A 72,089-nucleotide genomic window follows, 5' to 3' on the forward strand; every position below is an offset into this window, starting at 1 on the left:
TACACCAAAGACAATGGTGGCATGCAGAGCTACAGTAAACTAATTACGGGTTTCTTCGGTAAGAAAAGGAAATGAGAGTTATTGAGAGGTTAAAGAAGGTAAATATAACAGCAGGTGAGTCCCAGTTTATAAGTCTACATGGTGGACTGCCAGTCTCCCAAAAGTCTTTTTCAGGGCACCCAGGTTGTCACTGGGCATCTCTGCTTTTCATCTTGCATTCTTTCCTGCAAGAGTTCAAACAGTCCCGAGATCTTTTTTAAATCCATATTTATAGCTCCTGTACCCAGAAAGCAAGCTGACAGTGCCTCTCCCCATGTGGGCTTTTCCTTTGATGACAGTAAGAGAGGAACGCACGTAGTCTTTTGACCTCTGGTCATCACTTCCTTTGAACTGGTAAAGTCCTGCATTATCATTTCACAAGCTATCATGATGGGTATGTAGTGACGGGTATGAACAATGTAAATGTTTGCTAGTGCATTATAACAGGAGCAGAGAAATGAAAACAATGCAAGAAACATTCCACTTCTTTTCATGAAGTTTAAACACCAAACACACACTTATAGAAGCACTTGGATCTCTAATAATACACAAGTGAATTGGCCTGGTATGTTGGTATATACTCTGGTTTGACCTGGTCTGCCAGCATCACAGCAGGTCAAAAGCTACGCATACTGGGATGTTGTGATTGGCTCCAGAAAATATGTTCTATGGTGTTGCTACAGAACAGCTCCTGACATGGTGTGACGACGTGGAGATATTCTTGGGTTTTTCTCTGAGTGCTGTGCAGGTGCCTCAGTCTCCCCCCCCATGTTTCTCATGTATTTCAGTGATAGGATGCGGGTGTGTGATCACTGCAGAGGCCACTAGAGAGCAGATGGGCCTTCCCCAGCCACATGTACACGAATAATGGCCAGGACCCCCTGCCCCGGGTCAACCAGCTGCAACGGGGTGGGCAGATGGAGACAGGAGGGGGTAGACACCTTGCCCAGGAAATAGACAAAGGGCTGGGGAGGGGTAAAGGGATGGCTTGGGAGGGTGGCTGGTGATAAGGGGTGTCCCCCATAAGGGGTCTTGGGAGCAGGGCCTGAGAATGGGCTCTGAGGCTCCCTACTTGGTCACTGGTGTAACTTCCAATTAAGCTGCTAATGAAGTCTGTCTACACTGTGATCCTGAGAATTAATAAACCCTTCTGACTTCCACACTGGCTGTGAGTCGCTTCTGATGGCAAGGTGGGTGTATGGCCCTTTTGGGGGCGTGTTGGAGCTCCCCAGGGTCCTATCCTGGGGAAGTCACAGGGGGAGCTGAGGCAGAGCAGGGGGGATGACCCCTCCGAGTCTAGTTTGCGGTGGCAGCTGCACAGGTGTGTGGAGACCCGAGGGGGACCGACTCCGAAGCACTAGAGTCCTGACTGGCTGCGTCCCGACTGGTTCCAGAGCACGGTTCCCAGGGGAGACATAGCCAGTGGTGCTCAACCTATTTACCAGTGTGGGCCCCACATGCAGCTCTCTCTGTGTTATGTGGGCTGCATCCACACAATATATATACTACCAGTGTGGCCCCGAGGATGTGACGCAGGCTGCAGCTGTGTGCGGACTGGGCAGCAAGCTGCAGTGAGGGAGGACTAGGTTGGATATTAGGGAAAACGTTTTCACCACTGGAATGGGTTACCTAGGGAGATGGTGGAGTCTCCATCCTTGGAGGTTTTTAAGGCCCTGCTTGACAAAGCCCTGGCTGGGATGATTTAGTTGGGGGCGGTCCTGCTTTGAGCAGCGTGTTGGACTAGATACCTCCTGAGGTTCCCTTCCAACCCTCATCTTCTATGATTCTGTGAAAACACTATGCATTTAAAATATAAATATTAAGTAAGACCTGCATTTTAGTAATATTCCTTGGTCTCTTTCTCTATGTTGTTTATAAAGAACCCCCCTTTCTGACAGTTGTTTAAGTGGGATTAAACAGGGTAATAACTGTCCTTCTTGGGGAAAAGGAAACAGTTCTGATCGGCTGGCGCTGTTATTGTCCCTGCTGTTGTTGAAATTCCATCCTGTTCCAAACATGTAAAAGGGTAGAGAAAAGAACATCAACCAGAGAAAAAAGAAGTCTCTATTTTAGTGCTGATTTTTAATTGCAATTTCACTACTGCAGAAAAACATGAACTGCCACAGTTAGTAGAACTGGGTGACTAATCAATTTTTGGGGGGATGTCTGACCTTCTAAATCAAAACGAAAATGGTCCCGAGGATGTGACACAGGCTGCAGCTGTGTGCGGACTGGGCAGCAAGCGGCCTGCGGTCCGCAGGTTGAGAACCACTAGTCGAATGGAGCTAAGTGCTGCAGTGAAGACAAGCCCAAATGACTTGGGAGCTGAACTCTCATTGATTTTCTATGGCAGCTTGATACATAGATTTTTAAGTCCAGAAGGGATCATTAGATCATCTATTCTGACCTCCTGTATAACAGGGAAAATTAAATTTCACCCAACTGTCCCTTTATTGACTCCAGTAACTTATATTTGACGAAATCTTATCCCCCAGAAAGGCATCCTGTCTGAATCTGAAGACATCAAGACTTGCAATGTCCATACTGGGGTTTAAGTGAACTTAACGATGCTCATTTTTCACACTCCTGAGTAATGTACCTAGGTCAACCAAAGTGTTATGTGTAGACCAGCCTCAGTTCTGTAATGCAATCATGAGACTGTCTCATCTACCTTGAGAACAAAGGGTCGTTTCTTCGGTGGCTCATCAGGCTTCGGACAGTGTGACCAAAAGAACATATCTAGGGCTATGAGCCTCTATGAGTGATCCTACAGAAGTCAACAAACTACTAAAGAATCCCCGTGGCACTGTATTCCTTGAATGCCAATGTCAGTAGGTGGGGATCCAAGAAGCTTAAAATAACCAATTAATCTTTTAGTGCCCTTGAAGGTAATCACTGAATCACAGCTTTAGGATCCACTATAGAAATCATAACTTAGGAGCCTTTTTCTGCAAACCCTTCCATCCTTTCCTGAGCAGTCCTTTTCCAGGTGAGCTGTACCCACCAAAGACATTGAATAAAGGTCTCAAAATCCATCATATATTTTAAGGGCAGGATGGACCCGTTCAATTGGCCCTTCGGTATAACACAGGGCAGTGTATTTTATCCACTGATTCCTGCATCCAGTTCAGCAAACTATGCTGAACTTGAATGTGTCATTCAGAAAGGCACCTGAACTTGGCTTTGGCTGGCATTTTAAAGAGAACTGGAGGGAAATAGTGCCTGGTTCTGAGTGAATCTCAGTGGGATTTCGTCACGTAACTAACGTGGATTCTAGGACTCCAAGAGATGGAGAATACGGCCTATCATTGTCAAGATGAGGATAAAGCCCTTGATCCTTGCCTGGAAAAAGTCCCATAGTAGTTCTGATGTATATGGCTCTGTAACCAGGACTGTAAGACAGGATCCATGGATCCAGTGCCTAGGCTTGTGGAATGCCCAAGGACATACAGAGGTTAGCAACAGTCGGAGAGTATGGGAATCTGCTAAGGTGACAATACCCCTGAGCCAGAAATGTCAAGAGCTCTTCACTTTGTTGATGGTCCTATGGCTGGATAGAATCCAGGCCCTAATCCACCTCACCCCTCCATTGAATTTGCCTGTGTATTGTTCTTCAAGGCCCCAATTCAGGAAGGTACCTATGCACAGTGTTCTGCTCTGCTCAGCACTGGAGAGGTCACAGCTGGAGTGCTGTATTCAGTTCTGGGCACCATGCTTTAGGAAAGATGTGGACAAATTGAAGAGTCCAGAGGAGAGCAACAAAATGATCAAGTTTCGAAAACCTGACCTCGAAAACCTGACCTATGAGGAAAGGACCAAATACGCCCGGTTTCTTGAACTGGGCAGGTTTAGTCTGGAGAGAAGACGGCTGAGGAGCACTTGCCAACTGTCTTCAACTATGTGAGGGGGTTATAAAGAGGATGGGGATCAGTGGTTCTCCATGTCCACGGATGGTAGGAGAAGCAGTAACGGGTGTAAGATGCAGCGAGGCAGATTGAGGTTCGATGTCAGGGAAATCTTTCTCTAAGGCTATTTCAGTCTGGAACAGGCTTCCAAGGGAGGTGGGGGAATCCCCGTCGTCGGAAGTTTTAAAAAACAAGTTTGACAAACTCCTGTCAGGGATGCTCTTGGTGTCCTTGGTCCTGCCACAGTGCAGGGGGCTGCACTAGCTACCTCTTGCGGTCCCTTCCAGCCTCACATTTCTAGGATTATAAGACCAGCTGTGGGAAAAGAGGGGGTTGGGGAATGGGACAAGGATCTTTTCCCCTCTACAGGGTCCCGGCTCCAAGTTGGCCTCAGGGCGGAGCAGTGCCTGCCTGAGGGGATGGGGAAATGGTTAAAGGACTTTTCCCGCTGTGGTAGGGTGGCCCTCGTGCTCCTGTGGGCCGAGCGCTTTCTCAGTGCGGTGAGCACAAAATGGCCGCCCGGACTCCCACCAGTCTTAAGATGGCGGCCGCCTCGCTTCTGCCCCATCTTCCTTCAGGCCTCTGAAGGCCGAGCTGTGCCTTCTGGACCTTAGGTTCTAAGGCAGGGGAAGGGGGAAGGAAAGACCTCTTCTCTCGGAAAAGGGGGAAGCTCCCTGGTTGGGCCGGGGCGGTCGGGGTAGGGGTGTCTAAGCCCGCCCTCTTCTTCGGACACCAGCCCAGAGACCCTGGCTGACAGCAGTGGTTGGCTGCTGCTTTAAGGCACTACGCAAGTCTCTTCTCTGGGCTGCTTCCCTACCCTGGTTTTCATCGGGCCTGAGTAGCCACTCCAACGGGCAAATCCCAGCCCTTCTCTGGCTCCTGCCACTCACAGCTCTCCTTCTCCCATCCTCCAAACTCTCCAAAAACTCCCCTGCCTGGCTGGCAGGGAGCTTATATCTGCTCCCAGGCAGTTCTTAATTGGTCTCAGCTGACCCTGGCCTCAGCTGGCCCCAATCAGCCTGGAGGAAACCTTGGGCAGCTGCTAGGGGAACAGGGCCTTGGTCATTCTTAGGCTCCCATAGCGCCTTTCTACCACGCTCCTACTGCTGCTGCTGCTGCTGCTGGGGAGCCTGCTGCTAACCCCCGCCCACCTCCTAGTTTGTAAATAGGACCACCCTCCGGTAGCCCCGACACAATATAAAGCCGGGGATTACAACACGGCCTTAAGGGCCAGATTTTTAAAATGTACTTAGGCATCTAACTCCATCCAGGCCAAACCTGAGTGGTTCTACGACCTCGTGTGCTATGTTGCAGCAGCTGGAGCAGGGAGCTGGGCCCAGCCAGGTTGAGTCTGGAAACTATCCCCCACACCCTTGGTTAAAGGACTTTTCCTGCCTATGTGGCACCAGTTACATTTTGGCCACAAGTTGAGTGGCTCAGTGGGACTTGTGAGTGGGCTCAGGGGAACCTGGTGAACTCTCACGTGGGGCATTACAGAAACTCCTGGGGCTGGCCCACACCATAACTTCCCCTTAGCCTCACACCTCTGGGACAGCTTCATCCTTCCCAATAATTCCCATCCGCTTCGCCCTGGCCCCTGACCTCCCTCTCTTCCCTTCTCCCCAGCCGTGGGGCTCATACCGTGCCCTGTCCGTGTCTTCACCATCAGCCCCAGGCTCCGGGCGTTTTTTCACCTCCCAAGCCCTTAGACCTCACCCTGCCCTCCCCCAAGCCGGAGCCGCAGATGAACTAGCTCAGCAGAGTGGCTCTTCCCCTGTCTGTCCGGCATCTCTCCCTCCTTCACCTTTGTCAGTGTTTCCTCCAGCTTAGCTCTCCTGCACAGTGCAATCACGGAAAGAATTGGAGCCCGGCCTGGCAGATGGCCAAGGAGATACGGGATGTGACATTCAGCAAACAAAGACTTTCATGAGAAATTCCTAAGAGCTGGGAATAAAAGGAAATAACCTGCCAAGTGGGCTGGGGCGTGGAGAATCGACAGGTGTGTTGGCCAAGATGTGGGCTTCAAACAGCTCTGCCGGTGCTCCTCGATCCCACCCTACAGCCCCTGCTAGGCAAACCTGGCAGCACAACCTCGGACTATGATCGGCTCAAGATGCGTTTCTCCAGCCCTGCAAAGCAATCCCCTGTCGCCGAGGGATCCCCAGAAAAAAGGTCTTTTGTAGCGGCTGCAGCAGTGGGTGGCACAAGTGAAGCCACGATCCCGGCCTAGTTCCCTCTCCTCTACCCCCACTGTCTGCCTTGGCAACCCAATGAGATCCAGTGGAGTCGTGCCCCTGGCTGTGCGTCAGGCCCTACATCCACAGGGGAGTGTAATTTTAATCCCATTTTGAAGAAATGTGGGTGGCTTGTCCAAGGTGACAGAGGTTGTGTCTACACTGCAGAGTCCTCCTTGGATCTGCCACGTTTAACCCCAGTGACTGCTGCATGCTGGGAAGTGTTATGCCCCCTCCGCCCTGTGTAGATGCAATGAAGGAAATGCTGACGAGCATCAGAGTGCACCGGGAGACCTGTCCCTGCTCAGCCATTAAGGCTGGTTTGAGCAGAAGCCAGAAAAGGATCTCAGCCAAGCCCTTCACCCCGGCTCTGGCCTGTCACACAGTGGTTCTGGGTCCTTAACTCAGGGCTTGGTTTGTTAATCAGGCCTCATGGTTTTGATTCCCTCTGGGCTAAGGGGTTCTGCTCTCTAGGGGTTCCCCTCTTCGCGCTGATGATCTGGGGACACCCAGTGGCCCTAGACTGAAGGTAAAACCCTCTCATCTGTGTCAGACAGTTTGCACTGAGGCCCGACTGACATGCCGAGCGTCTCAGCATGGACAGCTCTCTGTGACTGGCACAGCGACAGGGTCACCCTGCACACGGCCATGTGATGAATGGAAACAGTTCTCAGAGTCAGAAATCAGGGTGCACAAGGGGTGCTGTGCGTGGGGACAGGTGACTGGGTGTCAGGATTGGGGGCTCCAGCAGACTTATGGGGAGGGGAGGGAACCAAGGGCAAGGCTAGGAGGTGGTTGATGGTTGGGAATAAGGGACAGTGGCAGAGCAGTTTAAAGCCCACGTATTGGTCAACACACCTGTCATTTCTCCACTCCTGAGCCCCCCGGCAGGTAATTTCCTTTACTGCTAGTTCCTAAGAACTTCTGGTTTGTTTGCTGAATGTCACCTGCCAAAGCCCCCTGGCTCCCTGCCCAGCCGGGCTCCATATACGGACACCAGAGCAGAAGGATGCTCCGTGACTTTCATTTCAGCAGAGATCCAGGCCCAATGCTCAGACGAGAGGCCAGCACAAGGATGAAGGGAGGTGATGGCGCAGCAGAGGACAGGTGCTGAGGTGTCTGTAATATTCAGATTCGGGGTGACCTGATGTTCTCCTGAATTCAAGTGGCTAAAGCTGGAGCAGCTGGGAGTATTTGGCACTTATTTTTATTGAATTTCAGCTTGTTGATTTTAAACTGGTTCCCTTCTTTCTGTCAACAACAGTTGCCACAGTTTATGTCCTCACTACACATACCAGACTTGTTCTAATCTGTACCTGACCAGTAGTACGTATGGTCTCCCATATAAACTGATAGCACACAAGTCCCAATACTCATTGCATGGTGGGTGTATAGGGTGTGCACAGACTGATATAAACGTACACTGGAAAGCTGCCCTGAAAATGTGTTTGGCACGTAAGGTTGAAGTTACCGTGCTCTAGACAAAGAATTGTGGACCCAGCTGCTCGAATGTGTCTCCAGTGTAAACTGAGCCAGGAGAGACGCTGAAAACACATTGACATTAAAGTGAGCAAAGCCATTAAACTGGGAAGTGGGGGAAATAGCCCCGTAACTATCACAATGGGGGGAGGAGATGAAAATGAACATGGTGTCAGCTTCCTGGTCACACCGCAAGCGGAGCCACAGAGGGCTTCCAGATATTGAAAACAAAGTTAAATTTTTGCAGATAGCAACCAAGAAAAAGAGTCCATTTTGGCACCCTTTGTTGTGTATTTTGTGTGTTGCCTTATTGCCTAGGTTACCGTAGCAACGGAGCTTAGGTTGTTGCCATAACAATAGAGTTAGACTATTAGGGAATAGCTCAAACAGTCCTGGCTGATTTTTAGTGCAGTTCAATGAAGACTTTTCATGGGTTTGCATCTTTCTGTGTTCCATGCTGATTTCTCTCTGAATACACGTACTTTCCAAGGCTCCAACATAACGCCCTTCTGTAGGAGAGTAAAGAGTTAAAAGCTGGATAAAAGGCCAGGCCTAAATTACAGGGAACAGGGTCAAGGCACGGGCAAACTTTGCTTCTGTGAATGTTAGTTAGAGTCTGTAATCGCTCTTCTTCTTCTCCCTTCTTGGCCAGCTGAGGAAGGGGATAAGTTTATCGGCATCCATGTACAAGGTTTAATGGTAGGAAGAAAGCGTTATCTATCTTCTCCCCCGGCATGCCTTTACGTCAAAGGATGTTAATGTAAAATGTATAGGTTTTTACGGTGATGTGCCTAACCTCTGTATGGTAATCCTGTAAACAACAAACAGGGGCAGGTATAATTATATTCATTATGTAGTTGTTAATATTCATTTTATAGGTGTCGATTTAACCAAATAAGGGTCTATGGGGAGTTGCTGGAAATGTATACATTTACAGACTGTTATGGATAAAAGAATTGTAAAGTAACCCCCTCGTTGCTCACTCGTGGCGTGGAGGTGGAATGAGCAGGCAATAAAGGGTTCTGTCTGCCCAATCCGCCCCAGGGACAACCTGTTTGATTATTTCTAACACCTCCACCTGAGCAGATAAAGAAAGCCAGCTCTTGGAGCTCCATGAGTTGGATCCCGGCTAACGGACGGATCAGCCATGCTGGAAGAAAGACTTTGGTGAGAAAAACTTCTTTGAACCTAAAACTCTAAGTGTTGAGTTTTAGCCTTAGGAGCGTCTTTGGACTTCTGTTTCTTTGTAGCCATTTCTATCCTTACTCCTTATACTTGGTGTCATGCTGACTTGAGTGGCTCAAGGGCATATTACCAAGCTCAGAGCAGACTAATAGAAAGAGGACCCAAACCCCAGAAGGGTTGTGAGTTGTAGACTTAGATTTCACCAACCAAGTATCAAGTATAAACTCCCCAGGTACTACAACACGCTAACCACGGAGTCACATGGACATTCCCTTCGGCACTCCTGTATATCCTGCCACCCAGGCACGTCTGCTTTTGTGACAGATGGTCTCTTACACGAAAAAACCACAAAAATATGTAGATTAATCCCAGTCCCAAAGGACCATGCACTTACCCCAGGTCAGTTGCACTTTAACTCTCACACCAAAGTCAACGCTTGCAACCAATCCTACAGGAAATTATCTAAAGGTTTATTAACTAAGAAAAGGTTAGAAGAGAGTTACTGACAAGGTTAACGCAGGTAACCTACACACACGTGAGTTACAGTCTTAGGTTTCAAAAGGTGATAGAGCTGCTGTAATGTGCCATCTCTGTAAGTGCTTTAAGGCTATCCCTGGCAAAACAGCTGGGGATCTTTTGCTTATGTTTAGAAATTTTTGTGTCCTCCCACATTTCAAGCACCACAGAGACACCAAAATCTCCTCATCGCGGATTTTTATTCTCTTCTCCCCAGACTCTAAGATGATGGGACGTGTGCCTTTGCATGTCTCTCTTTCATGGGTGTAGGGGGAGAAATCAACAAAGTCCTTTGTCCTCTGAGGTTTCACAATGGATTGTCCGATGTCTATGGGCCTTCTTTTGCTGGGCAGGAGATAATCCCTGCTGGGGCAAACTAGTATTTCACACTTGCTAATGCTTCTCCCCCGCCTGGACTTACAGTTCCACAGCAAACACTTTTACAATTACAGAGTAAATACTTAAATATACTTAAATATCACCCTACAGCATGGGCTACGGATGTTATAAATGAGATTAGTGCATGCAGCAATGTATGAGTATTTCATGAAGTGTAAACACAAAACACCTTTTAATAAATCCAGTGCTTATTTTAACAATACTAACACACAGGTGAGCTGGCCTGGTTATTTCCAGTTTGTGCTGAGTTGCGACCTAGGGGCTTTGGCATGAGCTGGTGTAGACCCCAGCACTGTGATGTAGGCCTGAATCAGAGCAGGCCCAAACCATGGATATGTATTTAAAGTTTAAGGGTGAATCCTCACACTGAAAAAAGACAAAACTAGGCATTATAGATAGGGATGTTCCAGACACATTGATTGTTTATTCATGCCACCCCAGGCTCCACTATGATAATTGACTGCTTAAACATATGAGCGGGAACATCCTGCCTAAACATTATGTGATTTAACGTTTGTAACACATTGGGGCCCTGTTTGTAAACATCTGGGTATGAATGTTTGGGAACATCCTGAAATCTAATTGTAATAATTTACAAGTGAAGAAAAGTGCCCAACGCGTAACAAGAATGTTGTTGATGTGTAAATCATGGGGCTGTGAGCGGGCAAATGAAATGTCATTTATTTCCGTTTAGTAAAATTGGTATTAATAAAATTGGTGTAGGTATAAAAATTGTATTATGTTAGTAAGTAAGTATAAAATAATGTACCAATTTAATGGAATAAATATGTAACGATTTTTAGTAAGTATAAATGAGAAGTGAATGCAGTTTGAGTCTGCTGAAATAAGATGGCGAGGAAGTAATTGTTAAGGTAATGGTTCTCAGCCTCCAAGGGCAGGAGGGAGAGAAGATGCTTTTGATTCAGCTCGAGCAACACAGAGGCTGGTAATTATATCCCTCCTGCAGAACGGTGTGTGTGTGTGTGTGTGTGTGTGTGTGTGTGTGTGTGTGTGTAAGTGTGTTTTAGGCAATTGCTTTTTTAAAAAATATTTTCTGTATTCATAATAAACGTGGCATGCTGCTTGTCCCCTGAATAAGATCCTGCTGTTTATTTCTTAAGTATAACACTGGCGCCTGCTCTGCCAGAGTCACACTTGGTATCATTGAACCTAGGTCCTTTGGTTAACGGACTGGTTGTACTTTTACCATAAATCCATCTCTGTGCGAAAGTTGCACCCTCTTCAAAACGTGGCTATAAACATACTGCCTTTTCTAGTCTACGGCCTGATACACAGCCACAGGATAGACGCCAGTTGCCAAGGCAGGCAACTGGGTTTCCAAGGCAGGCAGTGGGGGCTAGTGTCACAGACTCCCAGGACCCGTCCTTCCTTGGCTCTGTAAGGTCCCTGGGAGGGGCCCCGTTCAGTGTCATGGCCCTTCTCGGCGATCATGCACTCTCTGTCGGGGTAAAAAGCTGGGCTCTGCCACCTCCTGAAACCACACCTGTCCGAGCCTTCAGCACGTCTGTCTCTCGCCATGGGCCCCTCAGGGACTTCACTTGCGCTGCAGCCCCGGGACTTTCAGAGGGAAACATGCAGCCCCGATCTCCAGTCTGCAGTGACTCTCAGCGAAAAGAGACGGGTTTAATGAACACAGCACAGGAAGGTCTCAGGGCCTTGAAGCTTGGACATTCTCAGTACAAATGAAAATCAAGATTTGATGGTTTTGGCTTTTTTTTAAAGATATGCAGCAAATTAGAGACTTGGTCTAAATTCAGCACACTGAAATTCACTAAAGACAAGTGCAAAGAACATCACTTAGGAAGGAAAAATCAAATGCACAGCTATAGAATGGGGAATAACTGGCGAGGTGGTCATCCTGCTGAAAAGGAGCTGGGGTTATTGTGGGTCACAGATTGAATGAGTCAATGACGTGTTGCTGCTGTGTAAAAGGCTAATATCGTTCTGGGGTGTATTATCAGGAGCAGTGTGTGTGAGATGCAGGAGATAACTGTTCTCCTCTACTCGGCACTGGAGAGGTCACAGCTGCAGTGCTGTGTTTAGTTCGTGGCACCACGCTTTAGGAAAGATGTGGACAAATTGAAGAGTCCAGAGGAGAGCAACAAAAGTGATCAAAAGTTTCGAAAACCTGACCTATGAGGAAAGGACCAAATACGCCCGGTTTCTTGAACTGGGCAGGTTTAGTCTGGAGAGAAGACGGCTGAGGAGCACTTGCTAACTGTCTTCAACTATGTGAGGGGGTTATAAAGAGGATGGGGATCAGTGGTTCTCCATGTCCACGGATGGTAGGAGAAGCAGTAACGGGTGTATTATGCAGCGAGGGAGATTGAGGTTCAATGTCAGGGAAATCTTTCTCTAAGGCTATTTCAGTCTGGAACAGGCTTCCAAGGGAGGTGGGGGAATCCCCGTCATTGGAAGTTTTAAAAAACAAGTTTGACAAACTCCTGTCAGGGATGCTCTTGGTGTCCTTGGTCCTACCACAGTGCAGGGGGCTGCACTAGCTACCTCTTGCAGTCCCTTCCAGCCCCACATTTCTAGGATTCCATGACCAGCTGTGGGAAAATGAGGGGCTTGGGGAATGGGACACAGATCTTTTCCCCTCTACAGGGTGCCGGCTCCAAGCTGGCCACAGGGCGGGGCACTGCCTGCCTCAGGGGATGGGGAAATGGTTAAAGGACTTTTCCCACCTAGGTGGCATCAGTTAGATTTTGGCCACAAGTTGAGTGGCTCAGTGGGGCTTGGGAGTGGGCTCAGGGGCAGCTGGTGAATTCTCAAGTGGGGTGTAGCAGAAACCCCTGGGGCTGCCCCGCACCATAACTTCCCCTTAGCCTCACACCTCTGGGACGGCTTCAACCATCCCCCTAGTTCCAGCTTATCTCCCCTGCATAGTGCAATCAAGGGAAGAAAGGGAGCCTGGATGGGCAGGTGGCCAAGGAGACACGGGATGTGACATTCAGCAAACAAAGCCTTTCATGGGAAATTCCTAAGAACTGGGAGGGCCTCTTCAGTGTCACCTTCTCGGGGATCACACACTCACTCTCTGTCGGGGTAAAGAGCTGGGCTCCACCAGCTCCTGCAACCGCACCTGTCTGAGCCTTCAGCACGTCTGTCTCTCTCCATGGGCCCCCTCGGGGAGTCAACTCTCGCTGGAGCCCTGGGACCTCCAGAGGGAACCATGCGATCCCGAACTCCAGACTGCAGTGAAAAAAGACGGGTTTAATGAGCACAGCACATGACGGTCTCATGGCCTTGAAGCTTGGACAGTCTCAGTAGAGTACAGCTGGGCCTGTCCCAGTCCACATGGGCTTAGGCTGCTCTTTTTCCCCAGTCCAGGATCCCCCTCCTACCAGCTGACCACCCTTTATCCTATTCCCACAAAAGTCCTTTCTCTGTCCTTTATTCTTTATTCTTCTTTCCTGGGTACAGAGATATACTGGACCCCCTGTCTCCCATCCAACTGGCCAGAACTGTCTGCGGCTGCCTTCCAGATCACCGGGGCCCTCTTTCTTCACCTCCTTTGTCCTCCCATTGGCCAGAACAGGCTGGCTTCCAAGATGGGGCATCCTCCGTGTCTTGGGTTGCTAAGTTCCACATTGCCCACGCTGTTCCCCGGGGTCCAGCATCCTAGGCAAGGTCACACCTGGTCCTCTACAACAGCAAATGCCCTTTCCTACCTCCTCATTAAACCAACACACAGGGAAATGGAGACACAAGCCCTCTTCATGCAAACCATGAAGAACGTAAGAAAAATCCCTCACTCCGGCATAGCTAGAGGCAAGGAACTGGGCCAGGATCATGCCCTCACTCGTCCCACCCACTGCTGCCCCACAAGGAAATGCCCATTTCCGCAGGATCCCTCGGCATCAGGGGATCACTCTGCAGGGCTGGCAGAAGCACACCGTGATCTGATCACAGTCTGAGGCTGAGCCGCCGTGTTTGCCCAGGGTGATTTTCAGCTCTGAGCTCCTCACAAAAGGATGAAATGAAGAGCTGAGTGAAGAAGGAAACCCTCACGAGGCAGCAGAACGCACGCGGGAAACCTGTCCTGCTGAGTAATAAAGGCTGGTCTGAGGGGGATGGATCCCTTCAGAGGTGCCAGGACAAGCTCCTCAGCCCAGCCCCTCACCCCTGGCTCTGACCTGTCAGACAGGGGTGCTGGGCTCAGCGATTGGCTTGTAAACCAGGGCTCGTGGCTTTGATTCCCACTTGGCCAAGGGGTTCAGCTCTCAAGGGATCGCCTCTCTGCGCTGATGGGCTGGGGACACACATGGGCCACAGACTGGACGGTGAAACCCTCTCCTCTGTGTCAGGTTGTTCACACTCAGTCCTGACTCACATGCAGCCTGGTCACCTCCCTGTGACTGCAGAGCGACAGGTTCATCCCCGCACACAGCCGTGTGTTGTCAGTGTGCAGTTGTCAGCGTAGGCTGTGTGCCTGTGCCCCCCGGGTAGGTGCTGTCCCAGCTCTGCACAGGTAGCCAAGACGGCGCTCACGATCGGATGAATCAACACGACCACGGATTAGCTGAGCAAGGAAGGCACCGAGCCAGCTTTATTGCAGTTGAAGCACAATGAGAAGCGACCTGTAGAGTATCGACAGGTACACTTCAAATACGAGTGCTCCGTTACCATGGACATGGCACAACTTAATGGCGGGACTGTCCATTATCCCCTAGGCTGGACGACATTGTTCCCTCTGACTCCCTCTTTCATACACTGCTACAGACAGTTTCGTTCTGCCCCTTCGACATAGGTAGTTGCCACCCTCTTGACGCAGTCTGATACCACCCCTCACCTTGCACTGGATGGTTCGGGCAAAACAACTCTGTTTGTCGTCTGATCAGACATTTCTATCCATCCAAGTGTCATTTCAGGGGGTCAGGTGGCCCTTGTTATCTCTCTGCTCCTAGGACCTTCTGTCTCTGCTATATATTTTTAGATAGTAGTCATGGTGTGATAGTTGTAATGTTTGGAAATATCTGTGTTTGCAGTATCAGCTCTTGCCCGTTTCAGTGAGATTGTAAGTTCACAGCCTGACTCCTGTTTCCTTGGCTTTGTCACAGACTTGAGCAACCTTTTGCCTTAGCCTGTTATGCGAGAATTCAGGCATCATGCTCTCACTTTCTACTAGACCATGTAATGAATGGAAACAGTTCTCAGAGTTTTCAGTTCTCAGACATTAGGGTGCACAAGAGGCCCTCGTGTGAGGGGACTGAGGAGCCCCAGATAACGGGGGGCTGAATGTCAGGATTGACAGCTATCGATAGACATGTGGGGGCAGTGAGGAGGGAACCAAGGGCTGGGCTAGCAGAGGGTTGAGAGTTGGGAGTGAGGGGTGCCAGCAGAATGGGGGGGGCAGGGCTGGGCTAGCAGGGCTATGGATTGGGATTAGAGATCACTGGCACAGCTGTTTAAAGCTCACAACTTGGCCAACACAACTGTGGTTTCTCTACTCCACACCCAGCTGGCAGCTTATCTCCTTTTACTCCCAGTTCTTTGTTTGCTGAGTCACATCCCGCATCTGCCTGGCTCCCTGCCCAGCTGGGCTCCATATAAAGGACATGAAGGCAGGAGGAGGCTCAGCGACTTTTATTTCAGCAGCGATCTGGATCCAGCTCTCGGACAGGAGCCTCAGTCCCACGATAAGGTGAGCTGATGACCCAGCTGAGGTCAGGTGCTGAGACGTCTGTAATATTCAGCTTCAGGGTCGGCTGATGTTCACCTGAATTCAAGTGGCTAAACTTGGAGCAGCTGCGAGACACAATTCTGGGTCTCTAGCCCCAGTTATGTGAAGGGAGCGGGGTCTAGTGGTTATAGCACTGGTGGTCTGAGATTCAGGACTTTTGCTTATAGGAAAGACTATGCCATCTAGTCACTAACTAGAGAATAAGGATATTACTGGGTAAGGGTCCTTCAATGGTAACAGATCCTGCAGACCCGCAGAGAATTATACCTGGAGCCTAACGATTTGGGAAAGGTGGGTTACACCCGAAGCCCTACGGACTGGGAATGGGTGACCTGAGCTCTGGAGCGTGAATTGGGTACGGGTAGGTGCCTTCCCCCGGAGCCCTACGGATTGGGAAAGGGTGGGGGGCCTTAACCGGGTTATGCCTTTAGCCCTACGGATTGGGGTGAAGGTGGATGTCCTAGTGTGTGGGTAACAATTCGAGCAGTGGGCTTGGCTGACCCCACTATGGCTCCTCTGAGCGCTGGAGCAGGAGTTTCCACCCGTTAGATCTTATCTCTGAGCCGCAGAATTTCAAAATGCAAAGCGGGTGAGAGGGTTGGGTCAGTTCTCTCATTGAAAGCGTCTCTTTGAAGGGCAATAAAATAAGGAGGCTGGGTTGAGAGAACACGATCGCCAGAAGGCAACATTCAGTGTCCTATGCTGTGCAAAGCTGGTGTGACTGTCCGACTAGCGCAACTTGGGTCCCCTGCGGGATACTTATAATCCATTGGAACCAAGCGCACGAGCTGCTACTGGAGAACTTTGGCTGGGATTTGGAAAGGGGCCTAAGGGAGTTAGGGGATCTCTTCTGGGATTTGGGCACCTAACTCTGAGAGGCCCCTTTCAAAATCCCAGCTCAGCTTCCCCATCTGGCAGACTCATAAACATCTGGGGATCAGCTATGAGACAGATGGTAGCACATGCTGAAAGATGGGTTACACACAGGTTCTGAGTGTGGGGATGTCTCCAGGGATTAGTTTTGAGGGGGGATCCATTGTCTAACCAACGGGGAAATTTGAGACCCTTCTTTGCCTCGCTGCATCTCTTCCGTGCCCATTTTCACAAGAAGCCCTGCAGAGCTGGGGTGTTCACACTCTGAACCACCCTGGCTGAATGTCCTACTGCCAGAAAAAATCATAGATTTATACATTTTAAAGCCGAAAATGTCCTTCCATCATTTAGTCAGACTTTCTGTATAACACAGGCCAGAGAATTTCACCCAGTTACCTCTGTACTGAGCCAAATCACTTGTGTTTGCTAAAGCATCTTGCACAGAAGGATCTAGTTTGGATTGGAAGCCATCCAGAGATGGAGAAGGTGGAGTTTTTCCCCTTGTTCATTTCTTCCAATGATTACTCATCCGCACCATTAAAAACTGGTGCCTTATTTCTAATTTGAATGAGCTAACTTTAATTTTCCAGCCGTTGCTTCTTACTCTGCCTTAATCCACGTGATTAAAGAGACATTGAGTATCTGGAGTTTTCTCCCCATGAACGTTCTTATACACTGTCATCAGGTCTCCTCTCAGTTTTCTTGCAGATCAATTAACAGATTGAGCTCTTTAATTCTCTCACTGTCAGTCATTATCTTCAGCCCTTCAACCACTTTTGTGGCTCTTTTAGAATCACAGAAGATGAGGGTTGGAAGCGACTACAGGAGGTCACCTAGTCCAACTGCCTGCTCAGAGCAGCACTTCCTTTCTGCATCTCCTATTTATCAACATCCTTTTCAAAGGCGGACCCAGAACTTCAGGCAGTATTTGCATCATGCCAGGATCAGTCCCACCAATGCCATACACATGGGCAAAGTCACCTTCCTGCTCCTACAGTCTAAACTATGGCTAGAGTGAAACAACTGCAGAAGGAAAGAGAAGGAAAGGGTTTAAACAGTTCCAGAGGGGTAGCCGTGTTAATCTGCATACAGCAAAAACAACAAGAGTTCTGTGGCACTTTAAAGACTAACAAAGTTAATTTTTGCAGACATACACTTTCATGAGACTAAGCTCATTCTTCAGATGCAGGGTTTAAATTCAATCCATCTTCTATTTATCTGCCATGTAAAGAGATCCAGCATTGTTGTTTTCCATGAAAGAGCTGAGGACAAAACAAACAAACAAACAAAAAGGTTGAATACAGAGTTGTAGCTGTGTGGGTCCCAGGATATAAGAGAGAAAAGGTGTGTGAGGTCCTATATTTTACTGGACCAGTTTACGTAGGTGAGAGAGACGAGCTTTCAAATTTACACAGAGCTCTTTTCCAAGTCTTGACGTTTCTCTATCTCACCCACAGAAATTGGTGCAATAAAAGATATTATCAGACCTATTTTGTCATTCAAAATAATAGTTGGCTGTCAGAGTCAAGTTCTTATGCTTTGCACAAAATAAAACAAATCCACCATTGACTCCTTATCAGTCCAAACTGTGTTTCATTGAGTACATTGCAGGTGTGTAAAAAGAGATTTCAAAGTGCACTGATACCATGGGCTTGAGTGAGGTATAAAAGAGCAAACATGACACTGTAGCTAAAAGAGATAACATGATCCTCAGATGGGTAAAGGGGGGTATATCAGTGATGAGCCAGCAGATGACTTAACCCATGTATAGGGTATTGGTGGCACAGTTCCAATATCTCCATTTGAAAACGGATGTTACCACATAGGAAAAACTGCTCTAGCGATGATTTGTGGTCTGGAAAAAAGTGCCTTAGAGTGAGAGATGAAAGAAGATCACACTATTTAGTTTTTGCAAGATGGGGTTGACAGATGTCTTGATCGTGATCTCCGGCGGACTATCTGGAGGGATCACTTCAAATAATTAGAAAGCTTTCTAAAGTGATAGCAAAAGCACAGAATGAGACGCAGTGACTGGAAGCTGAAGCTAGACTGATTCAGACAGGAAATAAAGTGGAAATATTTAAGGGAGGGTAACTAAACCTGGGGATAACTCAGATAGCGATCGGGTGCATTCCCCATCACGGGGATCTCTAAAGGGACACGGCTGTCTTTCAAAAAGATCATATGGGGCTGTACTCTGCAGCACTTCACATGATATGATCATAATAGGCTCCTAAGGGCCTGAAAGTCGACCAAGTCATTGAAAAGCCAAAAGCTTCATCTTTAAATACTAACAAATCAATGTGGAGTCACTCATGTGCCTCACCAACTACAGCCTTTAGTGCCCTTTATACAGTCTGAGATTCAGTAGGATTTGGACTCCTAACTCCCTTAGACATCTGTGGAAATCCCACTCGATAGTCCTATGGGCCTATATTAAATGTTACTTTTCTCTGAAACAGATACATGAAGAAGAAAACGGTTGTCTTGGTCCTCCTATCTAGGCACTGCCTGTAGCTTCCTCTTGCCACTGAAGGAAGAAATCCAAATCGCCAGGTGCTCTAGAGGAGAAAGTGGAAGAAGCTGTGACAATGTCTCAGGTGAGGAAGGTAAATTATTTATCTTACAGAAAATTGTGTTGGTCGACGCAAAATAGACGTGTCGCAAAATAGACACAGGTAGAACCTTGCCTGAGGTTTCTAGCACAGCCGTGATACAAATATATAGACTGACTCTTGGGAAACCGCTGAGGGACTTGTGCTATCTGTTCACAGGTCTCACATCTCCACTTCCTGGCAGCCTTTGGAGAGATGAGATATTGTATTTGCCTTTTATTTGTTGATTTGATTTGATTTTTTTAGGAACCTATAAAAATCCGGCTTTCCCAGGAGCTCTCGGAAGGTGAGAAACAAGCCACTGAGAAGAGAAAGGTGAAAGTCCTGCGGTGCCTCAACAGCCTTGGCATTGCCTGTGATGAGGTACGGGCCCATCATGCCCCATAGCGCTAAGGAGGATGATCTCGCAGGTTAGCCATGTGGATGGTGACTGAGGTGCCTGGTACAGTGGGAGGAAATGCCTCCAAAATGCTGCCCCATGGAAATGTTCCCCTGGCCATGTTACATTCCCAAAGCACCAGGGGGGCAATCCATGGCCACCGACACACAACCCTTTTATCCTCTGGAAAGGCTCAAACTTGGGGGCCTTCAGTGCTAAAGCAGAAGCTCCTGCCCCTTCAACTAACGGAGTAATGCCCTTAGAAGTGCAGTAAGGAGCTTGCTGTGACTATCCTTGCAGTGGGGAGCAATGGGGGCAAGAAACCTAGCTGGCTTCAAGATAAGTGTATGGAGAGGATGGTATGATGGGACAGCCTAAACTGGCAATTAACTGATCTTTCAGGACTAGCGGTAAATATGCCCAATGGCCTGTGATGGGACGTTACATGAGGTGGGTTCTGAATTACTACAGAGAATTCTTTCTGGGTGTCTGACTGGTGAGTCTTGCCCACATGCTCAGGGTTTAACTGATCGCCATATCTGGGGTTGGGAAGGCATTTTCCCCCAGGGCAGATTAGCAGTCTCTGGTGGTTTTTGCCTTCCTCTGCAGCATGGGGCACGGCTCACTTGTTGGTGGATTCTCTGTCCCGTGGAGGCTTCAAACCATGATTTGAGGACTTCAGTAACTCAGTCATAGGTCAGGGTCTATCACAGGAGTGGGCGGGTGAGGTTCTGTGGCCTGCCTTGTGCAGGTCAGACTAGATGATCATAATGGTCCCTTCTGACCTTTATGTCTATGAGTCTCTGGAGGGCACCATGTTCACGTGAATATAGTACTGCTTCCTAGAGACCCTTTGTGGAGTGTGCGTATATTCCATTGTGATTGTGAAGCCAGACAGAGCCTACAGCAGAGAACAGATGGGAAGGGGACATTAGAGCATAGATAGCGTTAGAGGAATAAAGAGTTGGGTGAGCGATTGATACTCATCTGCCTCATTATTAACATCGGTAACAAACTTTCTACATGATCATAGCCCCCCCCCTGCGTGTTGAACCCAACAGAGGGTAAAAACCGACAACTGCTGCCCAGCTGCTGTGGTAATTCTGTTAGCTGGCATGGTGGAGACATGTGAGAAGCCTCCCAGGAGCTCCTGTGGACCTGACCATTAGATGGCATTGCAAGTCTCAGCCTACGAGTCTTCCACTGCTTCCTCCTCACAGTAATTTTCCTTCAGCTCAAGGAAGGAAATCAACTGTGAGGAGTTTTTTGGTGCTCAGGGTCCAGTATTCATTGGTGACTCATTTGTCACTAGTCTTGTTTGTGCATTAGAATTACAGTGGGCTGATGTTTTGCTTTCAATACATTTTTTAATGAAAAATGTCTTTTTTGTGAAAACAGAAATGTCCCTTTTTCAAAAATATGTTTAAAAAACTTTTGAAATAAGGAGATCCTAAAAATTGTTTGGGGGGCAATCAGGTGATGAGGGATTGTTTTGTGGGTTTTCCTGTTTTGGACAAATACTTCCCCTTTAATTTTTTTTGATAAACATTTTGGCCCCTCCAAAAAAGAAAACAATTTTTTTAATGGGAAAAAAATCATTTCTTGAGCAGCTGCATTTCATATGTTATTTTGGACACTAAGAATAGTCCTTCTACATTACACATGTTTGTTCAAACAAAAAAACCTCACTCCCATAAATCATGGAGCGCCAGGGGGCCTGAACATCAAGGACAGTAAAGAGCTCTAGTAAGTTTGAGCCAGATTTCAAGTGCAATGGAAATCATTGGGACTTAGGCACCTAAATAGCTCAGGTGCTTCTGAAATGCCCTCTAGGCACTTATCTGCATCCCTCTGAAAATTGTGGCCCTGGTCTGGGGGTTGGTGCATAGGATTCTAAGCACAAAGGCTCAGAGTTTCAAGGTGCCCAAAGGGATGCTGGGCTACCACTGTGTGATTAGGGCTGAAAATGCAGGATAAATGCATTTACTCTTGACACAGAAAGGGACACAAGTCGTTAGGCACCAGATAAGGGATGCTTCCTAACACACGGCAAACAAGTCTTGGAACTTGAGGCTCCCTCTGTGAATTGCTTGAAAGGATCTGGACCAAGAGCTGAAGAGTAGAGACCTATCAACATTCCTAGTTCATTTGTCGTTCTCTCTTTTCCCTCCCGCAGAATAACATGCCCACTATCGCCGTCCTAGGATCCGGCGGAGGTCTGCGGGCCATGATCGCCCTGCTGGGAACCTTGGTGGAGATGAAGAATCAGGGCCTGTTGGACGCTGTCATGTACCTGTGTGGGGTATCGGGTTCCACCTGGTAGGCGCATGTCGGTAGCCGTGCGAATGAGCTGGTTTCCCTGCCCAGAGTTGGTGCTCACTGGGGCATTCTGAGTGTTCGTTAGCTCTGTACATTGTCAAGGCGTTACGGGTGAGATTTTCAAAAGTGCCTAGAGGTGTCTGCACTGCAGACAGGGGGTGTGATGTGGCAGGCATAGACATCCCCGAGCTAGCTTTAACCTCGCTGGCTCGGGAACCGATGGCAGAGAAGCTCTGGGCCTACTGCACGGGCTGTACAAAGCTGCCTAGGAGCCTGGGTCCTTGCCAGGCAGCTGGCCCTCACTGACAGCCGTGCTGCCACATTGCACTGCAAGTGGCTGGGTCAAAGCTAGCGCAGGCCGGTCTACACACGCTGCTGTCACACCCCTGACTGCAGGACAGATGTGTGCTAAGGGACTGACCCTTTGACTTGCAACGAGACGTGTGCTCCTCCGTCTGCACTGGAAATCCCAGCATTAGCTAGAGCAGATGGGAAAGGGTGCAGGGGGAAACAGAGCTGAAGTGACACGTTCAAGTTGCAGATCTGAGCCTAGAACGCTTGTTGGGCTGGGATTGATTTACACTCCCACAGCTGGGTATAACCGTTCCAGTGAAACCTCAGCTTCAGTTTCCTCAATGCAAAGCTATTTATTGGAAAGCAGGGACACAGACAAACAGCAAAGGCTATACCATGCCTCTGCTTAATAAGCCTCAGTTTCCCAAGCATAGACCCTCAGTAGCTGTGCTGGCCCTACACAGTATCCTGGTTAGCAAACAAAGCAGATATAGCTACCGCTTCTAAGTGGAGACCATTTCCCTTCTTCTTCCTTCTTCTAGGTACTTGGTCTGTTTTCTGAGTCCCTTAAAGCAGGGTGTTGGCTACCATGAAGGCCTCAGGTTCTTCTTCTTGAGTACTTGATCTGTTTAATGGTCCTTTGTGGTAGGGTGTTGGCTACCCCGAGACCTTCTGGTTCCAAAGTCCCTCTTCATATCTGAATTGGTGTGTGTGTGTGTTACCACTGACATCTTCTGTGCAGTCATAATTGCTCCTCCCCATGTCATAGACCCTGTACTGACAGTGTAGTTTCCCCATTAGCTGAAAAAACGCCCTGGGCTCTGGGTCAGGCCTGATTAGCGTGCTCAGCTCCGTGGGGTAGAGTCAGAATGGCTCATGCATGCTTCATCGGTCCCACAGCAGCCGATAATGGAGATTCTCCAGAGCTCAGAGCGGCAGGGGCCGTGGCTTTCAGCAGAGTCTCTTACCTCTATCCTTGTTGTTGCTGTAAATTTCCCAGTGGCCACGGATGAAGTCATAGTTAAGTCACAGATTTGTTACCATGTCAGTGTGCTCATTATAATTCCCTGTATTCAAATAAAAGCAATGAAGATTAAAAGGGGTAAGAGGGATCCTATTTCCTTAGTCTCAGCCATCTCTGTTCTGGTTCATTTAAAGGTCCATGTCCCTCCTCTACAATGACAAGGACTGGACAGAGAATGTGCAGAACTTGGAAAAAACACTGTGTGACGCACTTGTCAAAGATTCATGGAGTCAGCAAGAGGCATACGATATTGTTAGCAAAGCAGCTGAGGATGAGCGCTTCTCTCTGACAGACGTCTGGGCCTCTTTCTGGGTCTATCGAACATTAGAGCAGGTGGGTTGCTGGTTAAATCCAGAGTGGATCCCCTGAGAAGTCAAAGGGTTTACTTAATATTTTCCTTTGTGTTCCTCTCAATCTCTGATGGGATGGATTGCACCGTCAGCAAGTTGCAGATGACACTGATCTGGGGGGAGTGGAAGACATGCTGGGATACGTAGGGATAGGATACAGAGTGACCTAGACGAAATGGAGGGTTGGGCCAAAAGAAATCTGATGAGGTTCAACAAGGACAAGTGCAGAGTCCTGCACTTAGGACGGAAGAATCCCATGCACTGCTACAGACTGGGAACTGACGAGCTAGGCAGCAGTTCTGCAGAAAAGGACCTGGGGGTTACAGTGAACAAGAAGCTGGAGATGAGACAGCAGGGAGCTCTTGTGGCTAAGAAGGTTAATGTCATATTGAGCTGCATTAGTAGGAGCATTGCCAGCAGATTGAGGGAAGTGATTATTCCCCTCTATTCAGCACCGGTGAGGCCACATTTGGAGTTTTGTGTCCTGTTTTGGGCTGCCCACTACAAAAAGGATGTGGACAAATTGGAAAGAGTTCAGCGGAGGGCAATGAAAATGATTAGGGGGCTGGAGCACGTTACATGAGGAGAAGCTGAGGGCACTTTGCTTATTTGGTCTGCAGCAGAGAAGAGTGAGGGGGGATTTAATAGCGGCTTTCAACCACCTGAAGTGAGGTTCCAGGGAGGATGGAGCTAGGCTGTTCTCAGTCATAGTAGATGATGGAACAAGGAGCAATGGTCTCAAGTTGCAGTTGGGGAGGTCTAGCTTGGGTATTAGTAAAAAGTTTTTCACTAGGAGGATGGTGAAGCACTGGAATCGGTTACCTAGGGAGGTGGTGGAATCTCGATCCTTAGACGTTTTTAAGGTGTGGCTTGATAAAGCCCTCGATGGGATGATTTAGTTGGGGTTGGCCCTACTTTGAGCAGGGAGTTAGACTAGATGACCTTCTGAGGTCCTTTCCAAGCCTAATCTTCTATGATTCTATGACTTCAAGCCTGTTTACGGGATTTGGATACACAGTTCCCATTAAAGTGAGTGGGAATTTAGCCTCTAACTCTCTTAGTTTGTTTTGAAAAAAATGTCACCCTAGCATCTGATCCTCAGTTTTGAATTTTTAATAAAGGATTCTTGAATCTAACAGAGGAAAGTTCTAACTTGATCCAATGGATGGATGTTGAAGTTAAAGAAATTTAGACTGGAAAATAGGTGTACATTTTTGACAGTCAGAGTAATTAACTATTGGAATGACTTGCCATGGGTTGTGGCGATTTGTCCACTACGGACCATTTTAAAATCAGTATTGTATGTTTTTCTAAAAGATTATTAAACCCAAAACTATTTTTTTAGGATTTTTTTTTTGTTAGTTTCAGGTCATTTCTGGAGAGGTTTTTTTTTTTTAAATTTAGCTACATTTTCAAATGAAATACCATTTCAAAGCGGAAAGTTGAAACATTTCATTTCAAAGTGGCCAAAACAAACCATTTAAACGTATTTTGAAATTTTTTTCTCAGATGAAAGAATTCACCAAATTCGACCTCCATTCACAAATAATGTCAATGCGCTGAAAATGAATTTTTCATTGAATTTGTTGTTTGCCAAAAAAAGGCCTTGCTTTACTGCTCCCTAACTCCTATTAATTGTGATGGAACTCAGGCCATGTCTACACCAGAGCTGGAAGTGTAATTCCCAGTTCAAGGAGACACACCCACGTGAGCTCTGATTGAGACCCTATGTACGAACCAGGATGGGTAGCTACACTGATATTCTTATTCTACTAGCATGGATATGTCTCCTTGAGCTGGTAATCAGACCTTCCTTCTCCATGACAGGTAATTCCCTAGGTACTTTCCTTGCTTAGGTGCTTTTGAAAAGCTCTTTATGTGTTGATCTGCATCTTTAGGTGCCTAATTCCCTGAGGTCCATTTGCAAGTATCCATCATGGAATGTAAACACGCTGTTGTTTGTCCATACAGTGCATGCTAGAATAAGGCAACAACAACAAAGATGAGGATTGTGTCAGTAAAAAGGGTCTTTTCTAATTCCTAGCCTGAACTAATTAGACAGGAATGGAATTGCTGGGAACATCACCACAACGTGGGTCTTTCTGTGCTAATCTATTCTTACCTTTCCAGTACGATCAGACCAAGTTATCACAACACCACGAGGCCTCTGAAAATGGGACAAATCCTTACCCCATCTATGCAGCAGTGGAAGCAAAGAAAGTGGATACAACAGATGTAAACAGCCCAGGTAAAAGAATAACACATTGGTGTTATTAGTGAGAGCAACCATGCCTGAAATTTCAAGTCCTCTAATGAAAAATAAATACTGATGTTGCCTCCTGTCCTTTCTCCTTCTATAAACCCTTCGAGGTGGAGTCACTATTTTCTTGAGCTAAATTAAATCTAACTAAGTATTTTTCAGTCTAAAAATGACCTATTTAGAAAACATGGGGGGTTGCATAATCCTGTCAACTTTATATATATATATATATATATATATATATATATATATATATATACACATTTTCAAACACATTTTATATTGAGGACTTTACCAAAATGGTTATCGATGTTCTTCAGAAAGCGAATAATTTGTCACTGTCAGGTAATGAATAATTTCCTTCACTATTTCAATAGCAACTTTGAAAACATTTTCAAAACAAATGCCTATCAAATCAGTTTTTGATAAATTGCTAAAGGAATTTTTAAAAGAATCAATTTAGAAAATGAAAAGAATTTGGAAAACTTCAGAAAATCTTTTCAAATTGATTGTTGGTTTCTTGGATGGTGGGTGGAGAGTGGCCATGATGGCCACCAGAGGAATTCTGGGGTATGCAAGGACAGCACATGTTGGCCTAGGGAGGAAACAGCAGATCGTAGAGGTCACCATAGAAAATGGCATGAAAATGACCATGGATGAAAGAACAAACTGAAAAATGAGGCGCGATTCACTGGTGGAGGAAACAGAGTGCAGGGGTGGGGGGATGACAAATCATTGCCTTCAGCCAGAAAGGGGACAAGAAACTGACTTGAAAGGATCCTTTTTTCAAACCTTATGTATGTTTCACAGGGACCTGGTTTGAATTCACCCCCCACGAATCTGGCTTTCCTGGCCTAGGGGCATTTGTGTGCACTGAAGGCTTGGGAAGCAAATTTGATAATGGGACGTTGAAAGAAAAAAAGGAAGAGAAAAATATCTGCTACCTGCAAGGTGAGCATTCAAGATTAGGATTCTTAGCTGATAGATAGACAGACAGACAGACAGATGTTGCAGCATATTATTCTAATGCAGCACAAGGTCTACCTCACGTTGTAGATGTGTCAGGAATGTTTCCAGCCACCCAACCTTGTATGTCTCATCTCAATCTCAGAGATCTCTTGCAGCTGCTAGTATCTATCCAGCTTTTCTTCAAACTCATTCTTCCTTCCATAACCTCACCCCTATTTCTACCCTACTCATGACATTCACTCACATATAACACCCTTTGCTCACCCTTCATCCACCACCTCATATTTTCTTCAATCCACTTAGCAATTTCTGAAACGTGGTTAATATTAATATAGATTGTGGATCCCATGCACAGATCTCAACATGCTTTTCAAAAGTTTAGTGAGCATCGAGATATTCATTTTACAGAGAAGGAAACGGAGTCCCTGAAAGGAGAAGTGGCTTGTCCAAGATCATGAAGGTTGGAAAAGGGAGGTGAAGGAATAGAGGGCAGGTCTCCTAATGTCAAAGCTACTGTCCTGTTACTAGAGCTGGGGTTTTCTAACGAGCCTAGGGAAGTTAGGAAAACCAACTTGCATTGAATTCTAGGAGGGTTTGGCAGACAACTCCCCAGTCTCCTTTGAAAATCCCAGCCAGGAATATTCATCTTCCTATTAGTTATTACCCAATCTTTGCATGTTCTGGTCTTTGCATGTATTTGTTTGTTTAGACTGGGAATTTCCAAAGGGTCTAAAAGGGTGAGGAGTGTGTGGGCAGGAGGCGGGGAGAGATTTTCAAAGAGACAAAGGACAGTAAAGCACCCAACTCCCACACAAATTCAATGGGCAATGTGGTTGTGATTTCTGAAAGCACCTAAGTGATTTAGGAGCGTAAGGCTCATTTGAATTGAATGGGAATGTGTGCTGCTGAGTCGTTTTAGTACTTTTGGAAATCCCATCCTGGGTGTGTATCTCCCTTAGTCCCTTTAAAATCCCAGCTTCATTCATTCATTCTAATTTGTACTATCCCATTCAAACAGAGCCCATCCTCGGCTCCAGGTGCCTTTGACAATTCTTCAGAATACATCTCCTAATTATCCTGGGGAGAAAAGCTCTTTAAGTGAAAGGGTAGATACGCTCTGGAATAGGCTTCCAAGAGAGGTTGTGGAATCCCCATCACTGGAGGTTTTTAAGAACAGGTTGGACAAATTAGTGCCAGGGATGATCTAAATTTTCTTGGTCCTGTCTCAGTGCAGGGCACTGGAGAATATGACCTATCAAGGTCCCTTCCAGCTCTACATTCCTATAATCCTGAGATAACAGTAAGCCCAGCAGGACTGTAAACATAACAAATCTATTTAACACAGCCGCCAAGAGGACCACCACTGCCTCTTGAGATTGCCCTGTCTCAGCCATCTCTCAACTCACTATGGAGCAGGGATGTCCCAAAAGTTATTAAACTCTCTGGGCACGTATTTTCTGATGCAAAAAACTATTACACTGGAAATTTGTTCACCACCTCTACTTACAATAAGATTGTTTGAGTTATGGATCAACATGTGAATCAAATTGCAAAAAGCACAAAACCCATCAGAGACTGGACTGCCAGTGCCCCTTTGACTTTTCAACCAATCCAAGCAGCTCTTTACATAGTATTAAAGGGAAAGGCTTCCATGCACTCTTACCTGCACTATTGTAAATAAGATCTTTTCCTTTTGTTTTCAGGTTTATGGGGAAGCGCCCTTGCAAAAAAGGAGGAAATAGTAAAATATTTACTAGGTACTGAAATTTCTGTGTACTGAATGAAGGTAGGGTCGGGTCATCAGTTGAATGGGAAAAGGTTCCAAGCAGAAGCGCTACCTCACCATTCTGTAGCAATGACCCTAGATCCCTAGTGTTTATAAGAGTGACACTGTTGTGTGTCAAACAGTCACTGGACCAGCAGTAGCCTAAAGTAGCACATATGTGTCTGCCAGCTGTGGAGTTGTTGGATTTTCAAGGGTGCCAAAGGGAGACAGAGCATCCAACCCTCATTTTTGCATTCCAAAATCTCCACATTATTTTAGATTATTATATCTAATATAGATTAGATTACTATATCTGTTATAGATTATTATTTTCAAAGATGGCTTGGGCATCTGGATCCTAATTTCAGATTTGAAAGTTTCAGTTCAGATGAAATCCTGATTTAGAACTTCAATTCTGGACTCATTCACCCTTGCATAAATCAGGAGTGAATGATTAGCGATTGATGGAATTATCTCTATTTATACCAGTGTACGTGACATCGGCCCATTGTATCGGGGAAATTCAAAACTAGATGGTTCCTGATGATTTTAAAGGGAAGCAAACACTCAAGGACTGACTTCAAGATTTGGGGTGCTGTCTTGAAAACAATGATCAGGCAATGTCTAGATTATAAATGATTCTGGTTTCAGGCTGGTTTTATAAATGATTCTGGTTTCAGGCTGGTTTTACACTTGTGTAACCCCATAGTGATGAATTGTGTCTTCTCTTTACACTACCATCAACCAGGAGGAACACTAATGAAGTCAATGGAGTTACTTCTGAACAGAGCCAGGCTGAAGTGTTTTCCACCAAAACATGCAGTTTTGTCATAATTGGAAACTACCGGGAGAATGGGTCAATTCTGATATAATTTGTATTGAAAATTTTCAAAATGCTACAAAAATCAAAATGGAGTATTTGGTTTCAAATTTATTTTATTTTTTAGTTATCTAGCTAAAAATATAACACATTACCTTATATTTTATATTATATATTTATATGTAGTATCTTATATTACCTTATAATGCTTCACTATTGTTGAAAGGAAACATTTTAATAAGGTCATTTTGATCATTCTGAATCAAGATATTTCACAATTTCAGTTGTCCAAGATACTTTGAGTTTGGACTTTTTGAAACAATTTGATATGGAAAAGAATTTCATAATGTCCAACATTTCTTGAAGGATAGCGATTCTGTTTTCTTACCTGCTCCTCTTCTGAGCTACTCCTGTGCAAATCAGAGAAAAATTGGGCCCCTGATGTCTAGCTCTGTGAGACCCTTAAAGGAAAAAAAAAAGACTCATCTTTAACCCTTATAATCCAAACATGATTTCCTAGGTTTACAGTTAAAGTCTTTAGCTGTGTGAAATGACACATAATGCATGTGTTTTGTTTTTTGTTGTTTAGACCTCTTTTTGAAAGGACTGAGCGGAGAACAGGACAATGCAGAACTTAAAGCAGGTGGGTTATTCTATTTCCGAAACCATAGGCCTGTTTTTTTGAAAACTCACACTGGGTTTATCCTGCCATGACTCCACTGATGTGAAAGGAGCTAGTTCCGATTTGCACCACTGTGAGGAGCTATGTCTACACTACAGCCCCCTTCTCGTAGACACAGTATACAGCGATAGAAAGAGCTTTTGTGCCAGTATATGACCACTAATTCCCCTAGCAACATTAACTACGTCGACAGAATCACTCTTTTGGCTTCATAGTTGCATCTAAACTCAGGTTTTTTTCCATAGTCATGTTGTTTTTTTCACACCCGTGACTGACACAGGTTTGCCTTATAAGTGTAGATCAAGCCAGAGGGGAATCAAGCTATTTACATTAATGACACATGTGATTTCCATGGGTCTCATTCTCCCTTTGTAATGAATGTTAACACTGATAATCTCTGTTTGATGAACTCTTGCCCAGAAAAAAATCACCCTGAAAGCTCATATCTGACCTTCTGTGCATGGGATATTTTACCAGTTATCCAGTTATAGTTAAATGACAATAACCCTCATGTGGACATTCTTGTTCTGGTATAGGAGTGGCTTTCTTGCATTAGCTTAAACCATGTCCAGTGAGATATAAGCTAAAACTAAAAAGGCAAAAATTATTATCCAAAAGAGAGGAGAAGATTCCAAGGCCAGAAGGAACCATTGTGACCATCTACTGCGATCTCCTGTATAACACAGGCCAGAGAACTTCTCCAAAATAATTCCTAGAGCAGTTATTTTTAGAAAAACATCCAATCTCAATTTATAATTGCCAGTGATGGAGACTCCACCATAACCCTGGGTAAGTTTCACCAAGGGTTAATTACTCTCACTGTCAAAAAATGTACACCTTATTGCAAGTCTGAGGATATGTCTACATTCATGGTGGCACTGTCAGAGCCACTGGATCGATTCTGCGGGATCGACTGAGTGGCAGTGGAGACCCGCTCAATTGATCTGGAAGTCAACAGCATTAATCCACCCCCGCAAAAAGGGTAATGCTGTGTACCCCGGAGGGCATTTCCAGTCAGCGCAGCATAGTGGGGATGCCGTGGTAAGTAGAAGTTAGGAAGTCAATGGGAGATACGCAAGATACCTTACATAGCAAGCTTACATAGCTTGTGTATCTCCCGTTGACTGTTGCCAAATTTCGCCTGAATTTGTCTGGCTTTTATGTCCAGCTATTGGATCATGCTATAACTTTAGACGTATCTATAAGTACTTACATCGGAAGCAAATTCCAGATGAGACCAGAAGTTCTTTTGTGGCCTGTGCTATACAGGAGGTCAGAACAGATGATCACAATCGCCCGTTCTGGCCTGAGAAGTTATGAATTGTAATGTAAGAGACAAGGTGGGTGATGTAATATATTTTATGGCCCAACATCTGCTGGTGGAAAGAACAAGCTTTTGAGGTTCACAGAACTCTTCTTCAGATACTGCCTCACCCACCTTGTCTCTTGCATATCCTGGGGCCAACATGAATACCACAACACCTCAAAAAACAATAAATTTTAATGCAAGTTAGATACCTAGGTGTTTTTGAAATCACACTAGGCATCTCCATCTTTTGGCACATAAATATCTCAAAAAAACCTGTTGAATGTCCAAGTCCCATTGGTGCCTTTGGAAGTCTTTGAATTTTCAAAGGAGACCTAGCTTTTTTGGATTTAGGTGCCCAAATACCATTGACATACATGGGTATGTAACTCCCCTAATCTCCATAACAAATGGAAGCCAAGGAACCAGATATTTAAAGGAATTTTAAATCTGGCCCTAACTGACAATCCCAAGGCCATATAGGGAATCAGAGGGGAGCCAGGAAAAGAACCCAAATGTCCTTTTGACCTCCCAGTGATGGGAGGTTTGAAAGCAGAAGGCATTTCAAAGGTGTCCCTGTGAAGTCCAGCTTCTGCAGAAAGGACATTCTGACATTTCAAAATTTAATCACAATGAAACCAAACAATTTCAAAATGTTTGAAAAAAATATTTTCAGGTCAATCAAAGCTTTCCCTTTCGAAAAAGTGGACAAGATTTGTTCTGATTCAGACATTGTTGAAAATTTTACTGTATTCCATATACAATAAAATCAATGTTGGGTACTAAAATTTAAACATTCCATTCTGATAAGGTACTTTTCAACCTAGCAAAACACAATTTTTTCCCCAAAATCATTAAGTTCCAAATTTTGACCAAGGTTGCCACGTTCCATAGTTTGTGAAAAGCAACATGCTAAAGTTGGCATTGTGACTGAATGGCCGTTTCTGATGCAGAATGTGTTGCTAGGACATTTGTAACCAGGTCTGATGTGAAGTCATGAAGTTAAGGCTTCCTTCCCAGCTCCCATCACCAGCCCAAAATCCAAAAGTTCAGTTTATTAACATCTACCCTTCACCCGGCTTGCTATATCCAGTGGAAGCCATTTCCTTAGATGCCCAGAACATTCCCAGGGGCTTTGGGTGTCTCCTTAGCATGCACCAGCGACAAGCAGCATGTACCCTAAAGCAGATAACACTGGAACATGAATGCGGAGTAGCCGTTGACTAGGGAGATCCGGCAGTTGCAGGGTTGGCAGTTTAGTGTGAGCTGCAACGTCTTACAAACTCCATCCGCCATGACAACCCAGCTCCACTCAGAGTTTCTGACACTGGGGTCCTGAACCTCCTCTGGGAGTAGCCCAAGGTGGAGTTATGGGTGACAAAGAGAAATTAAATCTTGATGCAAGGGAGAGCTGGGGATGTGGCCAAAGAGGATGCTGGACTAATCAGGTGGACAGGTGAGGAGGCCTGGTTTTTTTGAGAGGCTGGAAGGTGTGTGAGGTGGTTGTCAGGGAGGTGATAATTAGACATTACTAATGGGCTGGCTGTTTGCTTCTTATACGTGGTCTACAAGAACAACCAAATTGCCTCTTCAGAGCTTAGTCAGCACCAAGCAGTTCAAACCCCAAAGCAGTTGGCATTTGAGCTCCTCTGTCCTTCTCTGTTTGTACCTGTGGAGAATCTGATGATTGCAGGTTTGATTGGAAGCGGGATTTCTTGAGGGCTCCTTGTTCCATTGCAATCCTGCCCCACGTGGGAGTGTCACCCCTTGTGACCCCAAATCTCTGTTGGGAGTTGGCCCGGCTGGAGATGCGCTAGGTACTGAGGATGTTTCAGACTGATTCAAGAAAGAGCCGCAGAGTGGGACAAAAGAGGCCATTGATGGGATCAGGTTGACAGGTGAGGAAGGTACTGCTCATGTTTGAATATTGGACAGGCTGGCAGGGGCAGGCTGTAGGTGTTAGGGGGCCAGAGAGCAGGTAACTACATAACCCTATCAGGTTATTTGATTGTTTCCTATAAAAGAAGTGGCCATGCTTTCATTTGGAAGAGGTAGGTCATTATATTCCTGGGGGCACAAGGCATCAGTCACAGCCTTTGCTAACCTCTCCCCCGCACACAGTGCTGCCAGGCCAGATGACAGTCTGTCCTTTAATGATGGGACTTTCCAATGAATGTAAAAGGCAACGGAAGCTGAGTACCTGCCTCTCTGAGGTTTCCTTAAAAATCATAACCTCGGTCCTTCAAGGTGCTGATGAATAACTTCAGCATCAATGGCAGGATTTTTTAAAGGAGCCTAATGGAATTAAATGCCTGACTTCCACTGAATTCCAGGACAAATTGGGTGCCTAAATCCCTTAGGCTCCTTTGAAAATCGGATCCTAGATCTATAGGGTGGGGACCCATAGGGAATGCACCTCTAACTGGCATGCTTATTTATCTGTACAGGACTCGGGTATTTTTCACATCAGCACAGGAGCTGATGGAAAAGTATTTTCCCTAGGGGTGGAGAAGTGGGGGTTTAGATAATAAACCAAAACCAAGACTGATATTTTTTCTGTTTTCAAAAATTGGCTCTGATCAAACATTTCAGTGCTTGGTCAAATGTATGAGGGAAAAAATTGCTCATTTTCAAAATTAAAAATAAATAGAATTCGCTGTGTCACACAAGAGGTCAGACCAGATGACCCAAATGGTCCCTTCTGGCCTTGGAATCTACCAATATAATATTATTTCACCAAAATGTGCCCTTCCAGTTTTTCTTCTAAGAACCAATTCTTCTTTAACCAAAATGCCCATTTGGTTGAAGAGCCGTTTTTCATGAAATAAATAAGTACATAAATATTTTGAGCAGCCCTCGTCACACCCAGGTGCTCAGACCGGCAGCCAGCTGTCACGGAAATGTGAGTTGTAACCATCACACGTCCCCATCTACTGAGGTGGGGCCTGACGATCTAGGCCCACAGGTACAAATAGATTCAGCAGCCAGGTGTCTGACCCTGCACTGACTGTTGCATCGCTGCCCTCAAGAGGCTTTGGGCACTGGGAACATGAGTCTTTTCTCTCTCAGTCTCCGGGGGCTCACAGGACAGACGGTCATACCATGTTCTCTTTCCCCCCAGGTACTCAGTGCACTTGTGACCGTTGTCGGTGTATCCTCCTCCTGGGGCATCATGTTCAAGCCCCAGACGGGAAAGAAAGCGAGCACATCTTCAGGGAGCTGAAGGAAATCCTGAAAGGCAGGTGGAACTAGATTTACCTCCTGTTCCCGTGTCTAATCATTTAAGGTGTGGTTTTCAAATGGGGTCTAAAACCTACTTCCTTGAGCGCCGTAGGAAATCCCGCTATCAGGTGAATGAATCGCTGCGTGCTTGTTTCCATGACAAAGTCCCTGTATTTGCCAATATTGTCACAAATCCCCAAGGCTGTTGCGATATACGCAGGTCGAGGTTTCCAAAAGGGCCTCAGGGAGTTAGGACCCCAAATCCTATTGCTTTTCATTGGGATCTGGGTACCTAAACTGCCTTTGATTATTCCTGTCCCTTGAACACCTCTAATGAGCTTTCCATCGCTTGCCCCAAACTGAACCTCACTTCACACATTATTTAAGCAGGCAAGAGCAGTGAGAATGTCTATCTGAAGTGCTGTGTAATGAGTGAGACCTGGGGTTCGAAGACCTGGAAAGAAAGAATGATGGACTGCATTGATCTTCTTAAAATGGGATTTGGAGAAATGCTTTATAGTTCACTGTCACTGGCAGCGAGAGGCAAGTAAATAGTTTTGCATCTTCTTTAAAGTTATTTTTTTAACATTTTTTTTTTATTTATTCTGGTATCTGTAAGAATACACCTGTGTCTATAGGTGCCTAAATACTTTCAAAACCCTTCCCGTTGTCTTAGTTTTCAAATAAGAACATAAGAAGTTCCCTAATAAATTAGATCAATGGTTCATCTAGCCCACTACCCTGTCTCTGACAGGCTGGTACCAGACTCATAGACCTTAAGGACAGAAGGGACTAATATGATAATTTAGTCTGACCTGCTGCACAAGGCAGGCCCCAGAACCTCACTGACCCACTCCTGTAATAGACCTCTAACCTATGACTGAGTTACTAAAATCCTCAAATCATGGTTTAAAGACTTCAGGGTACAGAGAATCCACCAACAAGTGACCCGTGCCCCATGCTGCAGAGGAAGGCAAAACCCTCTAGAGACTGCTAATCTGCCCTGGGAGAAAATTCCTTCCCAACCCCAAATACGGCGATCAGCTAAACTCTGATCATGTTGGCAAGACTCACCAGCCAGACACTCAAGAAAGAATTTTCTGTAGTAACTCAGAACCCATCCAATCTAACATCCCTTCACAGGCCATTGGCATATCTACCCCCAGTAGTCAAAGATCAGTCAATTGCCAGACTAGGCTGTCCCATCAGACCATCCCCTTCATAAACTTATCAAGCTCAGTTTTGATGACAGCTAGGTTTCTTGCCCCCACTGCTCCCCTTGGGAGGCTGTTCCATAACTTTATTCCTCTGATGGTTAGAAACCTGCATCTAATGTCAAGTCTAAACTTTCTGATGGCCAGTTTATATCCATTAGTTCTTGTGTCCACACTGGCACTGAACTTAAGTAATTCCTCTCCCTCCCTGGTATTTATCCCTCTGATGTATTTAAGACAGCAATCATATCTCCCCTCAACCTTCTTTTGGTTAGAATAAACAAGCCAAGCTCTTTGAGTCTCCTCTCGTAAGACAGGTTTTCCATTCCTCAGATCATCCTAGTAGCCCTTCTCAGTTTGAATTCATCTTTCTTAAACATGGGAGATCAGAATTGCACACAGCATTCCAGATGAGGTCTTCCAAGTGCCTTTTATAACGGTACTAACACCTCCCTATCTCTACTGGAAATACCTTGCCTGATGCATCCTAAAACCGCATTAGCTTTTTTCACAGCCACATCACGTTGGTGGTTCATAGTCATCCAGTGATCAACATACATGCCCAGGTCCTTCTCTTCCTCTCTCACTTCCAGCCGATCTGTCTGCAGTTTATAGCAAAAATTCTTATTAGTCCCTAAATGCATGACCTTGCACTTTCCACTGGTAAATTTCATCCTATTTCTATTACTACAGTTTACAAGATCATTCAGATCTTCTTCTATGATATCCTGATCTTTCTCTGTATTGGCATATCCTGTATCCTTCTCTGTCCCAGCTTTCTGTCATCGGCAAACCTTATTAGCACATTCCTACTTTTTGTGCAAAGGTCAGTAATAAAAAAATTAAATAAGATTGGTCCCAAGACTGATCCCTGAGAAACTCCACTAATAACCTCCCTCTAGTTGAGAGTTCACCTTTCAGTGTGAACCGTTGTAGTCTCCCCTTTAACTGGTTCCTTATCCAACTTTCAATTTTCATATTAATCCCCATCATTTCCAATTTAACTAATAATTTCCCATGTGGAACTGTATCAAATGCCTTACTGAAATCTAGGTAAATTAGATCCGCTGCATTCCCTTTGTCTAAAAAATCTGTTATCTTCTCAAAAAAGGAGATCAGTTGGTCTGGCACAATCTACCTTTTGTAAAGCCATGTTGTATTTTATCCCAATCACCATTAACCCTGATGTCCTTTACTTTTTCTTTCAACATCTTTTCCAAGACCGTGCATACAACTGAGGTCAAACTAACAGACCTGTAGTTACCTGCATCACGTTTTTTCCCTTTCTTAAAAATAGGAAGTATGTTAACAATTCTCCAGTTATACGGTACAAACCCTGAGTTTACAGATTCATTAAAAGTTCTTGCTAATGGGCTTGCAATTTAACGTGCCAGTTCCTTTAATATTCTTGGAAGGAGATTTTCCGGCCCCCTCAAATTAGTCTCATTAAGCTTTTCGAGTTTGACTTCTACCTCAGATGTGGTAATTTCTACCTCCATATTCTCATTCCCATTAGCCACTCTACCACTATCACCAAGCTCTTCATTAGCCTCATTAAAAACAGAGGCAAAGGATTTGTTTAGATATTGGGTCATGCCTAGATTATCCTCAAACTCCACCCCATTCTCAGTGCTTAGCGGTTCCACTTCTTCTTTCTTTGTTTTCTTCCTCTTTATACGGCTATAGAACCTTTTACTATTGGTTTTAATTCCCTTCGCAAGGTCCAGCTCTGCTTGGCTTTTGGCATTTCTCACTTTATCTCTACATCTCCTGACCTCCAAGAAGTAGCTTTCCTTGCTGATCCCACCCATCTTCCACTCCTTGTAGGCTTTCTGCATTTTCTTAATCATCTGTCTGAGATGCTTGCTCATCAAGCTTGGTCTTCAACTCTTGGCTATGATTTTTTTCCCCTTCCTTGGGATGCAGGTTTCAGATAGTTCCTGCAACTTTGACTTGAAATAATTCCAAGCCTCTACTGCCTTTAGATCCATGAGTTCTTCAGTCCAGTCCACTTCCCCAACTAATTCCCTTAATTTTTTTTAAAGTTAGCCCTTTTGAAGTCAAAGACCTGAGCCACAGATCTGTTTTTGTTTTTCCTTGCATTTAGTCTCAAGTGAATGTCTCTGTCTTATCAATTCCATCCCTTCTAATTTCTTTACAGTTTACCTCATTATTGATATACAATGCTATTCCATCACCTTTGCTTTTATTTCTGTCTATCCTAAACAGCAGATAACCGTCAATACATGTACATCAGTTGTGACTACTATTCCACCATGTTTCTGTTATCCCTATAATATCTGGTTTCTCTTCCTCCACCAGTACTTCTAGTTCCTCCATTTTATTACCAAACTTCTCTCATTGGTGTACACATTCTTAATTTTTGCTGTTTGGCTTCGCTCACATTCCTTACCCCATTTGGCACAGTCATTCTACCATCAGTATCAGCTATTAGACTGGTATCTACACTACCCTTCCTCTTATTGTTCATTCTCCTACCCACTACTGTGTCCTTTCTTAGCTCATTTTCTCTCTCTCCCATGGGGAGTGTACAGAAAAGGGCAGTTTTGCACAAATCTACCTCTGACTTCCCCTCGTGGCTTCTGGCAATCAGAGGTTTGTGGTTGCCCCAAGCACGCATTATCTCCCTGGTTATCTTAGCTAATAGCCATTGGACCTATCCTCTGTGAAATTATTTAGATCTTTTTTAACTTACTTGTTCTTTTGGCCTTTACAACATCTCACTGCAATGAGTTCCACAGGTTTATTGTGCATTGTGTGAAAAACGTATTTCATTTGTCTTGTATTAAACTGGCTGCCGGTTAATTTCATCGGGTGAGTCACAATAGCCAGACACACATACCCTCAGTCAAAAAAGTGTAAAGTTTCTCTGCTGTATTTTTGGAATTGCTTCTCCCAACTGGACAACACTGCCTCAGTCTTATCCAAGCTGAAGGCCATATATTCACAGATGTACATTGTGGGCTTTAGTGCAGTTATTCTGAATTACACCAGCTGAGTATCTGGCCCTGCATCTCCACCAGTTAGTTGATGTCCATGTCCTACTCTTTGAGACAGTTGAGTGCTCTGGCTAGGTCGGATGAGATGGAGATACAAAGCTGGGTGTCAGACACTGCACCTGCCTTATATGCATGATAGACATTAAGAGTGACAAGATGGAATCCCATAGAACTCCTCAGGTAGGTGAGAGAGCAACAACTTTCATACTGAGATTTTGACTCCGGGGGGGTCAAAAACCCCTCATGAAGTACAGTATCATAGATTCATAGGTTCCCAGGCCAGAAGAGACCATTGTGATCTTCTCATCTGACCTCCTGTACAGCAAAGGCCAGAGAACTTTCCAAAATAATTTGGATAACAGATCTTTTAGAGAAACAGCCAATCCTAACTTAAAAATTTCCAGTGATGGAAAATCAAGCACAAGCCTTGGTAAATTGTTCTGATGGTTAATTACTTCTTCACACAATGCACAGTCAACCTGTGGAACCCTTCGCCAAGGGATGCTAAAAGTGTAACTGGATTAAAAAAAATTGGATCAGTTCCTGGAGGAAAGGTCCATTAATGGCTATTAGCCAAGATGGTCAGGGATACAACCCAATGCTCTAGATGTCCCTAAACATCTGATTGGTAGAAGCTGGGACTGGATGACAGGAGATCACTCAATTAATTGCCAGTACTGTTCATTCTCTCTGAAGCACCTGACATTGCCCGCTGTCAGAAGACAGGATACTGGGCTTGATGGAGAGTTGTTCTGACCCAGTATGGCCATTTGTATGTTTTTATGTAAGGCACTCAGCTCCTTTGCCACAAAAATCCCGTTGAAAGTCCATGGGGACGTGTCTCTTATCTCCCTTAGTGTCATTTGGTTAATTAAAACTACAGAGATGGGAATTTTCAATTACCCATAATATATTCTTGATGTTAGCTGGAAACTGGTTGCTTTGGCTAAGCTACAGATTCCAGGATTCCAGCAAATAGGCAAATTCATGTAAAAAATGTTGTGTTGGAATGTTTTCAGCCACTTCCAGGTGAGATTTGTCTGTGCAGCTTTTGCTCCAGGCCCCCTGTACAGGGCAGGGCTCAGTTGTGCTGCCCCAGGAGCAGACCAAGGGCAGGATTTTAACTCAGTAGGTCAAAATACGGTCCCTATCGCCCTCCCCCTGACAGGGCAGAAGTGGACATTAGCTCTGCATCCAGAACCATTTTCTTCTGTGGCAGTCGGTCTGGGAGCTGGAAAATGAGAAAGGCACCCCACTGCGTCTGAGTCCAGCAGCCCCAGGGGAAGAATATATTACATTTACTCTACCAGGGGCCGTAGGCTACCTGAGTGCCTTTGGGTCAACAAATACCCATCTCTGCCCCTGCTCACACCTAGTAACAACCGAGAAGAAAAGAAGCACATGTTTCCTCTAGTTACTGGCTTTTACTTGCTTTCAGCTTTGAGTTTTGTTCTTATTTTTCTGACTAACAGAAGGTGTATGGAATGTATGTACAAAGTGGTGGGAAATCTTTACCTGCATCTGCCATTGGAGATGGGGGAGCACCAATAACTTCCTGTACCAATGTGGTAAGCAAAATTCATTTGAATGGCACTTTCCGCATCTGTGTGTACATCCGGGGTGTGAATTGCTGTTTTTCAAAGCTCTATTTTGACAGTTAATAGATTAAGCAGAAAGCAATGAGAAAAGGGCAGCTGTGCTGTAAAATGGGCTGCAGGGGATACCAGAGGGTGAGAACATAAAAGCGGCCATATTGGGTCAGACCAATGGCCTTTGAGGGCTGGAGAAGGGGCGACTATACTGTATAATGGGCACTAGGGGCAGCAGAGGGTGGGACGAGGGGCTGGAAGAGCTCTGAAGATAGTAACATGAATATTATCACCAATTCTATATCTAGTAACCTACATACTTATCGGGGCCACATTGCAATATTACCTGAGTGCCCCATGACAGCTGAGAATTTCCTGAAAGACAGAAACCTCTTATTATTCCCATGAACTGATGGAGAACGGAGGAACAAAAATGACAAATGACTTTCTCAGGGTCCCAGAGGAAGGGTGTTGAGGACTATGACAATTATTTCTGCCATATGAACATTCTTGTGCACAAGAAAGAATAAAAGGGGCAGAAAATAGGAAATTTCTGGTTTTTGTTCCAGCAAACTTTTCTGAATATGTTTGAATTTGCATTATCCACACACCACTGATTGAGAGCTAGTGTGGAAATGTATTTCACAAGATTTTATTACAATGAAATTGCAAGGATTCACAATGATCTTTAAGGCAAGAGGTATTCTCTAGAGCAGGTCAACATTTCTCAAATGATACACTGATCGTGAGTGGAAAATGGCTATTTTCTAAAATCAACTTTTTCATGGAAAAAATGTATCAAAACTTTCTGGGAAATTACAGGGTTGCAGTCTGTGTCATTGTTTTTCATGAAAAACAGAAAACAAGTCAGCTTCCATCCTGTGGAATGAAAACAATTTCGGAATTTCAAAATTTTTGGGGGGAGGAGGACTTTTTTTCAGGTTTTGACCAGCTCAAATTGCTTTTTTGAATGTTCATGGGAAGTAAATAAAAGGGACGTAAAATGCAACTGAAGGGAATGTGGGGCTTTTCTTTGGACAGATGATTGTCAATATCTTATTGCTGTGTTTGCCCCACTCTGTTATGTGCCTGGGTTTAGTATGAGGCTGAATTTGCACTGAGTCAGAACTTCTTAATAAGGCAGCCGGGATTCTCCTAAAGTAGAGAAATACCAAACACTCATTCGAATATGTGTTTATAGTTTATGCCCATGTGCTATTCAGCCTGTATAGAGGCTAATTTCTCAAAATTAGAGATGAGCTATTTCATGGAGCCTAAGGACAAGACTTCTGTGCCTAAAGATCTTGATAAACATCTGGTTAATGGGAGTTGGACTCCAAGGCTCAGATTGTTAATGTATTACACGTTCCTGTGATCGGCATTACAACACCTAACTGATTTAGGACCATGGACTGTCAATGGGACGTAGGCACCTAAGTGCCTAAGTCCCTTTCGAAAATTGATATTTAGGCTCCTAAATCTATTAGGCACTGAGCACAGCAGAGCCTAATTACCTTTAACAATCTGGGTCCTGGGCATTTTTGGAAATGCCGCTGGGCATCTCTCTGTATCTTTAGACACCTAGCATGCCTTGTGGTAATTATAAATCACCCAAGCAGGATAGGCACCTAACTCCCATTATTTTCAAATGGAATTAGGTGCCTGCCGTGGACCAGGCCATGGGTGGTCATGTCCAATGGTTAGAGCTGGAGTCAGGCCTAGTGGTTAGAGCAGCCGTCAGTAGCCAGGAATTGGCACTGAGGGTCAGAGGTGGAGTCAGAGGTCAGGGGCCACAGCCGAGGGTCAGAGGCCAGGAATGGGAGCCGGTTACCTGGAGCAAGGCAAGGCAGGTGTAAGGCTGGAAACAGGGCAGGAGCAGGAGCAATCTCAGCCATGGGTAAATGCTTTGAGCCGCCAGCGCCCTGCCGCTGGACATAAGAGCAGGTTTGCAGATCTCTGCAGCCAGTCGGGCTGTTGGGCTAAGCAGGTGGCTTAGCTGGGACCCCGCTGTACTCGTTAGACAGCTGGGGGATTAAGCAGGGCTAGCTGCAGGTCTTTATTCCTGACAGTGTCTAACCTGCTTTGGTGCCTTAGAAAATCCCACTCAGAATTTATCTGTCAGCTTAGGCGCCTTTGAAAATGCATATGGAAGTTCAGTGGGATTTGGGCACCTATCTCATGTTGACCCCTTGGAAAAATCAGATCCTCAAACAACACTCGGATGCATTTTCACAGGTGACTCCAAATTCGCTGGCTTGGCCGAGAACGAAGTCATCAACTTGATCGATGCCGGCCTTGCCATCAATTCTGCCTACCCCCTCGTCCTGCGCCCAGAGAGGAAAGTGAAACTGATCCTCTCTTTTGACTTCAGCAAAGGGAACCCTTTTGAGGTAACTACTGTAATTTACTGTGATGTTTCCCAAAGAGCCAGTAAAGATCAAGAATTAAGTTACCAATGCTCCAGTTGGTATCAAGGATTGCAGAAACACGCAGGACTGGACCCATGACCCAATGAGGTTATGCTGTTGCTAGCAGCAGTAAGTTGGATTACCTGAAGATGCTATATGAACACAATTCGATGCATGTGGTAGTGTGGGCTCCACTTGGAATATCTCCCTTATTCTCTGGATGTTCACTTGGGTTTGGGTAAGGGAGTGTGACCAACCATAAGCCTCATCAAGAAAATATGTGACTTCTCTTAATTTCTGAATTTAATTCCTTAAAGCTCTGTTTTTTTCTGTTTAAAAAGGGCAACTTCTTACTCACAGGTGTGTCCTTAGGTGTATCACAAGGCAAACTGATGCCTTAAATGTTAATCAATAGGTTTGGCCACATTTATTTCTGTTAGTACCTACAGAACCAAGAGCACCCCAGAGGAGGAGACGGGGTCAGTGGAAATGTGAACTAAGTTCCAATAAGTCAGTTACAACTCTGCAGGCTCACTGACCCCACATATCGCCCGTGCCCCAGATGTGATTTTGTCTCCCTCTCGTGGCCCCGGCTACTACAACCATTTGCTATTTTGTTTATACTGAAAGCAACTTTTCTATAGGTCAGGGGTTTTCAACATGTGGTCCACGGACCCCTGAGGCACCACGGACTATGTCTAAGATTTCCAAAAAGGTCTGCCCCTCCACTCAAAAATTTTTAGGGGTCTGCAAATAAAAAGAGGTTGAAAACCACTGCTATAGGTGAATATTTTTTTTTTTAATTCCAACATTTGCGTTTTTGGAGGGGGCAGTCTGGATTCGATTCCTGCTTACTGCCTTGGGCTGAGGTTTTCAAAGCCACTTAAGAGATTAATTTTAATTGGGTACCCACATCCTTTAGCAGGTTTTGCAAGTGTCAGCCATAGTATATGAATGTGGCGGTAATGTGTTACTCAAAGATTCTGGCTAGAGAAATATGGCAACAGGTTCGTGTCTGGTTTCCATTAAAGAACCTCTATGAGTCAGTTCCTTAGAGGCTCCTTGGAAGGTTTGTATACCTCAGGCTAGGTGTATTTTTACCTGTCTAGCCTGGCCACATTAGTGGTGCCATATTTTATTAGTGGCAATGGCAATTTATTTATTTATTTATAGATATTAAAATCACTTTTCCCTCCTTCCCAGACTATCGAGAAAACTGTCAAGTATTGTGAGGAAAACCAGATCCCATTTCCCAAGATAGATCTAGAGAAGCTGACGGACACAGATAACCCCTCTGACTGCTACATCTTCAAAGGACAGGACGTGCCCACCGTCATGCACTTCCCTCTCTTCAACAACAAAAATTGTCCTGGTGATTTAATTTTAAACCACTCTTTTAAAACTCTACGGGTGAGATTCACAAAGGAGAGTTAGGCACCTCATTGCCACTTTCACCACCTAAATGTCAGATTCAGGCCTCCCTGGGATTCACAAAACCCCCAGTCAGACGCCACCAGACTCTGTAGGTAGTGTGGCAAACAGTCGGCTTCCCCCTAGTGGGTCCCATGCTTCTTTCCCTTGTAGTGGGCCAGGGAGTCACCCATCACCCCATCTCCCCAGGTAGGTACCTTGTCAGGGCTCCCTCCTGCCAGCTGGGGCCAAGGGTTTTCCCCTTCTCTGCTCCTCTGGCTGCAGAGAAGCACCATCTCCTAGCCCGGGGGAAGTTTCTCCTCTAGCTACCACAAGCCTTCTGGCAGCTTCCTCCTCCTGTGCTTCCCTCCCTCCCTTTAGGGAAGGCAGGGTTTAAGTACACCTGGACTAGCCCTTCATTGGATCCAGGTGTCTCTAATTGCCCTGCAATCATCTCTCCTCTGCCTGCAGGAAAAGGGTTTTTGGCAGTCTAGGGCTCACACTCTGGCCCTGGTATGCCCTTTTGAAGCCCTCTGGCCTGACTTTATCCCAGTAGCTAAACTTGCTCAGCGCCTACGTTTTTTCAGTCAAGTTCTCTCAATGCCTGCATTTCCGTCTCTGGGCATGTGCACTGCTGCCCTATCCCAGGCATCCAGATGTGCCTCTAGCTTCCTGCTGGCTCGTGCCCCGCACATGCACTCAGATAATTGCAGAGAAGGGAGGCCTTCCCAGTGTCCGTATATCAGGTCTCTGCACAAACTCTAGGCCTTGTAGACTTTGCACAGCCTTGCCCCATGGCTTCCAGTCATCCTTGCTCCTTCTCAAGGACTTCACTCCACTTTCTCCAGTGCCTTGTAGGGGAACCCGGCCCTTCCACTCCACCAGGTTCCAGCACAGGGCCCAATAACCAACAAGGTCTGGTCCTTTTGGCTGCCGCTGCCTTCCTGGGCTTCCTCTGACCTCTTTCCTTCTCCCACCACAGCCTCTCTAGGTTCAGCCTTCTTTCAGGGCCAGGGCTCTCGCCGGGATTCCTCTAACAAAAATCCCAGGCTAAAAGGAGAAACTCAAACCAGTTTCTGCCCCCTCAGGTTTGGCATCTCATCCCTCCCTGCCGCTTTGTTCCTCTGCTCAGAACTCCCAGGGCTCTCTCCAAATCCTGCCCTTTTATCAGGGCTTATTACTGGAGCCTGCTCTGCTCCCAGTGGCTGCTTTGTCTCTCACAGCCTCTTGCCAGATTTCTACACTCAGGGGAGAGTCCCAGGTGCCTAACGCTCTTCCAGGTCTCTCCATTCCCTAACCCAGAGAGACGTCCTCCTTGCAGGTCCCTTCTCCTCCAAAACTCCTGCCTTCATGAAGATCACTCAGCTCCCTCCCCAGCTGGGACTCATCTGCAGTTAAGTCTGGCTCTCCCTCCAGGTGCAGTCTGGTAACATAAGGCCCACATTGACTCTTTCGGGGCCTGTGAGGGCTACATAGCCCATCACACCAGTGTTTACAGATAGATCGATAGATAGATAGATAGATGATAGGCTCCCTTAAAAGCATGAGATGGGTTTGAAATCCTAAACTTTTAAAGAAAACAATAAGATTGGTCATTTGTGTTTGTTTTCTGGTTTCTGAGCTTTTACAGTGCATTAGTGTCACAATTCCAGGTTTTTCTCTGAAACCTAAGGACTGGACATTTCCTTTTCAAAATATAAATCAAACCTGAGATCCTCACCTAATCTCTTGTCTCCAGGAACTGGAGCTTTATGGAACAAAACAAGAAATACTGTGAGTCACAGTAAGACTGAGGGGGGACCTGATAACAGTCCTGAAATATGTGAAGGGCTGTTGTAAAGAGGTTGGTGATACGTTGTTCTCCATGTCCACTGAAGGTAGGACGAGCGGTAATGGGCTTAATTTGCAGCAAGGGAGATTTAGTTTAGCTATGAGGAATAACTTTCTAACGCTAAGGGCTGTTAAGCTCTGGAATAGGCTTCCTAGGGAAGTAGTGGAATTCCCATCAGAAAATGTTAAGAACAGCTTGGACAAACAGCTGTCAGTGTTGGTCCAGGTTCACTGGGTCCTGCCTCAGCACAGGAAGCTGGAGTTGGTGACCTCTCGAGGTCGCTTCCAGCCCAGAATTTCTGTGATTCTGTGAAAACCTCAGCACTTGGCCAAGTTGTTCTCCTGCCCCTTTAGCAATGCCTGGATTCTGTGCTTCTGGGAGCAGCACAAGTGTAAAACGAGTACCACTATCTTCCTCTCTTTGGCACTTACCCAGCCCTTTTATTCCTAGGTGAAATACAAGACTTCAGAAATAGGTTTTCCATCTTTAAGTTGTTCTACCAAGATGATGAGGTCAAACAACTCCTTGATAAAGCGAAGCTGAATGTATACAACAACATGAAAGTGATTCAGAGGGAGATCCAGCAGATGGTGTCCTCCTCCACCAAGAATTTTTAAAACCAGCTCTCGGTTTGGCTCGTGTTCCTGAAGGGCAGAAAATCTGTGCATGGCCCTGAATGGCACATTTGCTGCAACACTGTACACGGTGACCACTAGGAGGGGTTAGTTTCCTTTGGTTAGATTCACAAAGGGATTTAGGCACCTCTCTGCCACTTTCAGTGCCTAAGTCCCAGATTTAGGCACCACTGGGATTCACAAAAAAACCTTTCCCAGTTGCCGTGGAAACCTGTAGCTCCTAAACTCCCTCACACCTACGTTTTTGCAGTAAAATTTCCCTGGTTGACTTTGTTTCTGCCTTGGGCACGTGCACTGCAGCCTCCATCTCAGTGCCCAGATGCCTAGGCCCCAAATGATTCCTGACATGGGAAGGACAGACCTTCCTCTGCCTCCTCACCTGTGGGTCCTGAGGAGAAAGTTGATCTCCCTCATAACTGTTAGCCGAGTAGTTAGCGTACTCACCTGGGCTGGAGGAGACCCCAGATCAAGTCCCCTCACTGCCCGATGGGGAGAAGGGATTGGAAGAGGGATCTGCTACTGCTGTGGTGAGTGCCCGAACCACTGGGCAGTGGGACACTCTGATGGCGGGGGGCTTCAATCCCCCCATTAAAGCTCTTCCGCTGCAGATTAAATAATTACAGAGAAATTTGGCCAAAAAAGAGAGCGCAAGCGTGAGAAGCCCGATGGCTGCAGCCCTGCCCGGTGAGTTCTGAGACGCAGGCTCTAGTCCCCCGGTGCTACAGCAGTGGGCCCCGCAGGCAAGCTGTGCGGACGGACGCCTGTCTCCCCCAGTTCATGCCTTGCTGGCTGGATGCCTAGAGCCGCGTGGGCATGCACACGCCCAGAGGCACCTGGGGAACTCTGACCACCAGAACTCAGGTGTTGACTGTTGTTATTTGTTGGCTGCGTGTGTGCTCTCTCTGTGTGCTGCACCGGCTCTGCGCAGATAGCTGACGCAGCAGACTTCGATGGACCTGCCCATGAAGACCACAGACTCAGTTCAGTGGCGAAGTTTATTGTTAACAAATCCCAGTGCTAGTGCTACAGTTACACTACCACATGTAGGCCCTTTACAATGGACACAGCTCAGGGAGCGGTGGGACCCTCCGCTCCCCCTCAGCTGTAGCCTATAGGACTAGCCTGCTTGCTTGCATATGTGTGTATATCTGTTCTTATAGAGTTAAGTACGGTAGTTTGATTATAATAGAGTCATAGATTTATATTAAAGTATTTTAGCTGTAATGCAAGGTACCCTACAGGCCACATCCTGTGTGAAAGCTAAGCAGTTAGTGTACGTATGTTCGGGACCTTTGGAGCAGATAAGTAATGATGAGTACAAGGTTAAGACATAGATGGTTATAACCTTCACCCTAGATAAGTCAGGATGCATCAAAACAGGGGGGGCTCTCACAGGTTATGCCCCAAGTAAACTTCACAGGTACACACAGAACCCACAAAAGGGCCAGAGATAACAAAGGTGAGATAAACCAACTTTCTGGAACCATCTGGAAAGGATGTGGATATGCCATTCATACGCACGAACCTGCCAGCCTATAGAATGGGTGTACCCTGATAGTTTGGGGGTGACAGATCCATGTTTGGACTTGGAAGGAGGACCCATATTCTCAGGGTATAAGAAGGGGCAAATCGTGCTCCTTGGGGCGATCGATCGTCAGCTACTCTTCCTTGAAGGTTCTTTTAGTTAGTGTTAAGATTTTGTTCTTCATTTATACTTAGTATTATTTGTAGTGTTAGTCTTAGTCTTATAGCTCTTGGCCCTCGAGCATTGCCTACCCTGCCCCTCTACTCAAGAGTTGAGGAACCAAACATCTCTCTCAACCAGGTCGTCAGGGCAGGTTGTGAGTATATTAATCCAAAGCATAGAGTAGAAATATACATATCATATGTGTCTCTAAAATTAAGGTTGTATTATCCATTTGATTGTTCATTTTCTCCATATCAGTCATTTGTCTATCATTTTATTACCTTAATAAAAGCTTATAAAAATTATACAAATTTGGATATCACTGTGAACCTTCCTGTCATGCACCCAGGGGTAAAACTCTTCTGGAGCCTAGTTCTGGGACAAGAGCCTCATTATCTTCTGATTAGAAAGCAATTGGCGAGCCTATAACACCATTCAAATTACTAAAACACCCAAAATCAGGCTACATCTCCACACTGTAATCTCATCAATAGTTCTGTCATTGCTGCTTGCAGCAAGTCAGTTCTTTTGCCAGACCGTCTTTCTGAGAAATAAGCACTGAATTTGTTTCTGGTGTCTCAATAAGCTACTCTCTCAACTTCTTACTAATCCCTTTCTCCTGGGATCAGGTTTGTCATGCCAGACCCAGCTTCTTTATTTTTCTTATTGTTTTTCTCTCTAAAGTGTTACATGCAGTCTATATGCAATCCATTGCTATTCCTTTCACTTCCCGAGGTATTTTTTTAACTTTGCTTTCTCAAAAATGGAAGACCTTAAATGCCATAGATCTGAGTGGTCTGCAAGGGTTTGATTATTCAGCATTTTTGCTAACTCTCCACCATAGGTTTCATCGCAATCCCACACAAAGGGTTCAATGAGTGTCTGTGGGACCATTGGGACAATGGCTTGAATTCGCTCCTGACCTTGGCCAGCGACTCTTGTTGTCAGTCAGGCGTGCATGCTGGTGTGAATTCCCCTCTTGAGGCCATGGAATCATGGAAGAATCATGGAAGGTGAGGGTTGGAAGGGACCTCAGGAGGTCATCTAGTCCAATCCCCTGCTCAAAGTAGGACCAGTCCAGACCAAATCATCCCATCTCAGCTTCTGCAGCTAGCTGAATCAGCAGACCTCGTTAGCACTGCCTATAAATTACCACAGCCTTGGATCAGAGGTGAAGGCACTCAACCAGGTCTATTGCAAGCGAAGCACAGTTCTAGTGTCCCATAGGAGCTACAGGTACACTAGGATGTGTATGCTCGTCACACTGGACAGCTCAGTTAAGGGCGGGACTTACCGTTATCCCCTAGGCCGGACAGAGATGTCTCTGCTAAGATCCCCTTCTTATACCCTGATACAACCAAGTTACACAATGCCTGTTTGATATCTTTGATGTCGACTATGGTTCCTTGTCTCTAAGTCAAGCATAACGTCTTCATCCATCCGCCTGTCTCTATTTTACGGTCGGGATGTCTCAGTTCTGTCTTTCATGATCGTGTTCGTGCATTACTGAATCTTGGGGAGAGCTTGTATTGCCTCCCTGTATTGTCCTGCTTGTTTGGAGAGTACTTGGATTGCCTCCCAGGATTATGTTTGTGCAGTTACCATATATCAGGGGAGTTGTGCTTTAACAATACTGTGTGTTTCTGCTTCTGCTTTTAGGAATGCCAATGGATTGCTAATGCTGTATTTCTGCCAACTTCCGTATCAGTCAATGAACTTGTAAGCAGGCGAGCAGTTGCTGTTTCCTAAAGCAAGACTTTGGTTCAGGCCTCAGATCTTGCATCCAGGTCCATTATACTAGGCCTCATGTCTCAGGCTCTTACTTTCTACTGCAGTCCTCCTCTTTTTGTCTTTTTATGGGGGCGATATTTTACCCATCGTCCTGGAAAAGTATAGTGCATGGACTGAAGATGACCCAGTGGGCTAAACTCTTACATGGCCACCTTGTATTATCATCCACACATGCATTCCCCTCTGTCCCTTAGTCTGCACATTCCCTCATAGAACTGGTGGACAGCTGTTATTTCCTAATTATTTTTAGTCCTTTATGGTGGGCCTGGCAATGTTAGGTCTGGGACCATTCAATGAAGAAATGTAGTAGCCACCTTTTATTGCAAATATGCCTTTTTGTCTAGTAACCAACAAGGGGGCAACAACAAAGTGCCCACAACCTCAGGTGCTGCCTCCCTCATTAGTAACCACACTCACATATGCATATCCTCTGCATAATCTCTGTGATATAACTTCAACACTTCAGACACACAAACCCCTTACTAAACTTAGTGTTTGCATTGTATCATGCCCCCTCAATGAGAGACAAAGAAACTCCACAATAGTATATATATGTATGGGGGTCAAGTCTGTCATTCACAGGACACCCCACCTTTTATCCTGTTGTTTTAAGTTGTAGGCAAAGTAATGATAGATGGATAGATGGATTCATATTATGCCATAATTTAATTATTTTCCTTTGACAATGCAAGTAACAGCAAAATCCAAACAAGGCAGGTATAGTTATCATTTGCACAAAACAAAAATCAGGCTGAGTGTTCTGATCACGGGTTGTAAAGTGACATCTTCCGGGATAGCCCACCACGGTGTCTCACCTCCTTTTGTACATTTAATATTTCCTCAGATTGCTGTTGAATTAGATTAGTGATAGGTACCAAAGCGTCTTTTGACTGTGTTGCCAGATCTTGTATATTTAGGTGCAATTGTTTAATGGACAGGAATAATTCCATTATTAAATACAGATATGGTGTATATATGTATGTATATGACACCACCTCATATTTAAGTATCACAATCCTTTTCCAATCTGCTGTTGTAGTCTGGCCCTTTCACATTGGTACCGCAGATAGCAACACACTTCTATTAGGGCAATTAGAGTTATCACCTTCATCATCATTAGTTGTAGGCTGAGTGTTGAGATAGGCATTATTGCAGTGTGTCCCACATTGCTATGTAGATAAGAAGTACAACAGAAATTACAAATGAGGCCTGTATATATACATTTCTTGTGCTTAGCCACTACAGCACTGTCCATCCTGTCACCATCTGGTAAGCTTTGCTGGGCAGGAAACAGGAACTACTAGCTTCTCTGCTCCATTGGTTGCCTTGCTCTGTGTTACGCCAGTAGCAGACATAGATCCAGTTGTTTGTTACAGATGCTGTCTGCCAGATAGCCTACTGAATGGACAGTACCCCATTTACAAAATATTGCTGGGTCGGGATTTAGTGTTGGTACCCAGACTTCTGAACAAGATTGTTTTGAATAACATGGGCCTCAGTTAAGATGCACTGTCACTGACCCCAAACTGTGATTCATACCAACAGGGGGCTTGTTTACACAATTTGTAGTTATTACGTAACTTAATAGTTTCTTTACCAGTTTAGTTTCTCCTTTCCTTCATGTTGTTTGCTGATATTAGTTTGTTAATTTTTACTGGTGTGTTGGTGAAAGAGTTTAGCAATGCTATGCACATTGTAAATGGTGTACAGCAATAATGCTGCAGTAATACAGTTGCTTTTACACAGTAGCCAAATTCAAATTAAATGGCAGATTAACCAGGTCCAGCTAGTGGTTCTCTAGCTGATTGCCAACTTAACTGTCCTTACAAGGTATACTGAGGTGTACACCAGCCCAGTCTGTTGTTTATAAACCACTTCATTTTTCTTTTCTAGATGCCTGCAATTTTCTTCATTGTGTACTGATATCTTTTGGCGTCTTCGATCTGTGGGAGGCAATCTTAAACAGCTTAAGTTAGTTAACATAATACAATGTTTGCATGTTTGTTTTACATTTCTTTTGTTTACAATGAACAAAACTTAATACACAGATTCAGTTAGTTTGTTTACAGTATAATAGGGGCCAAGTCTTTATAACACAAGCTATACTTTTGTAATTGTCCTACATCCATTTTTACTTGAGGTGCATTACTAATATTTTATACTAAATATAACGCTTGCTGCTAAAATAGATGCTCACAACCTTCTATGACAAGGTGGACTGCTCTCCCCTGCTCAGCACTCGGTTTTACCCAAAGAGTTAGTAACAGAATTTTTACCCAACTTTTTTAGACTGTAAGCAGGGTCTGAGTCATCCTCCCCTGCTGAGCCAGCCGAAAGGGGTGGGGCACTGGATTTACACGGGCACTGGATTTGCATAAATTTAGCCTGATGGGAAATGGTCATTTTGGCTTGTGTTGGGTTACAAATCACTGCAGTGTTAATTGCGCGGTAATGAAAAGTTGTCCCCTTTTTGTATGAACAAAAGGCAGCAGAACTGTGCTTCGTCTGTTGTGATGAAAAAGACACGGTCATCTGAACAGAACTGGGCAAGCAAGGCTTTTGCATGCCAGAAGCTCTGCGAAGATAACAATGGGTATACAGAAAGGGTTGTTTTCTCTTTCTGTGGTGGGGGTTTGTAAAAGGTCCCTAGGTATGGTTTAAGCATTTTCTAACACTGTTCAAAGGTGGAGCTAATGGAAATTCCTTTGGGGAGTGTTTTGTTTTATTCAAGTCAGGTACATCTATGCTGTGTTAGTAATAATGTTTTCTTCTATAGGCTGAGTTTACTGAAGCTGCACCAAGAGCTGAAATTATTAAAGGAATGGGGGAAACCCGGAGATACTGATCTGCAGGGGTCACGGTTGAGCTTAGTGACCGGCAGGCAGTGCGGCTAGTGGGGGAGAAGGCTAACCTAACCCAGCAATGAAGAGGTGAACAGTGCAGTGGTGCAGCTTTGATTGTCAGTGGAACAAGCACTGTATCCTCCTTTCCCCGGCTAGTTGGGAGGTGAACTCACTTGGATACATCCCCAAGCTGTAGGTCATCACCAGCTCAGGACAACGACAATGCATGGGAGTGAAGGTTATAAAGAAGGGAGAGATGAAGAACGCTGCCCCACATACTCAGGGGGGCGGGTTCTGTTTATGGTTCTTATCTTTATGAATTTGGTTAGCACTGGTTTCCCAAACTAACGCTGAGTTACTTCCTTCCTTTTATTAAAAAGTTTTCTTTCTACACTGAGACTCTGTGCTTGCCAGAAGGGAAGTGTTGCCTGTGGGGGATGCCCAGGAATAGTGTGCAATTTCCCATGTGATTGGGTGGGGGCTCAAGCCAGTTTGGTGTTGTATCGTTGAAAAGAACCCCTAGATATTGAACCCGACACCTTCTGGCGGAAGGTTACACTTGTCATACCAATTCCACTTTTGTGAACCATTTAGAAGCACAGATTTTAACAACCCCTACTTCCCTTTAACATAGCATAAAAGAAAAGAGCACACAAATAAATTCAAAATCAATTTTAAATGCAAGTCTATGTAAATACTTTGAGGGCATTAAATGCTCACGACACTTGGTTGTATTTGGGAGATGAAGTTGGAAACTTGTTGAAATTGTTTGGTTGGCATTAACCATTTGCAACATAACTATATATACTATGACATAGAATCATAGAATATTAGAGTTGGAAGGGACCTCAGGAGGTCATCTAGTCCAACCCCCTGCTCAAAGCAGGACTAACTTTAGCTATATCATCCCAGCCACGGCTTTGTCAAGCCTCAGCTTAAAAACCTCTAAAGATGGAGATTCCACCACCTCCCTAGGTAACCCATTCCAGTGCTTCACCACCCTCCTAGTGAAAAACTTTTTCCTAATGTCTAACCTAGACCTCCCGCCCTGCAACTTGAGACCGTTGCTCCTTGTTCTGTCATCTGCCACCACCGAGAACAGCCTAGTCCCATCCTCCCTGGAACCCCCTTTCAGGTAGTTAAAGGCCGCTATCAAATCCCCCCTCATTCTTATCTTTTGCAGACGAAACAAGCCCAGTTCCCTTAGCCTCTCCTCATAAGTCTTGTGCTACAGCCCCCTCATCATTTTTGTTGCCCTCCGCTGGACTCTCTCCAACTTGTTTACATCCTTTTTGTAGTGGGGGGCCCAAAACTGGACACAATACTCTAAATGCGGCCTCACCAATGCCGAATAGAGGGGAATAATCACTTCCTGCGTCCTGCTGACAATGCCCCTCCTAATGCAGCCCAATATGCCATTAGCCTTCTTGACAACCAGGGCACACTGCTGACTCATATCCAGCTTTTTATCCACTGTTACCCCAAGGTCCTTTTCTGCAGAGCTGCTGCCTAGCTCGTCGGTCCCCAGTCTATAGCTGTGCATGGGATTCTTCCTTCCTAAGTGGAGGACTCTGCACTTTTCTTTGTTGAACCTCATTAGGTTTCTTTTGGCCCAATCCTCCAGTTTGTTTAGGTCACTCTGTATCTTATCCCTACCTTCCAGCATATCTACCACTCCCCCCAGCTTAGTGTCGTCCTCAAACTTGCTGAGGGTGCAATCTACCCCATCCTCCAGATCATTAATAAATATGTTGAACAAAACCAGCCCCTGGACCGACCCCTGGGGAACTCCGCTGCTTATCCGTGCTTGTCCGCTGTCCGCTTGTCTGCTTGTCAGCTTGTCCACTGCTGATCCGTGCTTATGGCTGTGGGCTGAGATTTTTAAAGGTGCCTAAGTGCGTTAAGTGCTTAACTCATATCGAATTTTCCAGGGAGGTAAATTCATGCTTCTTTGAAGTTCTTTGGAAATCCCAGCCAGAGGGTCTCTGTGTAGACAGCCATGAGTTGCTACACAAACATTCTTCCTGTCCCAAGAGCAGAGGTTATGGTTTCTACCAGAGTTTTTCGGGTTAGTCAATTTAATAGAGACCTCAGAGAAAAAAGTTAGCTCATAACACAAAACTCTATCTGGTCTTGAGTATTTGACTTCGTGTGAACAGCAGTTCTTTTAAATAAAATAATCAAAATTCCCTCACTCATAGGTAATCAAGCAAGCTGCCAAATACTGTAAAGAAAACTGCATCCCATTTCCTGAGGTAGACGAGAAATTGCTCCAAGACGCAGATAACCCCTCCGATTGCTACATCTTCAGAGGAGATGGTGCTCCCACCGTCATGCAATTCCCACTTTTCAACAAAGTGAATTGCCCAGGTAACTGCCAATTTTCTTAAAGGCTACTGATATCACTCTCATTTCTCTTATATGGATGACTTAAATACAGCTTCGTCTGGTTTGTGCTGGGGCAAGAGAGCAAAGGGACATAAGGATTGAGATAAAATGTCACTGCAATCTAATGCAATGTCCTGTTTTAGAAAGTATCCAATGATAGAAACTTAAGAGGAAGTTGGGGAAAAACACAGAGTAGGTAGTTTTAGAGTTATCTACACATAGGGGATGTTTGTTATAGCCTCTGGGTTTTTTTTAGCTCTGAATTATAAGCATTTTGGACCAAATTTTCACAGGTATTTAGGCATCTCCAGATGCGGATAGGCACCTAGTGGGATTTACAATGTGCCTAAGTGAATTAGGTACTTAACATACTCAGGTGCTTTAGAAAATCTTACTAGTCACCTATCTGCATCTTTCCACACCTCAAAAGCTTTGAAAATCTAGCCCTATATCCCTTCCATTGTTTTAATTTTAACTAATTTAAAAGTGAATCTTCAAAATATCCATAAAGTGCAAAGGAGTCGAAAAGTTGGTGAACTTTTCTCCTTCTCTCAGCTGTCTGGGGATGCTCAGACTTCCAAGCAGTCTGCACAAATTCTATCTGCTGTGAATTCAGTGTGATGTCATTAGGTGTTTGTCTACCATGATGACAGGAGTCTTGGAAGAACTCAGGGGCAATATTTTTAAAGGAGTCTAATAGAATTAGATACCAAAAGCCATTGTTCCCTTTGAAACCCACAGATAGGTAAATAGATGCCACTCAAGGTTAATTTATCTTAGTGCAATAGAGAGCAGAATATGCTCCTTGTTTTTTCACAAATATGCTAATATGGGCACTATAGAGAAAAGGAAGGAGGCACAAGCACAGGAGAGAAAGGGGAAGGAAAAGGGGAAAATAAGAGAATGAATTTGATAGAATCAGAGGAAACAGTCTGAGTCAGCAGACAACCTGAGGCAATAGCTCCGAGAAGTGCAAAGTATCCATTTCAGTTCAAGAGCCTGTTGACTCTGAACCCTAAAGATGACAGTTTACACAACTATATTAACTATGTCACTGCTGATCACTGTGGACAAACCTCTAGATGCTTTGAGATTGTGAATAGAGCATTTGTGAAACCCCTTTCCCCACACATCAGCCTCAATTGTTTCTTCTCCTTAAGTCTGGGAAACAAGGTATCCCTCTCCCGACTGCCTGGGAACCCAAGAATGCAATCATAGTAACAGTAGTAGATGTTATTGACACTACAGTAGTAATATTAATATCCTCATCCTAAAAATGTATTCACATCTTTTCTCACTCTTTTCTTTCAGCCTATGTGAAGGAATGGATGGTTAAATTCACCGTCGTTCGCTTTGTCTACAATGAGGGAGCCGTCAACAAACTCCTCCAGGCAGCCAGACTGAATGTGTCAAACACCAAAGACAAGATCCTGCAAGAGATCAAACACATCATGGCTCGCTCCAGCGAGAAGTCAAGCTCTTAAAAAGACTCCTCTCTCTGTGCTCTGCATAGGTTAAAGCCGCCTGGTAGATTTTGCCAACTAAAGAATTGTCAGTTAGCCAGAAAATGTCATTATTTGGGATCATACTGGGGAAGGGAGTCTCTGCCTCTGGTGTGAAAGCACTAGTACCTAGATCTTGAGTTAACCCCTTAACTTCACTGCACTATAGTTGAACAATTCTGATTCTTCTCATTAATCAAAGAAAAATTCCCTCTTGGTATAAATCATTCCTTGCTTGAGGTCGTGAACTATTGTTCAACCAGTCTCTGATCTGTGAGATGCCAGATGCCTTTGTCTCCTGTTGCACAATTAATGTTCAATCTATAAAGCCTATAAAATCACACCATTTGCACACTGTGTACCTCTATCCTAACAACAGCCTGCAAAAGCACAAGCACCTAACACCTGAGGTAGATGCCATCTCCCCTAGTTCTTATCACACTATGGGGAGTTTGATACATAGAGGGTATGATAGAAAGTAAGAGCCTGAGACATGAGGCTTAGCATAACAGGCCAGATATGAAGCCTGACCTAAAGTAATGGTCGTCTGGTATCAAGCAAAGCTAGCAAAAGTCAGGCTGTGAATACTGGCAGGCTCACAGTAACTGGCAAGGACAGAGCTGGTGTAACAAACACACATTCCAAAAAAGTGCTAGGCACCAGAACATTCCAGAAAGGCACCGGGACATCCCAATATGCCAGAGATAACGAGGGCTCACTGACCTCCTCAAATGACACTATAATGGGTAGAAATGTCTTCTTCATGTGATGAATAGAGATGTTTTGGCCAAACCATCCAGTACAAGGTAATGGGTGGAATCTTACCACCTCAAAGGGTGGTGCCTTGCCATGTCAGGAGATGGCAACTACACACATCAGAGGGGTAATACACAACTTTTTTGTATCAGTGTATAAAAGAGGGTCTCAGAGGAAGCATCTTCGGCTGGCCGAGAGGGAAACGGAAAGTCCTGCCATTTATTGAGCTGGTCCGTTGTGACAAACATACATGTATTAGTGGTCCTATAGACTTTGCAGGATACTAGGACCATGCTTGCCCACAATAAAACTGGCCTGGCACCTTCGTTGCTAAAAGGATCTGTGGTCTTATTGAATAATTTGATCTTGGAGTGGTGTCTCGATTACCTGCGCAGACCTGGGACAGCATACACACTGGGAGAATACACACACAGCCAACAACTGACAACAGAGGGGCTAGAAACATGATAAATTCGTTTTGTGTGGGGGGGATCATTTTAGTTTTGAAGGTGTGTGCATTTTTTGTGTGTGAAAACATTATTGCAAATGCAATTGAAATAGTTATCAACATTTTATTTTAACAGAAACCCATATTTTGGATACACGGAGAATTCCGATAATATTTTGGCTGGTGAATTTTGATTTAAAAATGTAGATAAAAATGAAAAAAAGAAGAATATGTAATGGTGAACTTTCTGTTACAATCGAGCATGGCTCCATTCGAGTTGGTCCAGTTGCATACAGATGCAATGGGGAGCAGAATCCTGTCCAGTATTTTCTTCTAACGTGTTCAGCTTTTGCGAGCTGCGTACCAATATGAACATGAAGATTCAAATATTTGATGTCTCGATGTCTAGTTATCAGGCAGTAACAAGTGGAGTGCTCCAGCTGTCGGTGCTCGATCCAGTTTTGTTCAACATCTTCATTAATGATCTGGAGGATGGGGTGGATTGCACTCTCAGCAAGTTTGCAGATGACACTAATCTGAGGGGAGTGGTAGATATGTTAGTGGGCTGGGGTAGGATACAGAGTGACCTAGAAAAATTGAAGGAATGGGCCACAAAAATCTAATGAGATGCAACAAGTACAAGTGAAGAGTCCTGCACTTAGGACGTAAGAATCTCATGCACAGCTACAGACTGGAGACTGACTGGCTAGGCAGCAGCTCTGCAGAAAAGAACCTGAGGAATACAGTGGACAAGAAGTCAACAGTGTGCTCTTATTGGGCTGCATTTGTAGGAGCATTGCCAGCAGTTCTAAGGAACTGATTATTCCCTTCTCTTCGGCTCTGGTGAGGTCATATTTGGAGTATTATGTCCAGTTTTGGGCCCCACACTACAGAAAGGATGTGGATAAATTGGAGAGAGTCCAGAGGAGGGCAATAAAAATGATGAGGGGCCTGGAGCACATGTCTTATGAGGAGAGGCTGAGGGAACAAGGTTTATTTAGTCTGCAGAAGAGAAGAATGAGAGGGGATTTGATAGCAACCTTTAACTACCTGAAAGGGGGTTCCAGGGAGGATGGAACTAGGCTATTCTCAGTGGTGGCAGATGACAGAACAAGGAGCAATGGTCTGAACTTGCAGTGGGGGAGGTCTATGTTGGATATTAGGGGAAAAAAATCACTAGGAGGTGTTGTACTCGGTGTGTTGGTAGATGCTGTCACCGGTATTTATCAGTGTAGGCTGCGTGCGTGTGTCCCTGTGTAGATGCTGTCCCAGCTCTATTTAGATTGTAAGCACTTTAATGCAGGGGCTGTGTCTTACTCTGTTTCTGTACCATGGATAGTTAAAACAGCCCTGATCTTGGGCAAGGACTGTAGGTGCTATAATAATAATAATAATAATAATTAATAATATATTGAGATGATCAATGTATTTTATTCATATTCCTCATTCTCATTTCACAGCATAGCTGCCCCTGTTTGAATTTGTTTCGCTAACTCATCTGTGTGAGTTCAAGCACAGCTATTAGGCTTGAAGCGGAAATTAATTCAGGGAACTTCTCCAGACTGTGTTATCTCGGTCAGACTGGATGATCACAATGGTAATTTCTGGGTTTAAAAAATCTATTAATCTACAAATTATTCTCTCCTTCTACCCACTTCCTCTTCTGTTTCATTACTTCTCCTTTGCTTCTCTCTAATGAACACATAAAGCAAACAGAATTTCTCTGATATCATCCGCTTGCTCCGGTCTTTTCTCTTTGCTGTTCTATTGCCATACTGCATTTCTCAATCATAATTCCGAGATACTAGCCTCACGGGGGCTCTCTAAATTTTTATCAGATCTCAGCATGCCAGGCCCCCGCAGAAATTTGCCACTTCATTGTTAATTCAGCCACAAGCATGGCTCGCAGGCCCCAATCCTGGCAACACTGGGGTGCTTGGCTTTGCTCTCCATGGGGTCCAGTTTGGGGGCCCATTGTTGGGGATTCCAGTGTCTATCAAGGTAGCTAGAGGCTTCCAAGCACACCAGTGTCCGGACACTGCTCAGCCAGTGATAAATATAACCTCCCATTGTCCACGTGAGGTAGGGAAAGAGTTTTATCCTCTTTCTAAAAAAGCAGAACTGAGGCATAGATACTGATTCCTCAGACACTGAAAATCCACCTTCCTAAGATCAGCCATGCGGTGTCTTAATGCCTCGAGGTCACTAACATTAACAATTTACTGTCCCAATGCCCCAGGGGTTAAGAAAAGTACCATTTCCCCTAATTGACACCTGGAGAAACTGAGGCACAGGGCAAAATAATCCACTGACAGATTGATTTGTGGCCAACATTTTCAAACTTGGATGACTAAGGCTAAAATAATAATTTGGCTGGGTTTTGCAATGGAGCCAAAGGGAATTGGACACTTGAATCCTACCGAATGTCAATGGAGTTTGGACATCTCACTTTTGTCATCTCCTTTCAAAATGCCAGGCTTAGCTCCTCTATGGCACTTCCATGGCTCTCCAAGCACCATGTGGTTGTGCGTGTGTGTGTGCGTGTGTGTGTGTGTGTGTGTAACGGGTGTATTTCACTGCTGGCTCCTGCTGGAAACATGGAGATCTGTTCAGGTTTTGTATGTGTGACCGCTGGAGGCACTGATCAGTGTGTGTGTGTGTGTGTGTGTGTGTTTGTTTCACAGCAGGCCTTTCCAGAAAGGAATAAGAGATGCTTAGTGTATGTGTGACAGCTGCCCCCTGATGGAAGGAATGTGGGTATTTGGTCTGTGGTTTTTTGCTGATGCCTCTGCTGGACTGTATGGGATCTGCTCTGTGTGTGTGTGTGTGTATGTGTGCATTTGTACCCTCCTGGGGCAGGCCTGCAGACTCATGCTCTGTCAGGGCTGTGTGCCGGCACACCTGGAGTACTGGGGTAGGAGCAGGTCCAGCCGTGCTGCATCCAGAGAGCCTTGTGTGGAGAGGGGAGTGAGAGGGGCTGGGCTGCAGATGACTAGCAGAGGGTCAGGATCCAGGGGAATAGCCAGCGTCGTGTGTTTGGAACAGCACAGCCAGCACAGAGGGGTTGTAACTCTCAACTGAGGAGAATTGGTAGAGCTGGGGAGTAGTTAGAGGACAGCAATAGCAGGGGCTTCATAGGTTAGGACAGAGGCACATCAGTGAATGGACCCCAGGGCAGAGATAGCAGGAGATGCAGGTCAGGACTGAGGGGCACCGGCAGAGCTGGGGCTCACGGGCAGGACGGCAAAGCCCATCGCAATCCAGATGCATTGGCTGATCTCTGTCACTGAGGCCTAGAAACCTGGAATTGCCTTTCGCTCACTATGGCTGGGCCCTGCTGCCTTGGCTAACCTGGTGGGAATCTCTGGTTTGTTTATGTCTGTTTCACAGCACTCCACACTCCCTGTTACTTTCCCTCGCTCGCGGAGACGATGGTGCAGTTTGCGAATGAAGGATCGACTTTCACAGCAGCTGGCACAATTGGCTTGACCCCTTTCCCTTTACACATCAGGGGCTGCTTGCCAAAGGAACAAACCCTTCCTTTCCTTTGTCTAACTTTAATCCATGCCTCCGACTTTCTTTTCTAATCAGCTCCAATGGGACTGCCGCCGAGACCTGCATTTCCCAGCAACGTTTCTATTCTATTGGCCTGTCATGGGACCCATTAAAATGACAAGTAACTTTGTTTCTGTCGCTGGCCCTTAATATCTTGAGAGCTTTGTCAGATCTCCAGACAGTGGCCAGGTCTCAGCGGGACGGAACGTTTCTCAGAGAGCTGATTAAGACACAAGAAGTTATAACAAGCTGTGAGTCCTCCTGTAAATCCCTGTAAAGCCACAGGCGCTGCCTGGCTAATTGGAGAGATTTCTTTTTAGTAGCTACGTTGCTAACGGAGATTATTTTAATGATCACATAATGGAGCAGGGCTTTTTAACTGATAATTATTTTTATCCTAAGTGAGAGTCAATGATATTAACATGTTTCAAATGACACTGAGCAGCGTTGCTTCACGCTGGGGATCTGTCACTGCAGAGCTGTGATCAGACGTGTAGAAACAGCAGCATCCTTATGGTCAAGCACTTTACACACTATGGACAAACTGTTCATTGCCTCTTTTCTCAATAGCTACCAAAGACCAAGACAGCTCTTGTTACAGACTATCCCTTTGCCACTGCTGCACTTAGCAGGGTGTTACAGCCACAGAGCAAGCCCTATATCAGCTCCAATTCCCACCTGCTTTGCCTGTGAAATTAGCTACACTCAGAGTCAGAAGGAATATTACCAATAATCATGATATATTTTTAAATTGACTTTAGTGCCCATGACTGTGAAATACACCCACTCCTCAGCCCCTGCTCTCTGAAGTCCACTTCCCACATTGATGGGGCCATTAGCAGTAGATAGATAGATAGATAGATAGATAGATAGATAGAGCAGGTGAATATAAACACCACTAGACAGGGAGATGAGAGCCAGTTAGACAGATGAACGGATGACATGGCAGATTGACAGAAGAGTAGGTGGACAATCAGAAATACAGATGGATGGACAATTAGGTGGATAAATAGTGAAAGGAAGAAAATGGATAGATGTTGTTGGACAGACAGAAAGCAGGATGGACAATTAGGTGGATGGGCAGATGATTATACAGATGGAAACTGAGATAGTGGACAGATGGACAATTAGATGGGTGGATAGTTATATAGATATGAGCTTAGATAGAGAGAGAAGTGGGAATACAAGCTCATGCAAACATACACACACCCCAGTCCTGTCAGACAATGTGATCCAAAACTGACCGGAGGAGCTCATTTCTCTAGGCCAGAACTCAGAAGACAGGTTAAGCGAAGACAGTCACAGTGTAGGCAGCAAGTTCTGAGGCTGCCAGTGAAGAGGTCAGTTGGTGTTACACACAGTTCTGTGATTTTCATATGGATAAAGCAGTAGAAAGTGAGAGCCTGAGGCCTGAAACCTAGTAGAACAGGCTAAGGCACAAGGCCTAAGTGGAAAAAACCGTGAACAGGAGTGAGGCTGTAAACTTACAACCTCACAGAAACTGGCAGGAGGAAGAGCTGGTACTGCAAACACAGGTATTTCCAAAATATTACTAATATCAAAACATTACTAATATCAAAACAAACTATATGTACCAGAGACAGAAGGTCCTAGGACCAAAGAGATAACAAGGGGAACCTGACCCCCTGAAATGACACTTGGATTGATAGAAATGTCTGCTAAGCTGACAAATAGAGTTGCTTTGCCTGAACCATCAATACAAAGTGAGGGGTGGTATCAGACTACGTCAAGAGGGTGGCAACTACCTACGTCCAAGGGGGCAGAACGGAATTGTCTGTAACAGTGTATAAAAGAGCGTGTCAGAGGGAACAGTGTTGTCTGGCCTAGGGGATAACGGAGAGTCCTGCCGTTAAGTTGTGCCGAATCCATTGTAACGGAGCACTCGTATTTGGAGTGTACCGGTAGATGCTGTATGGGTCGCTTCTCATTGTGCTTCAACTGCAATAAACCTGGCTTGGGTGCCTTCGTTGCTCAGCGAATCCATGGTCATGTGAACTCATTCGATCTTGAGCGCCGTCTTGGTTATGTGCAAAGCTTAGACAGCACCGACATGAGGGACACTCGCATGCAGCCTGCATTGACAACGAACAACTGACAACAGATCAGTAACCACTAATAACTAATGGCTGGAAAAGTCAGTTATGGAACCTGAGTTTCACAAAGATAATTGAGGGTGTTTATAACTCAGACCCTAAAATCATTCAGGCCCATTGCTGCTATTAATTTCATTGGTAGCATCAAGTGATGCACAGACAGGCCTGTATGATAATCCCAGTATCCAGTTATTGCCACAAATATTAACTGAGTGTTCATTCCCCACCACACACATACCCGTGAGGATGTACACAGACCAATGGTGCATGTAGGCACATGCAAGCACACACAGAGTTAGACATCTAACCACCCTATGTGCTTATGTAAATCCAATAGGCACCTATCTGCATTTTTAGGTTCCTAAATACCTTTGCAAATCTGTCCTTAACTCCCTTAGATTCCTTTGAAAATCCCAGGCCACCGACTTCCTCCAACAATCAGTAAAGTGAACAGGAGAGTAGGCCCACTCAAGGTGTTAAACAATACTTATCTGTTGGATGTATTATTTCTCTGAGCTATTGGATAGATATTGGCTGAAATTTCTCCTTCCATATTTGACATAAATCTTAAGGGGCCTAAACATTCTGAAATAGTAACATAAGGTCACAAAGTCCTAAGTTCTTTCTCTGAACTATCAAACATGCCTGTCTCAGAGCAAGTACAAAATTTCCGAAAGCCAGTCCCTTGCCTTGAGAAGAACAGTGGTTTAAAAAATGACTTCTAGACATGGTTCCGTTCCGTGTTATTTGTTGGCCATTGGGATAGAATATCCAGAGGAGTCTATAACTCTGGTTGACTGAGAGAATAAGCAATTCAACTTTAGTCCAACTTGAGTTGGAACTGAGAAAGTAACTCAGAAGAACCTATCTGCCTTTTTATCTTGGCTCTCAGAATCAAAGAGAGATTGGTGCCCAGAATGATTTTTCAGCAAGTGTTCCCCCCCAATATCTAAAACACCATTTCAGCAGTAGCCAGTGGTTTGCCTCTGAGACTCTGCCAGAAAGAGGGACAAATTTTTAGCTGGTGTAAATTAGTGTTGCTCCAGTGGTGTCAATGGGACCAGTTCCCCAGTTGGTTCAAATAAATGTAGATCCATTGGAGTCAATGGGACCATATCCCCAGTTGGTGTAAATAGGTATAGATCCATTGGTGTCAATGGGACCAGATCCCCAGCTGGTTCAAGTAGGTGTAGCTCCAATGGAGTTAGCGGGACCAAATCCCCAATTGTTGTGAGTTGGCATTGCTCCACTGGAGTCAGTGGGCCAGATCACCAGCTGGTTTGAATTACCAAAACACCCCTGAATCCAATAGAGTTGTGTCAATTGACACCAACTAAGGATCGGCACCCCATTTTCAGATTTACCAGTCATGGAGTTCATTAACACTGAAGTTCATTAATACCCGCAGTAAATAGTGAGAAATATATGTGTAAATCAGGAGTAACTCCATGGAGATGAATTATGGTGAGTCTCCTCTCACTGAGCAGGGAATAACTGCTAATGACAATGGAGACACACATCTGCTTAATAATGCAAAGTAACACACTGGGGAGTGCTTCTGGCTGGGATTTCAAAGAAGCTAATAGAGATAGTTTCCCAAACCTCATTTAAAGCCACTGGAAGTTGGGCATCTAAGTCCCTTGGGTCCTATTGAACTCTCAGCTTCTACTGCTGTCTTCTGCTAGGCAGAATAAGAGTTGCTCAACAATGCGGTTGATAGCTGGAAAAGCTTTTTCCCTAGGAAGGTGGTGAAGCACTGGAATGGGTTACCTAGGGAGGTGGTGGCATCTCCTTCCTTAGAGATTTTTACAGAAAATTCCACTTGGTCACTCAGGTTTTTGTTGCTGGTTTCCCATTCTGCAACCAAAATGAAAAGTGTGGAAAGCCATTTTTTTCTTTGTAGAGGGGAAATATTTTGGCCAACAGTATTGACCAACTCTAAATTTAGCATTGAACTCATGTTCCTCGGCCCAAATCCACAGAGGCTTTTTAGGGCCTTGCTGCCAACTGGGATCCATGAACCCTGGCCTAGGCATATCCTAAACCCCTCTCCTCCCCTCCTCCCCCCACTTTCAGGGGCTTAGCTCCTAAACTGGGGTTGGCAACGCATTCAATCTGTGCTTGTGCGCCACAGCTGAGGACCCTCTTTTGGAGCCAGGCACCGACAGCATTTCTCCAAAACAGCGGCAGTGCATGGCCAGCTCCACGCAAACCAGACACTTCCATAATTACTCTGTCATCTGGTGGCTAGCACACAAACCTCGGTGATAAGCAGCCAAGAGTCCAGTCCTCCTGCTCCAATGACTTTGAAAATAGTCCATGCATCATTCATTTTCTGGCACTCGGCGGCAAAAGGAAAAAATAAGAGAAAAGGAGGGGAAAAGGGATGGAGGAATCGAAAATCCACAATTTCATGGAAAAATCATGAATCTGTTTGACAAAACGATTGTGTGAAATTTTTCCTTTCTATTTTTGAACTCTGCAAAATGGAAACAACTTCAAGATTTCCTATTTGTGTTTCAAACTTTTTTATTTATTTATTTTTTTGAACACCTGTGCAGGAAACAGATGTGTCAGTTTCACTTCTGTTCATAGTCTGCTTTACTTTCCAGTTCTGACCCGTCAGCAGCATGTGCCAATGTTCAGGTTGCAGGGACTGAAATGGAAACCGATTCCTTAAGAAATAAACTGTAGGCCAGATTTAGAGAGGTGTTTCACTGCCCAAAGACGCAGCTAGGCCAGATTTGTCAAGGTATTAAGTGCTTTGTGGGATTTTCAAAACCATCCATGCAGATTAGGTGCCTAACTCCTATTAATTTTACTTGGGCACTTTTGAAAAACCCTCTGGGCATATATCTGCCCCTTTAGGGACCTAAGTATCCTGAAAATGTGTCCCTGCATCCACAACACTGAAAAGTAAAAATTCTGGGGTATTTTTATTGGGGGTGGTTTTGGAAAATCCCTTTTTAAGAAAACCCCTAAATTTGGGACCCAGTTTGATCTGATGGCGTCTCTTTGAAAGTTGAATGTCTGATATTGTAACAGGCCGGCTAAGCATATGTGTGTCCTGCTGCTCCCCGCTGATTGGGACCAGACCAGCCTGTCCTTGTGACATCCCAGCCCCACAAGCTGATGGAATCTCCTTGTTAGGCCCAGTGGCCGGACCAGAGCTGTTGAAGAAGGGGGGCTGTGGGCTTTCTTCCTGTTGTGGCTGGGAAGGTTTGAGGCACAGCACAGTGGTAGTTTTTGTGTATTAGATGGCCAGAGCACTGCTCCAATCTGATCTCTCTAAGCCAGTTTTTCTCAATTGGTGTTCCGCGGAACCCTGGGGTTCCGCGAGAACACTGTTAGGGTTCCGCAAGCAGCTGTTCTCTGCGCCGCCGATCAGCTGTTCTCCGTCTCCGAGAGCAGCTGTTCTCCGCCGCCAAGAGCAGCTGTTCTCCGCGCCGCCGAAAAAGGGAAGATGTCTCAGATTTTCCGGCAGAGGGTATCCAGTGTAAGTGTAATTTAAGTGAGAAATGCTGACCTTTGCTTATTTTGACATTTGAAGACTGCTAAGGGTTTGGGGGGGTCCGCAATTATTTATGGAGTTCAAAAGGGTTCCGTGGCCAAATTTAATTGAGAAACACTGCTCTAAGCAGACACAAAGCACTGCTGTCAGAAGGAATCAAAGGGCCCCGGCTCTCCTGAGAGCATTTCCTCGCTAGGGGTCAGCCTGGTCTCATCAGTTCCCTCTGAGGGACAGAGAGAAGCATCGCTGAGATCTCACCAGAATGTTTGCTCCAGCTGAGCTGCTGTGTACCGAGAGACATGGACCCGTGGGGAGGCGATTATCCACACCGTAATTAGCAAAATTACTATGATTGGTTCCCTGCCTTGCCGAGGCCTGGTGGAGTCTGGGGGCCACATGGAAAATCAATAACACAATCACCAGAGTCTAATGCAAGAGCTGGAAATGCTTTGCTCCCGTCTCTGAAGGCTGCTATAAATACGCCTCTGGCCCATGCTTTGTTCAGGTCCATGCTCGATGTCAGGCAGGGCTCTGTCATTGTCACAGCCTTATGTTGATGCTTTATTTGCTTCCCCTTAGATTTGAAGCCTTGGTTGGAATCTGCAGGCCTTCAGGTTTAGCCAAAGGCGGTGCTTACTGTGTGCGTTTTGCTTCTAACGAGGCTGCTGCTGCTGCTGCTAACACTGTAACTGGGGAGGCTTTAGCTGCTGCTGCTGCTAACGCTGTAACTGAGAACTCAGCATTTTGATACTTTGATACAGCCATGATACTTTTCTGAGTGTCAAAATGATTTTTTGCCTCTTGCTGCTGCCCCGTGCCATCGGCAAGATCCAAATGTCCATGTGCTCCATGAGGAAACCGTTCCCAACTCACCCAGACTATTATAGGCAAGGAGACCACATTATTGGTGGGATCCTATCTCAGGTTATTTCTATGCTCGACCTGGAGACCTTCCTGCAACCTCCCCATCCTTGGTACATTAAGTACTTCATGTGAGTATTTCTTTTCTGGATAATGAGGCAAAATGGATGAGATCCTACGTACTGAGTGTTAGGGTATATGTGGGACCATATTACAGATAAAAATGGGTGTAAGTGGGAGTAGATTGTCTCTTTACAGGGCAAAAATGAAGCAGCATTTTAAAGAGACCATTGAAGTTCAGTATTCTTAACTCTGCAGAACTGGCTAACTTGCATCCAATAATTTTAGAAGAACTGGAGAAGGTGTTTTTGAGCTAGAGAGTTTTATTAAATGAAATCTTGTTATACAGCAAAAGTCCCAGAGGAATGGGGAAAACAAAACAAATGCTCCAATATTTAAAAGTTGTTAGCCTGGCACTGATGCTGGACAACATGATGGAAAGTCTGGTATGGGATACTACTGATAAAGGGTTAAATTACGGCAGCATAAACGGTGCCAGTCAATGTGGTTTTATGGAAAATAGATTTTGTCAGACAAACCGGATACAATTTTTGATGAGCTTATAGATTTTGTTGACATGGGTAACTCTGTAGGCACAATATAAGAGAGAACATGGGTGAGGCAATAGCTTCTATTGGCCATACTTCTGTTGATAAAAGAGGCAAACTTCTGAACTCCACAAAGCTCTTCCTCAGGTCTGGGCAAGGTAATAAGTGTCACAGCTAAATAGTGGTGGTCAAGCAGCAGGAGTTAACACAGTTGCAAAAAAATATTTAAAATACAGTGGACAATTAACATGTTTGCAATCATAGGACAGAGGAGAATTAGTGGGTTCTAGGGTACTGTAATAAGACATAAAACCAGTGTCTGTGTTGAGTCCATTTTTTTGGCATCTATCAAAGTTATGAATTTAAAAATTAGTATAATATACCTGGACTTACGTAGGGCAGCCAACTTAATATAACAAAACCTTTTGATTTAAAAATGCATTATCCAAAATCAGTGTAGTCCCTATAAAATGGAAAAAAAACCTGCCTAATTGACAGATCTCAAAAAATAACTGTAAATGGAGAATCAACTTCATATAGGGGCATTTCTAAAGGCTCCCATACTTGAATATCTTTATCAGTACTTAATAGGTCCATGCTTATACATCCAAGGATTCGTCTGCTCTCTCAGCCACTGCATTGCCATGGGATCCTGTTTAGTTAATTATCCACCAGGTCCCCTAATTTCCTTTCTGAGTCATTGATTTCCAAAATAGAGTTTCCATCCTGTAAGATCTAGATCCACGACTTTTCATTTAGCTGTTGTCAAAGTGAGCCCAGCTTACTATGAGATCCAGATGTCTCTGAGGATACATTATTTACCAATTCACCAGCTGTTGTGTCATCTGCAAACTTTATCAGCAATGAATTTGATATTTTCTTCCAGCTCACTGATAGATTTTTAAGTATGAGACCCCTTTAGAAATGCCCCTCTTTGATGTTGATTTTCCATTTACAATATTGAAAATAATAATGTTCAAAAACATCTACAGGTATGCTCTGAGGTATGGAAAGCCTCCCGGAAAGCTCTATATTTTTAATTTCTGCAAGAGAAGGTTAAAAGGCCACTTAATCACTATCTATAAGATGAGATTTCCAGTGGTATTGGGCTCCTTAATTCACCGGAGAAAGGTGTAACAAGATTCAATGGCTGGAAGCTAAAGCAAGATTAATTCAAATTAGAGATAAGGAGCATAATTTTTTACAGTGAAGGTAATTAACCTTTAGAACAATTTGCCAAGGGGTCCAGTTGATTCTCCAATTTTAAATAAAGATTGTTAGAAATAAACAAACACGTTGTCCCGGGGGTGGATTGGGGAGACGGAACCCTTTATTGCCTGCTCGTTCCACCTCCACACAGGGAGTGAACAACGGGCGGGTTTAATTACAATTATTTTATCCATACCGGTATGTAAATATATACATTTTCATCAACTCCCCATAGTCCCTTATTTGAATACATTAATACCTATAAAGTGAATATTAACAACTACATAATGAATATAATTATACCTGCCCCTGTTTGTTGTTTACAGGATTACCATACAGAGGGCAGGAACATCACCTTAAAACCTATACATTTTACACTAACATTCTTTGAAGTAATGGTGTGCCGGGTGGAAGGAAGATAATGCTTTCTTTCCACCAAAGGCCTTCAGCAGAAGGAGGAATAGTTATTTTGTTAGCCTCATCCCCTGCGCAGATGGCCAGGAAGGGAGGAGAAGAAGAGGGATAACAGACTCTAACTAGAATTAATACCAATTAGCAGAAACAAGGTTTGCCCGTTACATGACCCCATTCCCTGTAATTTAGGCTTGACCATTTGTCCAGCTTTTAACTCTTTACTCTCCTACAACTTAGTCACATAATTCCTGTGGCTGGGACTTTAAGGAAAACACCAAATATTGCAAGGCTCAGAATAACATCTCAGAATTTGACACCATCGTAGGAATGCGCTGGCCACAAGGATGACTTAGGCTTGTGAGTGAAGGAAGCCATCATTGCTAACAAACAGCTGAGGTGTAGAGTTCTTTGTCTCTCCTGTCACCCAACAGCCATGTTCTCAGTAGCTGGAGGGTGCACACATGACATGCCATGGAAATCTCATTGCAGGCTGCTGCCTAAAAACTATCAGCACGTCTTGGCTTTGGTGTTTGCCATTAATGAGATCAACCAGGATTTCCTGGTGCAAGTGCTGGAGCAACCAACTAGGGGCCGTGCTTCTCTTGACCTGCTGCTCACAAACAGGGAAGATTTGGTAGGGGAAGTAGAAGTGGGTGGCAACCTAGGCAGCAGTGACCATGAGATGGTCGAGTTCAGGATCCTGATGAAAGGAAGAAAGGGGAACAGCAGGATACGGACCATGGACTTCAGAAAAGCGGACTTTGATTCCCTCAGGGAACTGATGGGCAGGATTCCCTGGGAGGCTAATATGAGGGGGAAAGGAACCCAAGGGAGCTGGCTGTATTTTAAAGAAACCTTATTGAGGGCACAAGAGCAAACCATCCCGATGTGCAGAAAGAATAGCAAATATGGTAGGCGTCCAGCTTGGCTTAACAAAGATGTCCTTGGCGAACTTAAACGCAAAAAAGAAGCTTACAAGAAGTGGAAGCTTGGTCAGATGACTAGGGAGGATTATAAAAACACTGCTCGAACATGCAGGAATGAAATGAGGAAGGCCAAAGCACAATTGGAGTTGCAGCTAGCAAGGGACGTGAAGGGGAACAAAAGGGTTTCTACAGGCATATTGCCAACAAGAGGAAGATTCGGGAAAGTGTAGGCCCCTTAAAGAAAGAGGGAGGCGACCTAGTGACGGAGGATGTGGAGAAAGCTGAGGTACTCAATGCCTTTTTTGCCTCTGTCTTCACAGACAAGATCAGCTCCCAGACTGCTGTACTGGGTGGCACAGAATGGGAAGGAGGCAAACATCCCGCAGTGCTGAAGGAACAGGTTCAAGACTATTTAGAAGGATTGGACATTCATAAGTCCATGGGGCCGGATGCAATGCACCCGAGGGTGCTGAGGGAGTTGGCTGAGGTGATTTCAGAGCCATTGGCTATTATCTTTGAAAGCTCGTGGCAACAGGGGGAGGTCCCTGACGACTGGAAAAAAGCTAATATAGTGCCCATCTTCAAAAAAGGGAGGAAAGAGGATCCGGGGAACTACAGACCGGTCAGCCTCACCTCAATCCCTGGAAAGATCATGGAGCAGGTCCTTAAGGAATCCATTTTAAGGCACTTGGAAGAGAGGAAGGTGATCAGGAACAGTCAACACGGATTCACCAAGGGAAAGTCATGCCTGACCAACCTGATTGCTTTCTATGATGAGGTGACTGGTTCTGTGGATGTGGGGAAGGCGGTGGATGTGATATACCTTGACTTTAGCAAAGCTTTTGATACGGTTTCTCACAGTATTCTTATCAGCAAGTTAAAGAAGTATGGGTTGGATGAATGGACTATAAAATGGATAGTGAACTGGCTAGAGCATAGGGCTCAACGAGTAGTGATCAATGGCTCCATGTCTAGCTGGCAACCGGTCACAAGCGGAGTTCCCCAGGGGTCGGTCCTGGGGCCGGTT

General features: G+C 45.1%; 1 protein-coding gene across 1 annotated transcript; it reads left to right on the forward strand.

Moving 5' to 3' along the window:
* Positions 1–18,813: 18,813 nt before the first annotated feature.
* Positions 18,814–47,297, forward strand: LOC137145581 (cytosolic phospholipase A2 gamma-like). Its single transcript, XM_067536426.1, has 14 exons — positions 18,814–18,937; positions 19,199–19,315; positions 21,508–21,650; positions 23,103–23,301; positions 25,449–25,566; positions 26,389–26,529; positions 28,251–28,304; positions 29,722–29,775; positions 34,242–34,358; positions 34,733–34,861; positions 40,049–40,144; positions 42,401–42,555; positions 43,777–43,945; positions 46,265–47,297. Exons 1-14 carry the CDS (start codon positions 18,929–18,931, stop codon positions 46,429–46,431), a joined length of 1,668 nt encoding a protein of 555 aa, XP_067392527.1. The 5' UTR covers positions 18,814–18,928; the 3' UTR covers positions 46,432–47,297.
* The last annotated feature ends 24,792 nt before the right edge of the window (positions 47,298–72,089 follow it).

Source organism: Emydura macquarii, unplaced genomic scaffold, assembly GCF_026122565.2.
Source record: "Emydura macquarii macquarii isolate MOO-44397 ecotype Brisbane River unplaced genomic scaffold, CSIRO-AGI_Emac_v2 contig_3602, whole genome shotgun sequence".
NCBI lineage: Eukaryota > Metazoa > Chordata > Testudines > Chelidae > Emydura > Emydura macquarii.

What these genes read in the sequence shown, in the direction of transcription:
- LOC137145581 (XM_067536426.1), top strand. An exon ending in AATAGTAAAATATTTACTAG is followed by an intron (nt 28,305 to 29,721) that starts GTACTGAAATTT and finishes TTTGTTGTTTAG; the next exon opens with ACCTCTTTTTGAAAGGACTG. An exon ending in CAATGCAGAACTTAAAGCAG is followed by an intron (nt 29,776 to 34,241) that starts GTGGGTTATTCT and finishes CTTTCCCCCCAG; the next exon opens with GTACTCAGTGCACTTGTGAC.